Genomic DNA, 72,089 nt, shown 5'->3' on the forward strand with positions numbered 1-72,089 from the left:
TTCACAGACCAAAAGTAGATAAATCCATGAAGATTGGGGAAAACAGCACAATAAAGCTGAAAATTTCAAACACCAGAAAACCTCTTCTCCTCCAAAGGATCACAACACCTCGCCAGTAAGGGAAAAAAACTAGATGGAAAATGAGTTTGATGAATTGACAGAAGTAGGCTTCAGAAGGTGGGTAATAACAAACTCCTCCAAGCTAAAGGAGCATGCTCTAACCCAATGCAAGGAAGCTAAGAACCTTGAAAACAAGGTTAGACGAATTGCTAACTAGAATAACCAGTGTAGAGAAGAACATAAATGACCTGATGGACCTGAAAAACACAGCATGAGAACTTCGTGAAGCACACAAAATTGTCAATAGCCAAATTGATCAAGTGAAAGAAAGCATACCAGAGATTTCAGATCAAGTCAATAAAATAAAGTGAAAAGACAAGATTAGAGAAAAAAGAGGTAAAAGAAATGAACAGCCTCCAAGAAATATGGGATTATGTGAAAAGATCAAATAAACGTTTGATAGGTGTACCTAAATCTGACAGGGAGACTGGAACCAAGTTGGAAAATATTTTTCAGAATATTATCCAGGAGAACTTCCTTAACCTAGCAATACAGGCCAAAATTCACATTCAGGAAATACAGAGAACACCATAAGGATAATCCTCGAGAAGAGCAACCCCAAGACACATAATCGCCATATTCACCAAGGTTGAAATGAAAGAAAAAATGTTAAGGGCAGCTAGCAAGAAAGGTTGGGATACCCACAAATGGAAGCCCATCAGATTAACAGAGGAACTCTTGGCAAAAACACTACAAGCCAGAAGAGAGTGGGGCAAATATTCAACATTCTTAAAGAAAAGAATTTTCAACCCAGAGTTTCATATCCAGCCAAAATAAACTTCATGAGTGAAAGAGAAATAAAATTCTTTACAGACAAGCAAATGCTGAGAGATTTTGTCACCACCAGGCCTGCCTTACAAGAGCTCCTGAAAAGAAGCACTAAAGATGGAAAGAAACAACCATTAACAGCCACTGCAAAAACATATAAAATTGCAAAGACCATTGATGTTATGAAAAAATTGCATCAACTAATGGGCAAAATAATCATCTAGCTTCATAATGGCGGGAACAAATTCACACATAACAATATTACCCTTAAATGTAAATGGGTTAAATGCCCAAATTAGAAAACACAGACTGGCAAATTGGATAAAGAATCAAGACCCATTATGTGCTGTATTTAGGAGACCCATCTCATTTGCAAAGACAAACATAGGCTTAAAATAAATGGATGGAGAAATATTTACCAAGCAAATGGAAAGAAAAAAAAGCAGGTGTTGCAATCCTAGTCTCCAATAAAGCAGACTTTAAATCAACAAAACCCAAAAGATACAAAGAAGGGCATTACATAATGGTAAATAATCAACGAAACAAGAAGAGCTAACCATTCTAAATATATATGCACACAGTACAGGATCGCCCAGATTCATAAAGCAAGTTCTTAGAAATCTACAGAGACTTAGACTCCCACACAATAATAGTGGGAGACTTTAACATCCCACTGCCAATATTAGACAGATCAATGAGACAGAAAATTAACAAGGATATCCAGGATTTGAACTCAGCTCTGGACCAAGAGGACGTAATAGATGTCTACAGAACTCTCTCTACCTCAAATCAACAGAATATACATTTTTCTCAGAACCACATTGCACTTATACTAAAATTGACCACATCATTGGAAGTAAAACACTCCTCAGCAAATGCGAAAGAACGAAAATCATAACAAAGAGTCTCTTAGACCACAGTGCAATCAAATTAAAACTTAGTATTAAGAAATGCCTACAAGAGAAAGGAGTAAAGATCTAAAATCGACACCCTAACATTATAATTAAAAGAACTAGAGAAGCAAGAGCAAACAAATTCAAAAGCTAGCAGAAGGCAAGAAATAACTAAGATCACAGCAAAACTAAAAAGGATAGACACACGAAATACCCTTCAAAAAGTTAGTGAATCCAGGAGCTGGTTTTTTGAACAGATAAACCAAAAAAAAAATGGACTACTCGCAAAAATAATGAGGAAGGAAAGAGAGAATAATCAAATAGGTGCAATAAAAAAATGATCAAAGGTTATCACCACTGATCCCACAGAAATATAAACTACTATCAGAGAATACTATAAGCACCTCTATGCAAATCAACTAGAAAATTAGTAGAAAAGGATACATTCCTAAACACATACAGCCTTCCAAAACTAAACCAGGAAGAAGTCGAATCCCTGCATAGACCAATAACAAGGTCTGAAATTGAGGCAGCAATTAATAGCCTAGCAACCAAAAAAAAAAAAAAAAAAGTCCAGGACCAGGCGGGTTCACAGCCAAATTCTAACAGAGATACAAGAAGAAACCGGAACCATTCCTTCTGAAAATATTCCAAACAATAGAAAAAGAGGAAATCCTTCCTAACTCATTTTATGATGCCAGCATTATCTTGATACCAAAACCTGGCTGAGACATAACAAAAAAAGAAAATTTCAGGCCAATATTCCTGATGATCATTGATATGAAAATCCTCAATAAAATATGGCAAACCAAGTCCAGCAGGACCTCAAAAAGCTTATCCACCACGATCAAGTTGGCTCTATCCCTAGGATGAAAGGCTGGTTCAACATATGCAAATCAATAAATGTAATCAATCACATAAACGGAACCAATGACAAAAAACATATGATTATCTTAATAGACGCAGAAAAGGCATTTGACAAAATTCAACACTTCTTTATGCTAAACTCTCAATAAACTAGGTATTGATGGAACAAATTTATAAATATTAATAACTATTTATGACAAACCCACAGCCAATATGATACTCAAGGGGCAAAACCTGGAGGCATTCCCTCTGAAAACTAGCACACCACTCCTATTCAACATACCATTGGAAGTTTTGGCCAGGGCAATCAGGCAAGAAAAAAACATAAAGGGTATTCAATTAGTAAAAGAGGAAGTCAAATTGTCTCTGTTTGTAGATGACATGATTGTATATTTAGAAAACCCCATTGTCTCAGCCCAAAATCTCCTTAAGCTGGTAAGCAACTTCAGCAAAGTGTCAGGATACAAAATCAATGTGCAAAAATCATAAGCATTCCTGTACACCAATAAGACAGAGAGCCAAATCATGAGTGAATTCACATTCACAATTGCTACAAACAGAATAAAATACCTAGGAATAAAACTAACAAAGGATGGGAAGGACCTCTTCAAGGAAAACAGTAAACCACTGCTCAAGGAAGTAAGAGAGTACACAAACAAATGGAAAAAACATTTCATGCTCATGGATAGAAAGAATCAGTATTGTGAAGATGGCCATACTGCCCAAAGTAATTGATAGATTCAATGCTATTCCCATCAAGCTACCACTGACTTTCTTCATAGAACTGGAAAAACTACTTTAAATTTTATATGGAACCAAAAAGTCAGCATAGCCAAGACAATCCTCAGCAAAAAGAACAAAGCTGGTGGCATCACAGTACCTGACTTCAAACTATACCACAGGGCTACAGTAACCAAAACAGTATGATACTGGTACCGAAAGAGATATAGGCCAATGGAACAGAACAGAGGTCTCAGAAATAATGCCACACATCTACAACCATCTGATCTGTGACAACCCTGACAAAAACAAGCAATGGGGAAAGGATTCCCTATTTAATAATTGGTGTTGGGGAAACTGGCAAGTTATATACAGAAAACTGAAACTGGATCCCTTCCTTATTCCATACACAAAAATTTACTCAAGATAGATTGAGACTTAAACACAAGACCTAAAACCATAAAAACCCTAGAAGAAAACCTAGGCAATACCATTCAGGACACAGGCATGGGCAAAGACTTCATGACTAAAACACCAAAAGCAATGGCAACAAAAGCCAAAATTGATTAATAGGATCTGATAAAATGAAGAGCTTCTGCACAGCAAAGGAAACTATCATCAGAATGAACAGGAAACCTACAGAATGGGAGAAAATTTTTGCAATCTATCCATCTGACAAAGGGCTAATATGCAGAATCTACAAAGAACTTAAACAAATCTACAAGAACAAAACAACCCCATCAAAAAGTTGGCAAGGGTATGAACAGACACTTTTCAAAAGAAGACATTTATGCAGTCAGTCATCAAACATACAAAAAAAAAAAAAAAAAGCTCATCATCACTGGTCATTAGAGAAATGCAAATCAAAATCACAATGAGATACCATCTCACAACAGTTAGAATTCGCAATCATTAAAAAGTCAGGAAACTTTTGAATTTGTTTGTTCTTGCTCCTCTAGTTCTTTTAATTGTGACATTAGGGTGTTGATTTAGGATCTGTCCTCCTATCTTCTGTGGGTACTTAGTGCTAAAAATTTTTTTCTACACACTGCTTTAAATGTGTCCCAGAGATTCTGGTATGCTGTATCTTCGTTCTCATTGGTTTCAAAGAACATTTTTATTTCTGCCTTCAATTCATTATTGATCCATTAGTCATTCAGGTGCATTCAGGAGTCTCTTTGTACGTCTTTAAGAACTTGCTTTATGTATCTGAGTGCTCCTGTACTGGGTGCATACCCATAGGATAGTTAGCTCTTCTTGTTGCATTAATGCCCTTACCATTTTGTAATGCCCATGGAGAAATAGAAACACTTTTACACTGTTAGTAGGAGTGTAAATTATTTCAACCATTGTGGAAGACAGTGTGGCCATTCCTCAAGGATCTAGAACTAGAAATATCATTTGACCCAGCAATCCTATTACTGGGTATATACCCAAAGGTTTATAAATCAGTCCATTATAAAGACACATGCACACGTATGTTTATTGCTGCACTGTTCACAATAGCAAAGAATTGGAGCCAACCCAAACGCCTATCAATGATAGACTGGATACAGAAAATTTGGCACATATACACCATGGAATACAAGGCAGCCATAAAAAAGATGAGTTCATGTTCTTTGCAAGGACATGGATGAAGCTGGAAACCATCATTCTCAGCAAACTGATAGAACAGAAAACCAAACACAGCATGTTCTCACTCATAGCGTGTGTTGAATAGTGAGAACACATGGACACAGGGAGGGGAACAACACACACTGGAGCCTATTGGGGGCTGGGGGTTTGGGGAAGGGATAGCAGGGGATTGTGGGGCTAGGGGAGGGATAACATTAGGAGAAATATCTAATGTAGATGACGGGGTGATGGATGCCACAAAACACCATCTCATGTGTATACCTATGTAACAAATCTGCACATTCTGCACATGTACTCCAGAACTTAAAGTATAATAATAATAATAAAGAAAAGTCAGGAAACAACAGATGCTGGAGAGGATGTAGAGAAATAAGAACACTTTTATACTGTTGGTGAGAGTGTAAATTAGTTAAACCATTGTAGAAGACAGTGTGGTAATTTCTCAAGGATTTAGAAGTAGAAATAACATTTGACCCAGCATTCTCATTACTGGGTATATACCCAAAGCTTTATAAATCATTCTACTATAAAGCCACATGCACACATATGTTTTTCTGGCAGTGTTCACAATAGCAAAGACTTGGAACCAATCCAAATGCCCATCAATGATAGATTGGATTAAAAAAATGTGTCACATATACACCATGGAATACTATGCAGCCATTAAATGGTGAGTTCATATCCTTTGCAAGGACATGGATGAAGTGGAAACCACCATTCTCAGCAAACTAACACAAGAGCAGAAAACCAAACACATGTTCTCACTTATGTTTGGGAGTTGAATAATGAGAACACATGGATACAGGGAGGACAACATCACAACGAGGGCCTGTCAAGGGTTGGGGAGCTAGGAGAGAGATGGCATTAGGAGAAATATCTAATGTAGATGACGGGTTGATGGGTGTGGCAAACCACCATGGAATGTGTATACCTATGTAACAAACCTGCACATTCTGCACCTGTACCCCAGAACTTAAAGTATAAAGAAAAACAGTAAAAAAGAGATATAGAAACTGAGAAGCCTAAAATGTATTTTAAATCAGTAAAATGGCAGGTGTAAATTCAATTCTTTCAATAATAAATTTAAATGTGCATAGATTAAACAATGTAATCAAAAGGCAGAGATAGTTAAATGAGATTTACAAAAGCAAAATACAGATATATATTTTCTACAGGAAATATAACTTTAGAGTCACACTTTAGATTGAAAGATATAAATAAATTTAAAGAAAGCATAAGTAGTATGGAGTGGCTGCAGTAATGTGCCAAATTGAATTAAAGTAAAAATATTGCTGTGGTAATGGGAGATATTATAATGAAATAAGTTTTACTACCTTAGGAAGAAATAAAATTATAAACATAGATGCTCCTAACAACACAGTATTAAAACAAATAAAGCAAATATTAAGATAAATAAAGAGAGAGATATAAAATTCAACAATAGTGGGAAACTTCAATGCATCATTTTTAATAATGGATAGTCACAATTACCAGGCCGAGATCAATCTTGAAATAGAAAACTTGAAATGTACTATAAACCAACTAGACCAAATAGACACCTAGAGAACATCCCACCAAACAATAGGTGAAAAAACATATTTTTCAACTGCACACAGTACATTCTCCAGGGTAGACCATATTTTAAAGATTTAAACAAACCACATAAATTAACATAGTTTAAATTATACAATGTGTATTCTCCAAATATAATGAAATAAAATTAGAGGTCAATAGTAGAGGAAAATTTGGAATTTTCACAAATATATGAGAATTAACATACTGATAAATACACACCGAGACAAAGCAAAAATCACAAGGGAAATTATAAGATACTTTGAGATGTATGATAATGAAAACACAATATTCCAAACATGGGGCACAGCTAAAGCAGTTGTTAGAGGGAAATTGATAGCTGTAAATGCCTATATTAAGATAGAAAGAAGACCCTAATATAATAACCTGAACCTCGACTTAATAAATTAGAGAAAGGGGAGCAAACTAATATTAAAGCAAGCAGAAGAAAGAAAATAATAAAGAGATTACAAAAAATATTAAGATATTAGTGAAATAGCAGCAAAACAACAAAGAAAAATCAATAAACCATAAAATTGGTTGTTTGAAGAGATCAACAATATTGACAAACCTTTAGCTAAAATGACCAAGAAAATAAGTGAGAATAACCAAATTAGTAAAATTAGGAATGAAGAAACATATATAGAAAGTCACTTTACAAACATGAAAACCATTGTAAGGGGAAACTATGAACAATAGTATACTAATGTATTAGATCACTTACATGAAATGGAACAATTCCTTCAAAGACACAAACTACTGAGACTGACTCAAAAAATAACCTAAAATCTCAATGGACCTACAAAAAAATAAAGAGATCGAATTAGTAAACAAAAATTTTAAAACTCTCTTCAAGGAAAAGTCCAGACCCAGGTGGTTTCATAGGTTAATGCTACCAATCATTTAAAGAAAAGTTAATACCAAATTATTACAATATTTTCCAGAAAGTAGAAAAAAATACTTACCAATGTCTTTTATTAGGCCAATATTATCCTGATAACAAAACCAAAAAAGATATCACAAGAAGACTACAAAACAATATGTCTTATGAATGTAGACATATTTATACACTCATTTCTTAAGGAAAAAATCCTCAACAAAATAGTAGCAAAACCCAGAGTTCACAACGTGATGAAGTAGGAATTTTCCCCCACAAACACACCAATTGAGCATGAATTCATGGACATATTTCCTTTGCAAGAAATCAAAAACTAATTGAAAATTTCTACACCCCAGGAGAACATGGAGCCAGTCTCATTGAAGTGGAAAGGATCGCATTACCTGACTTCAAATTATACTACAAAGCTATGTTAACCAAATCAGCATAATACTGGTGTAAAAACAGACATGTAGACCAATGGAACAGAAAAGAGAACTCAGAAATAAATTCATACATTTCTAATCAATTCATTTTTGACATAGGTGCTAAGAACATACATTGGGGAAAGGACAATCTCTTCAATGACTGGTTCTGGGAAAACCAAATATTGACATGCAAAATAATAAAATTGCATCTTTACCTTATGCCATACACAAAAATCTACTAAAAACGGTGAGACTTAAACACAAGACCTGAAACCGTAAAACTCTTATAAGAAAACACAAGAGTAAAGCTTCATGATGTTGGTCTTGGCAATGATTTATTGCATATGACACAGGCAAAAAAAATTAAAAAAATAGAGAAGTGGGACTACATCAAGCTAAAAAGATTTCTAAACAGCAAAGGAAGCAATCAACACAGTGAAAATGTAATTTACAGAATGAGGGAAAATATCTGCAAACCTTACTTTTGATAAAGGATTGATTTACAAAATATATAGGAAACACCTAAAACTCAATTGTAAAGGAACCTGTAAGCCAATTTTAAAATGGGCTAAGAATTTGAATAAATTTTTTGGAAAGACATACAAATGGCCAACAGGTGTATGAAAAGGTAATAACATGGCCGGGCGTGGTGGCTCATGCTTGTAATACCAGCACTTTGGGAGGCCGAGGTGGGTGGATCACAAGGTCAAGAGATCGAGACCATCCTGGTCAACATGGTGAAACCCCGTCTTTACTAAAACTACAAACAATTAGCTGGGCATGGTGGCGTGTGCCTGTAGTCCCAGCTACTCAGGAGGCTGAGGCAGGAGAATTGCTTGAACCCAGGAGGCGGAGGTTGCGGTGAGCCGAGATCACCCCATTGCACTCCAGCCTGGGTAACAAGAGCAAAACTCCGTCTCCAAAAGAAGAAAAGGTAATAACATGCCTAATCATTCAGAAAATACAAACCTAAAACCACAATGAAATGTTGCCTCACACCTGTCATGATGGATATTATAAAAAATCAGAAGGTGATATTGGCAAAGATGTGGGGAAAAGAAAACACTTGCACACTGTTGGTAGAAATGCAAAATAGTACGACTGCTAGGAAAAATAATATGGAGGTTTGTCACAAAATTAAAAATAGAACTACCATATGATCCAGCAATTCTACTTCTGATATTTATGCAAAAGACTTGAAATCAGGATCTCTAAGATAAATTAACACTTGTATGTTCACTGTAGCATAATTCATAAGAGCAAATATGTGAGAACAACCTCAGTGTTTATCGATGAATGAATGAATTAAAAAATGTGGTATACACATGCAATGGAATGCTATTCAGTCTTAAAAATACACACAAAATTCCGTAATATGTGACATGAATGAATCTTAAGGACATTATGCTAAGTGAAATAAACCAGTGACAGAAAGACAAATATTGCATGGTTCCACTTATGCAAGGTATCTAAAATAGTCAAATTAATAGAATCAAAGAGTGTCATGGTTTTTGCCAGGGGAAGGAATGTGGAAAAATGAGATCAATGGGCATAAAGTTTCAGTCAAGCATGATGAATAAGCTCTCAAGATATGCTTGCATAGAATTGTATCTATAGTTAACAATAATGTATTATACATTTAAAATTTTTGTTAACAGAGCATAACCCATGTTTTGCGTTCTTACCACAATTAAAAATACTTTCTTATAAAATGTGGCATATACATAAAACAAAAATATACATTCCACCTTAAAAAATGGCATTCTGATAAATACTACAATACGGTTGAACCTTGAAGATGTTACGCTAAGTGACATAAGTCAGACACGAAAGAACAGATATTGTGTGATTCCACTTGTGCGATCCACCTAAAATTGTCAATTTATCCAGACAGAAAGGCAGAATAGTGTTTACCAGGGGCTGGGGCAAGGGAGAAATACAGAATAGTAGTACTTTTTAGTCAGTACAGAGCTTCAGTTTGAGATGATGAAACAGTTTGGGAGATGTATAGTGATAAATGTTGCACAGCATTGTCAGTGTACTTAATATCACTGGACTTGAAAAATGGTTAACACTGTAAATTTTGTGTTACGGTATACCTTACCACAATAATGTTTAGATTAAAAATACTGGCAAACTGAATTTAATAATACATAAGGAAGATTATACATTACCAAATGGAATTTATCCAAGGAATTACATATTGTTTTTATATCTGAAAATTACTTAATGTTATATACCAGATCATTAGAAGAAAGGGGGAAAAAAAAAACCTCACAAGGATTATCTCAATGGATCCAGAAAAAGCATTTGGCAAAATCTAAAATCTTTTTATAATACTCAGTAATTCAGAAATAGATGAGTACTTCCTCAATCAGAAAAAAAAAATGATCTATAAAAACCTCACAGTAAGCATCATACTTAATGGTGAGAGACTTAGTGCTTTTCCTCCAACATTAGGAACAAGACACGGATATTCATTTTCACCACTTTTATTTAACATAATATTTGGACATTCTAGCTAAGATCATTAGGCAAGAAAATGAAATAATACGCAGCCAGACTGAAAAGAATTAAAGCTACTTCTATTCACAGATAATGTGATCTTTTTTTGCTGTATTGAGATATAATCATGAAATAAAATTGTATATATTTAAGGTGTACTAGCTGTTGTTTTGATATGTGTCTGTATTGTGAAATGATTACCACAATCAAGCTTATCATCTCACATAGTTTTCATTTGTAGTGAGAATACCAAAGATCTACTCTCTGAGAAAAAATTTTTGAGTATACTATTGATTATTATGAACTATAGTCACCTTGCTGTACATTAGGCACCTGGAACTTACTTATCAAATAACTGCAAGTTTGTACTCTTTGACCAACATCTCCCCATTTTCCCCAACTCCAACCCCAAGCCCTGATAACCACCCTTCTCTCTATTTCTATGAGTTAAACTTTTTTAGATTCCACATGTAAGTGAAGCCTTGCAGTATTTGTCTTTTGGTATCTGGATTATTTCACATAGCATAATATGCTTCAGGTTCATCCATGTTGTCACAAATGACAAACTTTCCTTCTTTCATAAGCCCGAATAATATTCCATTGTGTATACATGCCAGATTTTCTTATTCTTTTGCTGATGGACACTTAGGTTGTTTCTATGTCTATTGTGAATAATGCTGCAATTAATATGGCACTGTAGATGCCTCTTCTAGATAGTGATTTTATTTTCTTTGGACATATACTCAGAAGTGAGACTTCTGGATTATATGGTAGTTCTATTTTTAATTTTTTCAGGAAACTACATACTGTTTTCCATAATGGTGGCACCCATTTTCATTCTTATCAACAATGTGTAAAGATTCTCTTTTATCCACATCCTTGTCAACATTTGCTATAGTTTCCCTTTTTGATAATAGACATCCTAAAGGTATGAGGTGTTGTCTCATTGTGAATTTGACTTGCATCTCCCTGATGCTGATTATTAGTGATGTTGAGCATCTTTACCTGTACTTGTTGGTGATTTATATATCTTCCTTAGAAAAGTGTCCATTTAGGTCTTTTGCCCATTTTTAATTCAGGTTGTTTGGTGTTTTTTTTTTTTTTTTTATGCTATTGAATTGTGTGAGTTCCTTATGTATTTTAGATATTAACTGCTTATTGGATATATGTTTTGCAATGTTTTTCATTCCTTAGGTTGCCTTTTCATTTTTTGATTTTATGCTACATAAAAACTTATTAATCTGAAGTATTCCCACTTGTTTATTTTTGCTTTTATTGTCTATGCTTTAAGTGTCATGTCCATGAAATCATTGCTAAGACCAAAGTCATGCAGCTTTCCCTCTATGTTTCCTTCCATGAGTTTTATAAATTCAGGTCTCACGTTTAAATCTTTAATCTATTTTGAGTTGATTTTTCTGTATGGTGTAACATAAGCATCCAATTTTTTTATTTTTTGCATTCAGATATCCAGTTTTCCCAACACCATTTATTGAAGAGGCAATCCTTTTTCTGTTGTGTATTCTTTGTGCCTTTGTTGGAGATTAGTTGGCCATATATGCCTAGGTTTTTTTTTTTTTTTTTTTTTTTTTTTTTTTCTGCGCTATCCATTCTGTTCCACTGGTCTATGTGTCTGTTTCTATGCCTGTATCATACTGTTTTGATTACTATAGCTTTGTAATAACATTATTTTATATAGAAAATCCTAGAAAATCCACAATATATATTAGAACGAATAAATGACTTTAGCAATGTTGTAGGATACAAAATCAATATAGGTAAATCTATTATATTTCTATACAGTAGCAATGAGTGAACCAAAATGGAAATTAAGCAATCAATTCTTTTTACAATAATATCAAAAATTGTTAAATATTTTAAAACTTTAACCTAATAATTGCAAACTGCTCCTAAAAACTACAAATTGTTGTTGAGAGAAAAAAGATCTATACAAAAGACCTTCCATGTTCATGAACTGGAAAACAGTATTTTTAAGATAATAATAGTACACAAATCATTCTATATAATTCACACAATCCTCATCAGAATTTCAGCTGTGTTCTTTGTAGAAATTGACAAACTGATTTGCCCCTCTCTCTTGCATTACTTTTAGCTTATTTTCCCAGTAATGGTGAAAAAGGTTTTGTTCTGACTGGATCAAAGCTAAGGGCAGATCTCTCTGTGTACTGAAGATGGACCCTTTGTGTCATGCCAATAGCTGTTCACTTTGGTGCATAGGGGGTTATTTCTGAATTCCTTCTGTGATGGGCTAAACAAATAAAATAACAGATATATTTTAATATATAACTTCAATGAAGAGCTAATAGCAATCTATACCCTACAAGAATAAACCCTAAAACAAGGGTTTCTTTGTTTTTCAGCTTTGCCAAATTGTCAATGTTGCTTTGAACTAAACAAAGGGTCTGCATCAAAGTATTAAACACCATAAATTAGCATGCTTCTTCCACCAAGGCAGAGGCTCTGTTTTATTCCTTTTATAGAGTTTGTAAAACTGTTTTATTTCTGAGTAGTTTTTTAAAGATGCTCCTTTTTATTCTCTTAAAATCATCATTTTGCCCTAGGAGAGGGAGGCAATTCAACTGTAAAATTATTTATCACACCTTGGGTTTAATGGGGGAAATCTTAGAAACTACTTTAATACGCTTAATACGTAAATTCCTAAAAAAAATTCCAGTCTTATATAATGATAGTTTCAGGAGAAAACTGAAAAGCCATGGATGTTTTAGGTGTTTCAACATATTGAAACACAAATCATGACAAAATATGCTCAGTATAATTCTATAATTTGTTTTAAATGCTTATGGATGGATAGTAGAGGCCAGTATAAAAATAATCTAAAGTGGTTTTAATCTATATTTTAATGTACCAGATCTCCCTCTTTAAAAATGTGCTTGTAAAATAAAATGATAGAAAAATTAATAAGCTTTTTCAGCTTAACAAAATCTAAAAAACACTTTCATCAGTTTAAGATGGGATGTGATACATGCACTTTTCTACATGTTTATATTCACTACTGTAGTAGATATAAACTAGTGGATATAAAGACAAAGAAAAATATTTAACATGTTCATATGTATTACTCTGTAATTCCACTAGTAAGAGATTTAAAAAAAAAACAATAAAATATGCCTAGACATTCATGTTAAAAAGTTGTTAATCACGGAATTGATCTTATGAGGAAAAAAATGAAAATCTTTTTAAACAAAGCCCCAAAGGATGCTTGGTTGCAGAAATCATAGCTTATCCCAATGACAGAATATATGTAACAACAGAATAGCAGGACAATAACTAATGATTTACAAAGATGACCCTAGAGAACTGTAATAGCAAAATACCCTCCAATAAAACAATGCATGTGGTGTTATAAATATAAAGGTAGGTGGATACCTATTATTGAAAATTTATTTTGTGAAGTAGTGGTATTAGGAGGGGTATTAGATTTCAACTTTCTTTTCTTACATTAGCAATTTTTGTAAAATATTTTGTATTATACTTTTGTACAACTTGTATAAAAATAAATGTATAACATAAACAAAAACAAAAAAGCTCCTGTGTCCCTGAGAAAATACTGGTGAAGTGCAAAAACGAACGTAATAGCAAGTGCAGAAAATCATCCAGGTATCTGGGTCATCTGACAACACTGATGCACATTATGAAGGTGACCTTGTACTATCTGTACAGATGGCCATTGAATAACACATTCTTTCTCCCCTCCAAAAAACATTCAAACTCTCCATTTACTTTGACACATGAGTTCTACTTTTAGCAATAACTGATCAGAAAATAATCTTGATAGTTGGCAAGTTTTCTGCACTAGGATTTTCATGGCAGCTTTGGATTACATAAAGGAAAAACAGAAACAATTTAGATGTTCAACAAAGAGGAAAGAGTTAAAATAAAACACACATAAGACACATGAACACACAGAGATATAGACATAGATACATATGTACACATATCTATCTAACCTTCTACCTAGCCATGAATTCAATAGAATATTGAGTCAAAGAAAATATTTTAAAAGCATCTTTAATGACATGAAATGAAGGTAAAGAGTATGTGTGCGTATAAATATACACACACATTTATGTGTGAAAAGCAGATACAAAAACAGTCTGTACATCATAATATACATATGCGATATATGAATAGGAAAAACACTAGGCCTACAGACAAAAATGTTTCAGGTAGTTCTTAAAACTATCAGATAGGCGTGCATGAAAATGCTTGAGGAATGTGTGGGTAATCACCAGAAATGATTACTGGTGACATTAATTTTCTTCTGTTAACTGGTCTGGTTTGTGATTATTGTTTTCCTGCAATGACGCCGAATTACTTTTCTGACAACAGGGAAAAGGACAGGAAGTGGGCACAGGGGAAGGGGGTGATAAACAGTGTTTGATTCCAGCAAAACCACCGAGGACAGCGAAATACCATTTGCAGCCCACCAAGCTGGCCCAGACACACACACACACGCACGCACACACGCACCACGCACACGCGCGCGCACACACACACACACACAAAATCAATCAATTACAGTGACCAGGAGACTATGCAGGGGAAACGGGCATATTCTTTACTAGCTGCGCTGGCCGGCACGAGTGCAAATCGGTACAATGCTTATGAAGGGGGCCTTTTGGCAACACAGAGGAGAAGTCTTTAAAATGTCTATATGTGGATCTTGCAAGTCCACAGTTAAGGAGACCACCGGGATGCTAGCAAAGATTTGGCTTGACAAGGAAGGATTCACTCATCAAAGTACAGAGCACGCAATGTTGGTCTAAAACACAGGGAAAGAACTAGGCACCACCTGAATGTCCAACAATGCGGGAATGATTACAGAAATGTTAAGGTCCACGGATACACTGGAGCACTCTGCAGGCACTGGAGATGACGTTTCATAAGCCTGTTGAATAACATGGAATGAAGTTCAGTGGGTTGATTTTTGTTTGGTTTTAGTTGCTGAAAAAAGCAGGTTAAGAAACACCACATACATGAACCATTCTATAACAGGGTGTTAAAAGGGAAGGCGGGGTGGGAGTGAGCAAAAGGGAGAGAGGGAGAGAGAAGAGAGCCTGGAAAAGCAGCACACCAAAAAGGTAAAAATGGTTCTCTCTGGGTAGTAGGACCAGGGGAGCAATTACTCTCTTGTTTTTCCCTCATCTGATATCCTCCTCCCTTCTGATGTTTCTACCATGAAATTGTATCACCTGTGCAGTAAACAAAGAGAGAATGAAAATGCTTTTTAAACCAAACGACAGGGAGAAGAGGCAGCCTTTAACCTACAAATGGCACAGATGAGTAAGATTATTCACAAGGCCCTTGGTGGGGATGGGCCGGGGAGAGGAAGGGGAGGAGAGGAGAGGTAGAGGGAGAAAGTAGGAAGTGGGGAGAGAGAGGGGGAGAGAGACCTGCACTCCCAATACAATAAATACACTGCTGGTGGGTTGGCCGGGGAGGGGTGGGGGCGGGGGGTTGTAAACCGGGTGTGAGCCAAGGTTTGGCTCTGCTGGCTGGCTAGCTCCTGGGATGTCTTCATCGCAAGGTGGCCTCCTCGTCGGTGTCTTCCTCGAAATCCTTGACGTCAGCACTAGTGGACTGCCTGGCCCAGGCTCCCCTTTCGGCCTCTCGTTCTTTATGCGACTTGAATCTCCCGACGAAAATTTTGCGGTAGTTCAGGAACATGCCATTCATCACATCGATGGCCCGCTCCGCGGATTCCTGCTTTTGGAAGTGCACGAACCCGTAGCCCTTGGGCCCCTTTTCGTCGCAGGCCACTTTGCAGGAGAGGATGTTGCCGAACGCCGAGAAGATGTTGTATAGCGCCTTGTTGTCGATGGTCTTGCCCAGGTTCTTGATGAAGACGTTGCCCACCCCGCTCTTGCGGAGCGACGGGTCCCTCTGGGACCACATGATGCGCACTGGCCTGCCCTTTATGACATCAAAGTTCAGGGTCTCCAGGGCCCGCTTGGCGTCCACCGGTTGCTGGTAGTTGACATACGCGTAGCCCAATGAGCGGCGGGTGATCTTGTCCCTGCAGATGCGGATGGAGAGGATGGGCCCAGCTGGACTGAACTTCTCGTACAGCATTGCCTCGGTCACTTCAGGGTGCAGGTCGCCCACGTACAGGGAGGCCATCGGAAAATCTGGGTTCCCTTCACAGCCCCCGCGGGTCTCAGCATCCGCATCTGCATCCGCGGCGGCCGCCACCTCCTCATTCGCGTCCGCATCTGCATCCGCATCCGCCTCCCCCAAGGGGGGCCCCGCAGCCTCCGCTGCTGCGGCGGCTTCGGCCGCGCTGCCCTCCGCCACCGCCACCACCGTTGCAGCCCGGGCGGCCTCCACCTCCTTCCCGGCCAGGGCGGCCTCCGCTGCTGCCTCCTCTACTGAGGCCTCAGCCTCCACCTCAGCCTCCACCTCTGCTTCCGCCTCCGCCACGGAGGCCTCCGCCACCGCCTCTGCCACGGTCGCCGCCGCAGCCTCCGCAGCCGCCGCAGCCGCTGCCGCCACCGCCGCCGCCACTGTCGCTGCTGTCGCCACGGTCTCCGCTGCCGCCGGGCCGCTGCCGCGACCTCCCTTCCCGCGAGCTGGGGGACGGAGAGGCGGGGAAAGGCAGGAGGGCCGGTGGGTGGGTGCCGGAACCCAGACCAGAGGCGCGAGCGGGAGCTGGCGCAGGGGATCCGAACTGGCGAGTTCAAGTCACCTGGGATAGCAAGCGCTACCGGGAGCGCGCCGGTGTGCGAGTCGCCGCAGCCTGCAGCCAGCTGCCGTTGCCGCCGCCGCTCGGTCGTGGGGTAGCGTGCGGGGTGCGGGGCGCGGGCGGGCGGGCGGCGTGTGGTGGGGGGCGGGGGGTGTTGGCGTCTGTGGTCCGGGCAGCTGGGAAGGCTTCTGTCTCTTTGGTTCCCCCTGTGGCTGCTGCGGGGCTGCGGGGCTGCGGGGCGGTGGGAGGGGACGGGGAAGGGGACTGTGGCGGAGGCGGGAGCGCAGCGCTCAGCCTCTCCGATCGCCTGGATATTTATGAAAAGGATGCCAGGGAAAGGGCTCCGCTGTAGACCGAATGGATAAGGGTTCGATTCGGAAGGGAGCGTTATTTTTATCCCCTCTCTCCACATAATGGAACGATTAAATGATTAAGTCAACTACCTTGCAAGAGAGGGTGCGGTGGCCCTGAGGATACACTCAAGGCCTCAGTACATGCAGTCTGGAAGTGGAGGAATCAGGAGCACGTTGTATCTAGTACTGTCCTCAATGAGAAGGTGAAGAAAGCCAAACCCAGGGCTGGGAACAGGGCCTGGTTCAGAGCCAGGCAGTTGTTTATTCTTGACTCCGCTCTCAAGGCGCTCCCAACCTGGACCAACAAGTACATATTCAGGTTCAAAAGAAAACCAAAACAAAACCTGAGCTCTCTAGAATGAAGTGCCTGGTCCCAGTTCGCCAGCTAATATTTATGGAAAGCTTATCAGGTACTTGGCACTGGGGGCTAAGGGACAGGCAATGTGATAAGTGAGCAGTGAGTGTTGATGTGTTGGAGGTGTGGGGCAGGGTGAGAAGAGGTGAGCAGTGTGTGTGTAGTGAGAGCAGAAAGGCCACACGGGGCCAAATGCTGGAGGGATAGACAAGAGAGCAACCATGAGAGTTGAGTGTAACAGCAGCTACAGCCCCACTTCCTCCAAAAAGGAGGAGCAGCCACTAACTCTTCCTAGTAGCAATTAAATGAGGCTGCACCAAAGAGAGAACTCCCCGAGGTGGGCTCTGAAACATGAGGAGCAGTCCACCATGTCAACGCAGGAAGGAAGACATTCCAGGCAGAGGGATCAGTCTGTGCCCGAGGCCCTTTGGCATGAGAGCACATGCATGGTCGCTTCTGGCCATGCCTAATAATCTGGCAAGAACAGAGCTCATGGTCTCCAAGAACACATGGTAGCAGACAGGGCTGGAAGGTGTGGGGCCCTGAGAGTCAAGCTAAGGTGCTTCGACTGTATACCTAAGGTCACGGGGACCACTCAGCATGTTCAAGGAGGGAAGCAGTATGATCAGAACTTTAGAATGAGTACAAATTAAACATCAGTGTGCATGTATAAGTGCACATTTGCATGTACATGCACATACAAAACCAAGACAGGGCTGGTGGAACAGAAAGAAGAAAATCAGATGTGACCAATTCTGACTTTCCAACTCTGAACGATCCTTCCCTGTATCCCTTTTCATCCCATAAACAGGGGTCTCACATTTACCGTGAGCCAGTGGGGCCAGATATTTAAAAAGAGAAAACCATAGTGCCTTTCCCCAGGATGCCTTCACTCTGCTAAAGCTTAGCCTGCCCCTACAGAAAACAGAAGTGTCAGCAGAGGAGTATAAGTGCTAGGTAATTGGACTATGGTAGCCGTTGAATTTCATCCGCCCAGCACACGTTCTCTCGTCCTCTCCTCCTCTGCCTTCTTTGGGTAAGTAATGCTGTTTTCTGTGGCTGCAGCGATGGCTGGATCTTGGCAGTCACACGACAGAACAACCGTGAACCTGAGGAAGTGACTGAGTCACTGTGGGGTGCGAGGCAGTGAGAACGCTTCATCGCTGGCTGAAAAGCATCCCAAGGTGGCTGAGAAGCAGATACACAGACATGTACCTCTCCAGCTTGCAAATCCAGCCCTCTGCCCCTAGGCAGGGCTAGTGCCAGCAAAGGCAAGGGACAGAGGGGACCTAGGAAAAGCCTGCAGTACAGCACATGCCTGACCGAGGTGATCACTGTCACGCTGTTAAGAGCCATCTCCTGGGGGTCTAGGTTGCTTTCGGGCAGGGAGCAGATGAAGCTGTGCCTCACCATTTCCAGGTTGGTGTCCGAGAGGGACCTGGGAAGGTAGAGGCCATGGGGGAAGCCATGCTGGCAGAGGGGTAGGGGATGTGGCGTGGATGAGAAGAGCTTCTCGGCCCATTGTTAGGAAACAGAAATGACAAAGAAGACCAAGTCGAGGACCAGGACTCAGCAAGATCTCTTTCTCTGGCATTGGCTTCCAGCCCACAGAGCCAACAGAAATCAGTGAGACAGCAGCAGAAGGAAGTTGAGGGAAGCCATGCTATGGTCAGCAAATCCCCAAACCTGAAAACAATTGCTAGGATCCTGAACCTCTAGCAACAGGAACAGGCCTGCCAAAGTGACAAGGACACAGCTGGGACCACTCCCCAAGTCCTTTCTCAGGGGCTTCCATGGAGTCGAGTTTCCACCTCTTTTTTAGTTTTTATTTATTTATTTATTTTAAGTTTCTTTGTGTTCAGTTTCTGCTACCTGCAAATGGAATGTGTTCTGACCACGACACGCTATCACAGAGGCAAAAATAGCCCCGTGGAGCCTCAGTGGAGGGAGGGGAAGTTTCCCTTCCTGTGGGAGGAAGTGCTGCTGATTTTATTTATTCAGTGATTCAAGGAGTGTTCCTGGAGGGTCTTCTGTCTACCAGGTATTCTGCCAGCCAGACCGTTCCTGAACTCAGGGAGCTTGTTTTCTAGTGGGGAAACAGACAATAGACAGATCAGGGAGTATGAAAACAGTTAAAGGTTGCTACGAATGCTCTCAGGGATATAAACCAGGTGACTTGGTACATATTGCCTAGAACTCCAGAAAAGTGGCAAAACAGGAGACATGAAGCCCAGGGAAGGCCTTTCTGAGGACAATGATAAGCCATCAGCCTTTCAAGGAATCAGGGGGGAAACCTGCCCAGCAGAGGGAACGGCAATTCCCCTGGCTCCATAGCGGAAAAGAGAGTGTGCTGGGAGGGGCAGGGCGGGCAGAAAGGATGCCAATATTGCTGGAGCCCATTGTGAGAGGGGATAGAGGAAAGAGAGGGAGGAAGCTGTGGTGGTGGGTGGTGCCATGATGAAGATGAAGCTCTCTGGTCCCTCTTCAGAGAGCTCAGGGGAGCCAGAGAAAGGATCAAAGCAGGGAAGTAGTGTAGTCTAATGCATATTCAGTGGTTTCTCTCTAGCTGCTCTATGTGGTCAATATCTCAAGTGGGCAGGGCACAGAGGAAAGCAGGGAGACCTGTTAGGAGGCTCTTGCAGTAGTCCAGTCCGGAGACAGCAGGGGCTTGGCCCAGACTGGAAGCATCAGTGTGGAGACTAATGCATGGATTCACATGATATTTGTGAAGTGGAAAGAGACAGCACTTGCGGGTGGATTAGAGGCAATCAGGGAACAAACTTAAGAAACGCATGATTACTACAAGAGTGTTTTCTTGCACGTCTTCATCAGAGGTCTATGTACGGTCATAGGAAAGACAGAGAGTAGGCGTGGTAGATTTGGAGACGGGAGAAAGACAGATGGGGGTGTGTAAGAGCTCCTATTTGCACATGTTTAGTTACCGAAGTTTACTTGTCATCCATAGGGGCTGGAGAAACAGAATTGTTGAGACAACAGGACACAGTTAGGATTTAAAGCCACAAAACTGGACAGGCTCACCTAGAGAGAGTATAGCCAGGAGAAGAAGGTGCAGGGCTACTCCCTGAGATACTCTGACATTTAGAAGTTGGGTTGAGGAGCACAAGCCAGCAAAAGAGATTCAGAAGGACTGGACAGTGAACAGGACTTCTCTCTAAGGCCTCGCATGTCCAAACATGTCCAAACTTCTCACCAAGGCTTTTCACCACCAGCCTCAATGTCCTCACTCAGACTCTGCTCTCAATGCTCCTAGCCATACATGCACGGGAGTTGGCTTAAAATGGGACAACGACGACTTTGTGTGCGCGGGTCGGACTTCACTGTCTGATCATTTCTCAGTGGAGCTTTCAAAAGAGAGAGAGGTTCAGATGCAGAGAACTTCAAAGAGTGGGGTAGGCACTGCTCTGCTATTTCATGTGGCCCATCTCCTTCTTCCTTTCAGGAGGGGGAAATCAGAAGGAGCGGGGATGCAGTTCAGAGAGCAGAAGGGAAGAGAAGAAGGAAGAAGGAAGAGGACTGGAGCGAGGAGGGACGCCCATGGGAAGAGGGACAGATCAACTCTATACACAAAAGTAAATCAAAACACCCAAAACAGGGTTCTACGTAAAGAAGCCTCTTTCCATGAATTGCTTGATGCATAGCTGCAGGGAGGGTGTTTAGGGGAATAGAGAATGAAAACATAACTGTATTTTGGAGTAGGGAAGTTGTTTCTGTCAATTCACACCGTCCACACACAGCACCCCACCCCTGCCACTACCAAATTCCTCTAAATAAAAATAATTATGGGATACAGGCCAACAAAAAAGTCAGCCTTAGGCTCTTATTTAGGGAGAACTCGAAGGTGTTTGGATGTGCCCCTGTGGCTTAATAAATAATAACAATGATTGCTTAAGTTGTCCTGAGTCAATACAACAAATTTAGCAAACGGCCCTTTGGATCCTTATAAAGTGAAGAGTTGACAGAGACGGATTTGTGTATGGGGCAGGGATGGATTGGGTAGTCAGTCCTGTAGAAATGAGAACCCCAGGAGATGAGGACATATGTACAAGTATGTTTAACACGGAAGCATTCATATTGGGCAAACTAGGGCACAAAGCAAATATGCATCAGTTGAGGAGTGACTGATATGCTGGCGGTGCAGCCATTCTGAGGATCATTATGCAACCATTAACAAGTATGAGTTTTTTCTATATAAGCTGATTTAAGGGGATTTCCAAGATGTGCTCTTACCAGGCCAGAAGAGCAGGTTTGTTGTTGTCGTTTTGGTGCAAACAAAAGGAGACGGATCTTGGAGTCAGATTGGCTCTTAGGCTGAATTTCAGAGCAAGACACTTAGCCACTCTGAGCCTCAGTGTGCTCTCAGAGTTTGAATTTCAGAAACCCTAATTAAGCATCTTACAAATTCCCTTTGTAACAAGTAGATTTTCCCTAGCTCTGCTTAGAAACCAAGCAAAAGGGCTGTATTGACTGATGGTTTTCACATAGCCTTCCAGATATTTTTCTCTCTAAGAACCAATTCACCTTCTAATACATGCTTAAAGCTTTAACTATTGTCCTTCTTTGCTCTAATTTTCGGCAGTTGACAGAACTGATTTTATAACAATATACCTAGAGCTACACCCCCGGCCATGACTTAATAGTTGTGCTTACTTTGGTCAAGTTACTTTACCCCTTTTTTTCCTCCATCTTAGCTTTGGAGTGCTCATCTGTACAAAGGGATATTTAAAAGGATAAAAAGTGATAATGCATGGTAAATGTTTTTCACAGCGCCTGGCATATATTCAGTGCCCAATACAAGAAACTCATTAGTCTTACTTCCCTCTGTCCTGGGGATGTGCTTGTCCCGCTGGTTTTTGGTTTTTGAAGGTCCAATGTCTTTTCTTTCTGGTGCTCCAGGCAGCCTGGAATTTTCTCTCTAACCAGGAGCAAAGTGTCAGTACAGAGGGAGTCTGATCCTCTGGGCTGCATCCCAGGGTATAGCTCGATTTTACTCCAGGCAACTGCCTGATTCTCTGGCCTGAACTCGCTTAGCTCACACCCTCATGGAGCTTTTCTGTACTCGTCCCAATCATAGGACCTTTTCATGACCCACTTATTTATTTTCTGGAGGCCCAGGGCCTCGCACATTAATTAACACATGAAAGCATGGCATTTTCTGTACTCAAGGAAACCACCCAGAAGATTTAGGAACACTATCTCAACAAAATGCGGTATTGAGTCAGGAGAGAATTTTCTGTCAACTGCCATTCATCCTTTTGAGTAACCTTTTGGGGGCCATTTGGGGAGATAATTTACTGTAAGGTAATACGCTCCTTCAGCTTCTTTGCTGCAGGCTACTGAACACATTCTGAAGTCTCCGTGATGTCTCTGGAACAATATTACCAACATTCACCATTGTGATGTGATGCATTCATGGATTACTGAGGCATGAGTTGGCTGATCTCCCGTACCATGAGTTGCTGATCAATTTTAGGTTTTCACTTTGTTTAGTAGATGTAAAATGAAATCACCTTCAATGTGGTAAAATCTTCCTAAAGTCAAGGTGATTAACCTTGGGACTTCCGCCGATACACATTAATCTTTTTAAAACTGTCTCCAAATAATTGTTCCTAATGAAAAAACTATATGCACATGATAAATATAATAGTGATGATCAGAAACTACAAAAGAGCTTATCATTAAAAGCAGAGGTTTGAGGTCCCATCACTTTCTACTCCACAGCTGTGCTTCTCAGAGTAGACCACTTTAATAATTTCTGTTTGTCTTGTTCTGGCCATTACCTCCTTATATCTAAATAAAATGCCTAATCTGCTAATTCAATAATTGATCAACTTCAGACATCATCAAGAGACCACACTCTACCAGAGAGGAGGATTTAACTCACTCACACTATCTTCAATCTGCCCTTTGCTTGCTTGCTTGCTTGCTTCCTTCCTTCCTTCCTTCCTTCCTTCCTTTCTTGCTTTTTGCTTGCTTGCTTGCTTGCTTTCCTTTTTTTACTTTCTTTTTTTTCTTCCTTTTGTATTATACTTTAAGTTCTGGGGTACATGTGCAAAATGTGCAGATTTGTTATATAGGTATATAAGTGCCATGGTGGTTAGCTGCATCCACCACCCTGTCATCTACATTGGGTGTTTCTCCTAATGCTATCCCTCCCCTAGCCCCCCACCCCTGACAGGCCCCACTGTGTGATATTCCCCTCTCTGTGTCCATGTGTTCTCATTGTTCACTTCCCACTTATGAGTGAGAACATGCTGTGTTTGGTTTTCTGTTCTTGTGATAGTTTGCTGAGAATGGTGGTTTCCAACTTCATCCATGTCCCTGCGAAGGACATGAACTCGTCATTTTTTATGGCCGCATAGTAGTCCATGGTGTATATGTGCCACATTTTCTTTATCCAGTCTATTATTGATGGGTATTTGGGTTGGTTCCAAGTCTTTGCTATTGTGAACAGTGCTGCAATAAACACACGTGTGTGTGTGTGTCATTACAATAGAACAATTTATAAACCTTTGAGTATATACCCAGTAACGGGATTGCTGGGTCAAGTGGTATTTCTAGTTCTAGATCCTTGAGGAATCACCACACTGTCTTCCACAATGGTTGGACTAATAATTTACACTCCCACCAACGGTGTAAAAGTGTTGCTGTTTCTCCACATCCTCTCCAGCATCTGTTGTCTCCTGGCTTTTTGATGATCACCATTCTGACTGGTGTGAGATAGTATCTCATTGTGGTTTTGATTTTCATTTCTGTAATGACCAGTGATGATGAGCTTTTTATCCTATGTTTGTTGGCTGCATAAATGTCTCCTTTTCGGAAGTGTCTGTTCATATCCTTTGCCCACTTTTTGATGGGGTTCTTTGCTTTATACTTGTAAATTTAAGTTCTTTGTAGATACTGGATATTGGCCCTTTGTCGGATAGAGAGATTGCAAAAATTTTCTCCCATTCTGTAGGTTGCCTGTTCACTCTGATAGTTTCTTTTGCTGTGCAGAAGCTCTTTAGTGTAATTAGATCCCATTTGTGGATTTGGGCTTTTGTTGCCATTGCTTTTGGTGTTTTAGTCATGAAGGCTTTGCCCATGCCTACGTCCTGAATGATATTGCCTGGGTTTTCTTCTAGGGTTTTTATGGTTTTAGGTCTTATGTTTAAGTCTTTAGTTCATCTTGAGTTAATTTTTGTATAAGGAGTGAGGAAGAAATCCAGTTTCAGCTTTGTGCATATGGATAGCCAGTTTTCCCAACATCATTGATTAAATAGGGAATCCTTTCCCCATTGCTTATTTTTGTCAGGTTTGTCAAAGATGGGATGGTTGTAGAGGTGTGGCATTATTTCTGAGACCTATGTACTGTTCCATTGGCCTATATCTCTTTTTGGTACCAGTACCATGCTGTTTTGATTATTTAGCCTTGTAGTATAGTTTGAAGTCAGGTAGTGTGATGCCTGCAGCTTTGTTTTTTTTTGTTTTTGTTTTTTGTTTTGTTTGGTTTTGCTTTTGCTTAGGATTTTCTTGGCTATGCAGGCTTTGTTGTTGTTGTTGTTGTTGTTGTTGTTCCATATGAAATTTAAAGTAATTTTTCCAATTCTTTGAAGAAGTCAATGGTGGCTTGATGGGGATAGCATTGAATCTATAAATTACTTTAGGCAGTATGGCCATTTTCACGATATTTATTCTTCCTTACTATGAGCATGGAATGTTTTTCTATCTGTTTGTGTCCTCTCTTATTTGCTTGAGCAGTGGTTTGTAGTTCTCCTTGAAGAGGCCCATCACATCCCTTGTTAGTTGTATTCCTAGGCATTTTATTCTCTTTGTAGCAATTGTGAATGGGAGTTCACACATAATTTGGCTCTCTGTTGTTCTGTTATTGGCATATAGGCATACTTGTGATTTTTGCACATTGATTTTGTATCCTGAGACTTTGGTGAAGTTGCTCATCCGCTTAAGGAGGTTTTGGGTTATGACGATGGGGTCTCCTGTATATACAACCTATCATCTGCATACAGAGATAATTGGACTTCCTCTTTTCCTAATCGAATATCCGTTATCTCTATCTCTTGCCTGATTGTCGTTGCCAGAACTTCCGATACTATGTTGGATAGGAGTGGTGAGAAAGGGCATCCTTGTGTCATGCCGGTTTTCAAAGGGAATGCTTCCAGCTTTTGCGCATTCAGTATGATTATAAGCTGCGGGTTTGTCATGAATAGCTCTTACTATTTTGAGATACATTCCGTTGATACCTAGTTTATTGAGAGTTTTTGGCATGAAAATCGTTGAATTTTCTCGAAGGTCTTCTCTGCATCTATTGAGATAATCATATGGTTTCCAGTTCCACCCAGAACTTAAAGTATAATAAATAAATAATCATATGGTTTTTGTCTTTGGTTCTGTTTATGTGATAGATTACTTTTATTGATTTGTGAATGTTAAAACAGCCTTGCATCCCAGGGATGAAGCCGACGTGATCGTGGTGTATAAGCTTTTTGATGTACTGCTGGATTCAGTTTGCCAGTATTTTATTGAGGATTTTCGCATCGATGTTCATCAGGGATATTGGCCTGAAATTTTCTTTTTTTGTCGTGTGTCTACCAGGTTTTGATATCAGGATGATGTTGGCCTTATAAAATGAGTTAGGGTGGATTCCCTCTATTTCTATTCTTCAGAATAGATTCAGAAGGAATGATACCAGCTCCTCTTTGTACCTCTGACAGAATTTGACTGTGAAACCGTCTGGTCCTGAACTCTTTTCAGTTGCTAGGCTATTAATTGCTGTCTCAATTTCTGAACTCGTTATTGGTCTATTCAGGGATTCAACTTCTTCCTGGTTTAGTCTTGGGAGGGCGTAAGTGTCCGGGAATTTACCCATTTCTTCTAGGTTTTCTGGTTTATTTGCATACAAGTTTTTATAGTATTCTCTGATGGTAGTTTGTATTTCTGTGGGATCGTGGTGATATCCCCTTCATCATTTCTTATTGCATCTCTTTGATTCTTCTCTCTTTCCTTCTTTATTAGTCTAGCTAGCAGTCTATCTATTTTGTTGAGCTTTTCAAAAAATCATCTCCCGGATACACGGATTTTTTGAGGGTTTGTGTGTGTGTGTGTGTGTGTGTGTGTGTGTGTGTGTGCGCGCGCCTCTCTTTCCTTCAGTTCTGCTCTGATCTAAGTTATTTCTTGTCTTCTGCCAGCTTTTGAATTTGTTTTTTCTTGCTTCTCTAATTCTTTTAACTGTGACGTTAGGGTGTCGATTTTAGATCTTTCCTGCTTTCTCTTGTGGGTATTTAGTGCTATAAATTTCCCTCTACTCACTGCTTTAAATGTGTCCCAGAGATTCTGGTATGTTGTGTCTTTGTTCTCATTGGTTTCAGAGAACATTTTTATTTCTGCCTTCATTTCATTATTTATCCAGTAGTCATTCAGGAGCAGGTTGTTCAGTTTCTGTGTAGCTGAGCGGTTTTGAGTGAGTTTCCTAATCCTGAGTTCTAATTTGATTTCATTGTGGTCTGATAGTCTGTTACGATTTCTGTTCTTTTGCATTTGCTGAGGAGTGTTTTACATCCAATTATATGGTAAATTTTAGAATAAGTGTGATATGGTGCTGAGAAGAATGTATATTGTGTTGATTTGGGGTAGAGAGAGCTCTGTAGATGTTTTTTAGGTCCCCTTGGTCCAGTGCTGAGTTCAAGTCCTAGATATCTTTGTTAATTTTCTGTCTTGTTGATGTGTCTAATATTGACAGTGGGACGTTAAAGTCTCCCACTGTTATTGTGTGGCAGTCTAAGTCTCTTTGTAGGTCATTAAAAACTTGCTTTATGTATCTGGGTGCTCCTGTATTGGGTGAATATATATGTAGGATAGTTCACTCTTCCTGCTGCATTGATCCCTTTACCATTATGTAACGCCCTTCTTTGTCTCTTTTGATCTCGGTTGGTTTAGAGTCTTTTATCAGAGAGTAGGATTGCAACCCCTGCTTTTATTCTTTTTCTTTCCATTTGCTTGGCAAATATTCCTCCATCCCTTTATTTTGAGCCTATGTGTTAGTGTCTTTGCACATGAGGTGGGTCTCCTGAATACAACACACTGATGGGTCTTGACTCTTTATCCAATTTGCCAGTCTGTGTCTTTTAATTGGGGCATTTAGCCCATTTACTTTTGTGGTTAATATTGTTATGTGTCAATTTGATCCTGCCATTATGATGCTAGCTGGTTGTTTTGCCCGTTAGTTTATGTAGCTTCTTCATTGTGTCAGTGGTCTTTACTATTTGCTATGTTTTTGCAGTGGCTGGTACTGGCTGTTCCTGTCCATGCCTCATTCAGGAGCTCTTGTAAGGCAGGCCTGGTAGTGACAAAATCTCTCAGCATTTGCTTGGCTGTAAAGGATTTTATTTCTCCTTTGCTTGTGAAGCTTAGTTTGGCTGGATATGAAATTCTGGGCTGATAATTCTTTTCTTTAAAAATGTTGAATATTTGCCCCCACTCTCTTCTGGCTTGTAGGGTTTTCGCCGAGTGATCTGCTGTGAGCCTGATGGACTTCACTTTGTGAGTAACTGGACCTTTCTCTCTGGCTGACCTTAGCATTTTTTCCTTCATTTCAACCTGGGTGAATCTGACGATTGTGTGTCTTGGGGTTGCTCTTCTCAAGGAGTATCCTTGTGGCGTTCTCTGTATTTTCCAAATTTTAATGTTGGCCTGCCTTGCTAGGTTGGTGTTTTCCAACCTGGTTTCATTCCCCCCGTCACTTTCAGGTACACCGATCAAAGGTAGATTTGTTGTTTTCACATAATTCCGTATTTCTTGGAGGCTTAGCCCATTTCTTTTCACTCTTTTTTCTCTAATCTTGTCATCTCACTTTATTTCATTGAGTTGACCTTCAATCTCTCATATCCTTTCTTCCACTTGATCAATTCAGCCATGGGTACTTGTGTATGCTTCACGACATTCTCATGCTGTGTTTTTCAGCTCCATCAGGTCATTTTGTTCTTCTTTAAACTGGTTATTCAATTAGTTAGGAATTTGTCTAACCTTTTATCAAGGTTCTCAGTTTCCTTGCACTGGGTTAGAACACGCTCTTTTAGCTCAGAGGAGTTTGTTATTACCCACCTTCCAAAGCCTGCTTCTGTCAATTCATCAAACTCAAACTCATTCTTTGCCCAGTTTTGTTCCCTTGGTGGCAAGTCCTTGTGATCCCTTGAAGAAGAGGTTTTCTGGTTTTTGGAATTTTCAGCCTTATTGTGCTGGTTTTTCCTTGTCTTTGTGGATTTATCCATCTTTGGTCTCTGAAGTCAGTGACCTTTGGATGGGGTCTCTGAGTGAACGTCCTTTTTGTTGATGTTAAAACTATTCCTTTCTGTTTATTAGTTTTCCTTTAAGCAGTTAATGTCCTCTGCAACAGGTCTGCTGGAGTTTGCTGGAGATCCACTCCAGACCCTGCTTGTCTGGCTATCACCAGTGGAGGCTGCAGAACAGCAAAGATTGATGCCTGTTTCTTCTTCCAATAGCTTCGTCCCAGAGGGGCACCCACCATATGCCAACCAGAGCTCTTTTGTCTGAGATGTTTGTTGACCCCTGCTGGGAAGTGTCTCCCAATCAGAATACACAGGGGTCAGGGATCCACCTGAGGAGGCAGTCTGTCCCTTATCAGAGCTCAAACTCGGTGCCTGGGAGATCTGCTGCTCTCCTCAGAGCTGCCAGGCAGAGATGTTTATGTCTGCTGAAGCTGTGCCCACAACACCCCTTCCCCTAGGTGCTCTGTCCCAGGAAATTGGGGGCTTTATTTATAAGTCCCTGATGGGCTGCTGCCTTTTTTCACAGATGCCATACTCAGCAAGGCCACTGCAGGCAGACTGTCTCACTGGATTCTTTCTTCACCCAGTTTGAACTTTCTGGTGGCTTTGTCTACACTGCAAGGCTAAATCTGCCTACTGGAGCCTCAGCGATGTCAGAAGCTCCTCCCCCACCAAGCTCACATGCCTCAGGCCAAGCTCAGACTGCTGTGCCAGCTATGAGAATTTCAAGCCAGTGGATCTTAGCTTGCTGGTCTCTGTGGGGGTGGGACCCACTGAGCCAGACCACATGCTGCCTTGGCTTCAGCCCCCTTTCCAGAAGAGTTCACATTTCTGTCTGACTGGCATTCCAGGTGCCACTGGGGTACGGAAAAAAAAAAACTGCTGTGGCTAGATCAGTGTCTACCCAAAAGGCCACCCCATTTTGTGCTGTAAACCCAGGGCCCTGGTGGTGGTGTAGGTACCGTAGGGAATCTCCTGGTCTGCGGTTGCAAAGACTGTGGGAAGAGCACAGTATCCATGCTGGAGTGCAGGGTACAGAATCTAATGGCTTCCCTTGGCTAGGAGAGGGAGTGTCCCGACCCCTTACACATCCTGGGTGAGGTGACGCTCGGCCCTGCTTCAGCTCACCCTCCTTGGGCTGCACCCACTGTTCAACCAGTCCCAGTGAGATGAACCAGGTACCTCAGTTGGAAATGCAGAAGTCACCTGCCTTCTGCATCAGTCTCACTGGGAGCTGCACATTGGAGCTGTTCTTATTCACTCATCTTTCCACCAATCCCCCTGTCGTTCTTTCTGGCAATTTTTTATACCTTTTGATCTTTAGATCTTCTACTGGTGACTCTAGTAACTTTAAGTGATATACTTAACTCTCAGTTACTAGTATACGCCTTCATCGCCTTTCCCATAAAATGAGTATGTTACGACCCTTTTCCCCTCCCTTAGCCTCTCCTCCTTCTTTCTGTATCCTCTTTTTTAAACTGACTGCTGATTACTTACATCCAATCCTGAAAACTTAATCGAATTACTTGGGCTTTGAAAAGCAACACAAGCCTTTTACCTTTTAATGGATCTCTAATAATGTTGGCCACAGGGCCACATTTCTTCGCAGTTTAGGGTGAACCACTAGAGGGAGGTTAATCCTGATATCAAGCGTGAATCCTCTTTTTTATTCTGGATTCCATGGACTCCTGAAAGGTCTGCCACTTTTGAAGTTTTTTTTTTTTTTTTTAAGTTTATTCATTAAGTATTTTTCGATTTTTTTTTTTTTTTGGTGGTACATAGCAAGTGTATACTTTTATGGGGTACATGAGATGTTTTGATAAAGGCATGCAACGTGAGACAAGCACGTCATGGAGAATGCAGTATCCATCCCCTCCAGCATTTATCCTTTGTGTTACAAGCCATCTTTTAGTCATTTTAAGATGTACCATTAAGTTGTTACTATGTTCATCCTGTTGTGCTGTCAATAGTATGCCTCATCCACTCTTTCTATTTTTGTTATGTACTCATTAACCACCCCACCTCCTTCCCCCCACACCCCACTACTTTTCCAGCTTCTGGTAACCATCTTTCTACTCTCTATGCCATGAATTCAACTGCTTTCATTTTTAGATTACACAAATAAGTGAGAACACACAATGTTTGCCTTTCTGTGCCTGGCTTATTTCACATAACATAATGATCTCCAGTTCCACCCATGTTGCTGCCAATGAGTGGATCTCATTCTTTTTTGTGGCTGAATATTACTCCATTGTGTATATGTACCATGTTTTCTTTACCCATTCATCTGTTGATGGACACTTAGGTTGCTTCCCAATCTTAGCTATTGTAAACAGTGCTGCAATAAACATAGGAATGCAGATACCGCTTTGCTTTACTGATTTCCTTTCTTCTCGGTGTGTACCCAACAGTGGGGTTGCTGGATCGTATGGAATCTCAACTTTTTGTTTTCTGAGGAACCTGCAAACTGCTCTCCATAGTGATTGTACTAATTTTTATTCCCACCAACAGTATACAAGGGTTCCCTTTTCTCCACAGCCTCACTAGTGTTTGTCATTGCCTGTCTTTTGGATGTAAGCCATTTTAATTGAGATGAGATGATATTTCACTGTAGTTTTGATTTACATTTCTCTAGTGGTCAATGATGTTGAGCACATTTTCATATGCCTCTTTGCCATTTGTATGTCTCCTTTTGAGAAATGTCTATTCAGATCTTTTGCCTGTTTTAATCTGATTATTAGATATTTTTCCTAAACAGTTGCTTGGGTTCATTACATCTTCTGGTTATTAATCCCTTCTCAGATGGATAGTTGGGAAATCCATTCTGCACGTTGTTTCTTCACTGTGTTGATTGTTTTCTTTGCACCCAAAGTTTTCTTGTAGTAGTTGCATAGTTTGAGGTCTTAGATTTAAGTATTTAATCCATTTTGATTTGATTTTTGTATATAGTGAGACATAGGGTATGGCTTCATTCTTCTGCCTATAGATAATCCAGTTTTCATAGCACCACTTATTGAAGACACTATCTATTCCCCAGTGTATGCTCTTACAACCTTGGTCAAAAATGGGTTCACTGTAAGTGTGTTGATTTATTTCTGGGTTCTCTAATCTGTTCAATTGGTGTATGTATCTGTTTATATGCCAGCACCATGTTGTTTTGATTACTCTAGCTCTGTAGTTTATAATTTGGAGTCAGGTAATGTGATTCCTCCAGGTTTGTCCTTTTCCTTAGGATAGCGTCAGCGATTCTGGGTCCTTTGTGGTTCCATAAACCTTTTAGGATTGTTTTCTCCATTTCTGAGAAGAATGCCATTGGTCTCTTGAAAGGGATTGCATTGAATCTGTAGCTTACTTTGGGTAGTATGGACATTTGAACAATACTGATTATTTCAATCCATGAGCATGAAATATGTTTTTTTTCTTCTTTTCTTTTTTTCTTTTTTGGTGTCCTCTTTAACGTCCTTCATCAGTGTTTTACAGTTTTCATTACAGAGATCTTTCAATTATTTGATTAAGTTAATTCCTCAGTATTAATTTTTTGTGTGGCTCTTGTAAATGGAATAACTTTTAAAATTTCTTTTTCACATTGTTCACTGGTGGCATATAGAAATGCTACTGATTTTTTGCATGGTGATTTTGTATCCTGCAAGTTTACTGAATTTATCAGTTCTAATGGTTTTCTGGTGGAGTCTTTGGGTTTTTGCAAATATAAGATAATGTCATCAGCAAACAAGAATACGTTGATTTTTTACTTTTCTGTTTGGGTGCCCTTCATATCTTTCTCTTGTTTGATTGCTCTAGCTAGAACGTCCAGTACTATGTTGAATAACAGTGGTAAAAGTGGGCATCCTTGTCACATTCCAGATCCCAGAGAAAAGTCTGTTTTTCTCCATTCAGTGTGATAGTAGCTGTGGGTCTCTCATACATGGCTTTCATTTTGTTGAGGTATGTTTCTTTCATCCCCAGTTTTGTGAGGGTTTTTATCATGAAGGGATATTGAATTTTACCAAATACTTTTTCAACACCAATTCAAATGATCACATGATTTTTAACCTATATTCTGTTGAGATGATGATGTATCAAGGTCATTGATTTTCATATGTTGAATCATCCTTGCATCCCAGAGATAAACCTAACTTGGTCATGACTAATTACCTTTCTAATGTATTGTTGAATTCGACTTGCTAGTATTTTGTCGGGGATTTTTCATCAGTATCCATCAGAGATATTAGCCTATGTTTTTTGTTTTTTGTTTTTTTCCCCTGATGTGTCTTTTTCTAATTTGGGTATCAGGGTAATACTGGGCTTGTAGAATTAGTTTAAAAGTATTCCCTTCTCCTCTGTTTTTTGAGATAGCTTCAGTAGGATTGACATTAGTTATGGTGTAAGAAAGGGGTCCAGTTTTAATCTTCTGTATAGGGCTAGCCAGTTATCCCAGCACCATTTATTGCATAGGTAATCCTTTCCTCATTGCTTGTTTCTGTCTGCTTTGTTGAAGATTAGATGGTTTTAGGTGTGTGGCCTTATTTCTGGGCTCTCTATTCTATTCCGTTGGTCTATGTTTTTGTACCAGTACCAATCTCTTACTGTAGCCCTGTAGTATAGTTAGAGGTTGGGTGCCATGATGCCTCCAGCTTTGTCCTTTGTGTTTTTTTAATCATTGACTTGTCTATTTAGGCTCTTTGTGGGTTCCATATGAATTTTAAAACAATGTTCTCTAGTTCTGTGAAGAACATCAGTGGTAGCTTAATACGAATAGCGTTGAATACATAAATTACTTTGCGCAGTAGGGCCATTTTAATGATGCTGATTCTTCTTATCCATGACCATGGAATGTTTCTTCATTTGTTTACGTCATGTGTAATTTCTTTGAGCAGTGGTTTGCAGTTCTTTTTGTAGAGCTCTTTCACTTTTCTGATTACCTGTATTCCTAGGTATTTTATCCTTTCTGTGGCGATTATGAATGGGAGTTTGTTCCTGATTCGGCTCTTGTCTTGACTGTTGTTGGTGTATAGGAATGCTAGTGATTTTTGTGTGTTGGTTTTATATCCTGAGACTTTGCTGAAGTTGTTTATTAGCTTAAGAAGCTTTGGGGCTGAGACTATGGGGTTTTCTAGATAGAGGATCATGTCATCTGCACACAGGGATTATTTGACTTCCTCCCTTCCTATTTGGATGCTCTTTGTTTCTCTTGCCTCTCTGCTTTGGCCAGGACTTCCAATAACACGTTGAATCAGAGTGATGAGAGAGGGCATCCTTGTCCTGTGCCAGTTTTCAAGGGGATGTTTCCAGCTTTTGTACATTCAGTATGATGCTCCCTGTTGGTTTTCCGCAGATGTCTCTTAATATTTTGAAGTGTGTTCCTTCATTACCTAGTTTATCGAGAGATTTTAACATGAAGAGTTGTTGGATTTTATCAAAAGTCTTTCCCACATCTGTCGCGATGATCATGTTGGTTACATCTTTAGTTCTGTTTATATGATGAATTGCATTTATGAATTTGCACATGTTGAAACAACTTTGCATCCGAGACATAACGCCTAACTGATTGTGTTAAGTAAGCTTCTTGCTGTGTTGCTGGATTCAGTTTGCCAGTATTCTGTTAAAGATTTTTGCATCTATGTTCATCAAGGATATTGGCCTGAAGTTTCCTTTTCTGTATGTGTCCCTGCCACCTTTTGATATCGGGATGATGCCGGCCTCATAGAACGAGTTAGGGAGGAGTCGTTTCTTTCAAATTATTTGGAATAGTTTCTGCAGGAATGGTACCAGCTCTTTGTACATCTAGTAGAATTCAGCCATGAATCTGTCTTGTCCTGAACTTTCTTCTTCTTCTTGGGGGGTGGTAGGCTATATGATACAGACTCAATTTCCAGCTCATGGTTGGTCTGTTCAGGGATCCAATTTTTTTCCAGTTCAGTCTTGAAAGAGTGTACGTGTCCAGGAATTTATCCATCTCCTCTAGATTTTCTAGTTTGTGTGCATAGAGGTGTTCATAGTATGCTCTGATGGTTACTTTTATTTCCATGGGGTCAGTGTTAATATCCCTTTGCCATTTTTGATTGTGTATATTTGAGTCTTTGCTCTTTTCTTCTTTATTAGTCTTTATTAGTCTGTTGGCCTGTTTTATTAATTTAACAAAAAACAGCTCCTGGATTCGTTAATCTTTTGAATGGCATTTTGTGTCTCAGTCTCCTTTTGTTCAGTTCTGATTTTGATTACTTGTTGTCTTCTACTACTTTTAGGATTGGTTTGCTTTTGGTTCTCTAATCCTTTTAGTAGTGATGTTAGGTTGTTAAATTGAGATCTTTCTAACTTTTGAATGTGGGCATTTAGTGCTATAAATTTCCCTTTTAGCACTTCCGTAGCTGTGTCCCAAAGATTCCGATATGTTGCATCTTTTTTTCTCATTAGTTTCAAAAAACTTTTTGATGTTTGCCTTTATTTTGTTATTTACCCAAAAGTCATTCAGGAGCAAATTGTTCAACCTCCATGTAATCATACAATTTAGAGTGAATTTCTTTGTCTTGATTTCTAATTTGAATCTGCTGTGGTCAAAGAGATTGTTTTGATTTCAGTTCTTTTGCATTTGCTGAGGAGTGTTTTACTTCTGATTATGTGATCGATTTTAGAGTATGTGCCATGTGGCAACCAGAAGAATGTACATTCTGTTGTTTTGGCATGGAGAGCTCTGCAGATGTCTATCAGGTTCATTTTATCCAGCACTGAGTTCAGGTCCTGAATATCTTTGTTAATTCTCTGTCTCTATGGTGTTTTTAATATTGTCAGTGGGGTGGATAAATCTCCCACTATTATTATGTGGGAGTCTAAGTCTCGTCGAAGGTCTCTAAGAACTTGCTGTATTAATCTGGGTGCTCCTGTGCTGGGTTCATATATGCTTAGCACAGTTAGATCCTCTTGTTGAATTGAACTCTTTATCATTACATAATGCCTTTCTTTGTCTTTTTTGATCTCTGTCGCTTTTAAGTCTTTTTTCTCAAACTAGGATTGCAACCTCTGCTTTTTCCTGTTTTCCATTTGCTTGGTAGATCTTTCTCTGTCCCTTTATTTTGAACCTATGTTTGTCATTGCATTTGAGATGGGTCTCTTAATGACAATGGGTCTTGGTTCTCTAACCGACTTGCCACTCTGTGCCTGTTAATTGGGGTGGTAAGCTCATTTACCTTCAAGGTTATTACTGATATGTGTGGATTTGATCCTGTCTTTGTGATGTTAGCTAGTTATTCTGCAGACTTGTCAATGTGGCTGTTTCATAGTGTCACTGGTCTGTGTACTTCAGTATATTTTTGTAGTGTTTGGTAATGGTCCTTCCTTTCCATATATGGTGCTTCCTTCATGAGCTCTTGTCAGGCATGTCTGGTGGTAACAAATACCCTCAGCATTTACTCGTTTGAAAAGGATCCTGTTTTCACACTCATCAAAATGGGTATTATTTAATTTTTTTTAAAAAAAAGCATATGCTGTTGAGGTGCAGAGAGTCAGAAACACTTATACACTGTTGGTGGGAATGTACATTAGTTCAACCATTGTGGACGACAGTGTGCTAATTCCTGGAAGACCCCAAAACAGAAATACTATTCAATCCAGCAATCACATTACTGGATATATACCCGAAGGAATATAAATTATTCTATCACAAAGACACGCACATGCAGCACCTTTCACAATAGCAAAGACATGAAGTCAACCTAAATCCTCATCCATGGTATGCTGGATAAAGAAAATGTGGTACATATGCATCATGGAATATTATGCAGCCTTAAAAAAGAATGAGATTATCTCCTTGAGCTAGAGGCCATTATCCTTAGCAAAGGGATGCCGGAACAGAAAACCAATTACGACATGTTGTTACTTACTAGTGGGAGCTAAATGATGAGAACACATGGACACATTGAGGGAAACAACACACACTGGGGCCTATCAGAGGGTAGAGGTTGGGAGGAGTGAGAGGATCAAGAAAAAATAACTAATGAGTACCAGTCTTAATACATGGCTGATAAAAGAAACCCCCATTTCACAAGTTCACCAACCTTACAATCTAAAACAAACTGCATATGTAACCCTGAACATAAGATGAAAATTAAATTTTTTTAAAAATTAAAAATTAATTAAGGTAGACAGGAGGACTAAGTGCAGGAGGTTTTTGTGTGACACAGTAACTATAGTTAATAACAATGTATTGTTTACTTAAAAATTGATGAAAGTAGATTTTAAATATTCTCATCACAAAATATATGTGAGGTAATGAATATTTTAATTCATTTGATTTGTATTTCACAATGTATACATATATCAAAATATCATATCGTATATCACATATATGTATAGTCAATTGTAAAATCGACTACTTAAAAATCAATTACTGTAATCCATCACTTCAGCAGTTTAAATAGGAAAAATCACAATTATATCAACACATGAAGAAAAAGTGTTTGAAAAAATCCAGCTCTCATTCATGAGCAAAATCCCAAGTAATCAAGACATAGAGGATAACATCCCCATCTTGGTAAATAATGTCTTCAAAAAAATACTGCTAACATTCTAGTCAATGGTGGGAAATTTGAAGCTTTCCAATAGTAGAAACATCGTAAGAATGTCTCCTCTCACCACTGCTTTTGACATTTTACTGAGTGTCTTAGATAATTCAATCAGATAATGAAAATATAAGTACACAAACTGAGAAGAAATAAATACAATTGTCTTTTTTTCACAGATGACAAGATATATGTTAAAAAAATTAGAAGAGTCAACAAAAAATACCCCTTGGAACTAGTAAATGATTATAATGAGATTTAAGAGTACAAGGCTAACAGCCAAGTGTTCTGGCCCACGCCTATAATCCTAGCACTTTGGGAGGCAGAGGCAGGCAGATTACCAGAGGTCAGAAGTTCAAGACCAGACTGGCCAACATGGTGAAAAGCCGTCTCTACTAAAAATGCAAAAATTAGCAGGGTGCAGTGGATGCGCCTGTTATCCCAGCTACTCGGGAAGCTGAGGCAGGAGAATTGCTTGAACCAGAGAAGCGAAGGTTTCAGTGAGCGGATGTTTCAGTGAGCCAATATCACACCACTGCACTCCAGCCTGAGTGACAGAGCGAGACCTAGTCTCAAAAATAAATAAACAAACAAATAAATAAAGCAAGGTTAATATGAAAAATATCAATTGTTTTCCTATATACAAGAAATGAAGTGAAAGGATAATCTGCAGATGAATTTGGAGAGTAGTGACATCTTAATATTATTAGTCTTCCAATCTAATAACATGTAATGCTTTTCCATTTATCTTCTTTCATATCTTTCAGCAATGTTTTGTAGTTACCAGAGTATAGGTTTGGCATTTCTTTTGTTAATTATATCAGTAAGTATTTTTTTCCCTCTGTGATGCTATTATAAATAGAATTCTTTTAATTTCCTTTTTGGATTGCTCATTGCCATTATAGGAAAATAAAATTGATGTTTGTGTATTAAAAAAGACAAAATACCATTTACAATAGCATCCTCAAAATGAAATACCTAGGTACAAATATTGCAAAATATATACAAGACCTGTATTAGGAAAACTACGAAACTGTGATGAAAGAAAGCAATGAACAACTAAATAAATGAATATGCCATATCTGTTATTTTATGTGTGTTGTTGAGTTGCTTCCCCTGTCTTATCTGACCAAGACATCTAAACCTACCTTCTTTCTGGGTCAGGGCTCTACTAGAGAGTATCCTATCTTTGTAGGAATAAACTGGACACAGGTTAGACAAGAGCCTCATGATGTCTACCAGTAAAAACAAGTTTTCTGTGATAGGGACAGCTGGCCACTGCTCAGACACTTAGGAATTAGGCCATCCACAGGATGAAGAATTATCCTGTAAAAGATATAGCGTAAACATTCATGACCAAATGCCTTGAAGCCCTGACTGGCAGGGCTAGAATTTTTAGCCATCCTCCTGAGAAAGATCACAAGACCAAATTAAAAAAAGGAAAATACAATGTCAAAGCTAGCTAAAGAACTCCACCAGAGAAAAATGTAGACAACTCTACTTTATTACAATTTCTTTAAAAATTCTCAACAAAATACTAGCAATCCAAATGCAACAATATATCAAAATAAATATACACTGTGAACAAGTGGGATTTATCTAAGGAATGCCAGGATGGTTCAACATAATGAAAATCGATCAATGTAATACACTTTATTAATAGAATGAAGAAAAAAATGTCACAACCTCATTTCAATACATGCAGAAAAGCATTGACTTGACAAAAGTTAATCCTCTTCCACAATTGAGGACATTAACCCTCTTTCACAATTAAAACACACACACACACACACACACACACACACACACACACACACACTCAGCTAACTAGGAATAGAAGAAAAATTTCTCATCAGGATAAAGAGCATTTATGAAAAACCCTCAGCTAACATCATACTTAATAGTAAAAACCTGGAAACTGTTTCCCAAGATCAGAAACAAGACAAGGATGCTTACTTTCATCACTTCTTTCAACATTGTCCTGGAAGCTGCAGCCAAAACAATTGGCCAAGAAAAAAAAGGCACCCAAATTGAAACAGAAGTAAAATTATGTATCTTTGCTGATGACATTATCCTACCTATAGGATATTTTACAAAATCCACCAAAAATATTACAGGTAATAAACAATTTTAGCAGATCACAAGACCAACATAAAAAATAATTTGCATTTCTATGTACTAATAATAAACATTATCAAGATAAAATTAAGAAACACTTTCATTTACAATAGAATCAAGTGATAAAATACTTAACAATAAAGTTAACCAAGAAAGTAAAAGTCTTGTACTCTGAAAACTAAAACATTGCTGAAATAAATGTTGAAAGGTCTAAATGAATAGAAAACATCCTGCAGTTATGGATTGAAAGACTTATTATTAAGATTTGATAATACTCCAAAATTACAAATTCAATACAATGCCTTTCAAAATATGATCTGACTTTCTCAAAAATGAAAAAAACTGATTCTAATATTTATATGATTGCACAGCCTTGTAAGTGAGTTAAGCACCACTGAATTGTCCACTTTAAAATGGTTAATTAAGTGAATTTACCTAAATAAAGCAAGAGCAAACATAGAAAAAAGCTACATTATGTACTCAGTAAAAAAGATGAAAAATGACAGCAGATGTTTATTATCAGGTACCATATAAGCAACAAGATGTGTTGTTCCCAAGCGAGTTGAATGAAAGTGCCACACTCTGAAATTGAATCAGGAGTCCTTTATTTGCCAGCAACTGAGAGATGGCTAATGCTCAAAATTCTCTCTGCCCTGAAGAAGGGGCTTTGTTTTCCTTTTATACCTTGCTTAAAGGAGGGGAGAGGGAGTTTAGCTAAAGCAAATTTTTTACAGAAGCAGAGCAAGCACAAAGTTAAAAAGTTAAACTACTGCAGAAAGATAAGCAGTTGCAGGTGTTGGGGCTTTCGATTATCAGCAGACATATTCCTAGGGGTGGCTGGTACTATCAGCAGATGCATCTTCTGGCTGGTGCAGCTCAACTCGATATCTTATCAGTAAGGACATTCCTGGGTCTGCTTGGAGTCAGCTTAACCCAGCTATGTGCTCAGGGAAAGGAAAAGGGGTGGGGGGCAACTGAAGAAGCTAACATGGAGTCTGTCCAGCTCAAGAAGCTAACATGGAGTCTGTACAGCTCACAACTAAGAAAGAGAGAGTCGGTTAGGCTAACAAAGGGTTGGTTATCAAAGATGAAGACATGATAGAAACATCTCGATTTGTGTGATTTTGATCATTTAAAATATATAGAGCTTCTTTGATGATCTACCATGTGATCTGTCTATCAAGGAGAATGTTCTATATGAGCACAAGATAAACATGCATTCTGTTACTTTAGGGTGGAGTGTTGTTAGGTCTAGATTATGAACAGCATTGCTCAAGCCTTTGATTCATATTTCTTCTTTTATTGTCTGCCTAGTTGTTCTATCAATTATTGAAATTGAAAAGGGAGCATTGAAGTCTCCAATGTTTTCACTGAGTTGCTTATTTTCAATTCTATCAGATTTTGCTTTGTGTTTTTTTCAACTCTGTTGATATGTGCACATGGGTTCACGATTATTATGTCTTCTTTATGGATTGAGCCCTTTGTCCTTATAAAATACAGCTGTTCCTTGAACAACATGGGTTTGAACTGCACTGGTATGCTTATATGTAGATTTTCTTCCACCTCTGCCACATCGGAGACAAGATCAACCCCTCCTGTTCTTCCTACTCCTCAGATTACTCAACGTGAAGATGATAAGAATGAAGACATTTATGATGATGATTTATTTTTATCTAATGAATAGAAAATGTATTTTCTATTCCTTATCTTTCTTAATAACATTTTCTTTTCTCTAGCTTACTTTACTGTAAGAATATAGTATACAAGACATATAATATAAAAATATGTGTAAATTTACTTTGTGCTGTCAGTAAGGCTTCCAGTCAACAGTAGGCTATTAAAAGTTAAGTTTATGGGAGTAAAAGTTGTACATGGATTTCTGACTGCATGGTGAGTCAGTGCTCCTAACCCCTGTGTTGTTCAAAGATCAACTGTGCATGTTTTACTCTCTAGTAAAAAAAAAAAAAAATTATTTGTTTTCTATCTCCTTTCCTTGGTATCTAGTAAAAAAAAAATTATGTCTGTTTTGTCTAATACTATTACCACCACCCCCAGTCTCTGTTGGATACTATTTGTATGGTATATAATTTCAATTATTTCACTCTTAACCTTTTTTGTTGTTGTTGTTGTTTGTTGTAAGGTGTAGTTCTTATTGAGAGCATTTGTATAGATAATTTTTTATCCATTCTGCCAATATATGCTTTTAGTTGAAGTGTTGTTTAATACATTTGTGTATAACTACTTTTAAATTAGGGTTTACATCTGAAATTTTTCAATTTGATTTCTATAAATTGTCAACCTTTTCTCCCTTTATCGTTCTATAACAGCCTTCTTATGTGTTCAATAGGTATTTTCATATATGATTTTACATCTCTTGCCATTTATCTTGCTACATTAATCAGAGGTAGTTCTTTCTTTAAAGATTACCCTGTGATTACAATTAACATATTAACTTTAAAAATCTACTCAGAATAATAGCAACTTTATTTAAATAATATACAATTTTCTCCCATGTAGCTCCATTTCTCCCACCTATTTTATGCTATTATTGTCATGCAAATTATATTTTTATACATTATATGCCTATCAATGCCATTTTATATTCATTGCTTTTCCCAGTTTTTCTTTTTTATTATTATTACTATACTATGTTTTAGAGATGGTTCTTGATACACACACTGAAACATTTATTTAGTGGTAAATGGGACATCATATCTGAAACTTAAATTTAAAAAAAGCAATATGTGTATGCCTACGAAGAGAAAATAATAAGGCAAACATGGAAAATTATTAATAGTTGGTGAATATGGGTGAAGAGCATACAATTTTGTACTAATCTTGCAACTTGTCTATGTTTGAAATTATTTCTATTTATTTTTTATTTCAATAGGTTTGGATAACCTGAATACAGGCTATTGTTTTCAATAGTCTGAAAACAACATTACTATCTTTGTATATCTCCATCAGAGTTCTTGGATTACCAGGTACATTGCCAATGAGTAGTAATATTTTGAATGGAGTCTTTTTTTTTTCTGAGCAGTAGGATCTCAACAGTGAGTTTAAAAGATATTTACTCATGCCCCTTCTGTTCCTTCCCTATAATTCTTCTTTACACTGTGCTTCCCATCACCAGGCAACCACTGATCTGTTTTCTGTGGCTATAGATTACTTTCCATTTTCTAGAATTATAAACAACTGTTGATTGTCATACACACGCACACTCATCACAATATGAATTTCTTTTGGCCTGGTTTCTTTCACTTGATCTTAGCCAAAAGGCCAAGAAGCAGTGGCCTGGTTTCTTTCAATAAGAATAATTATTTTGAAATTCTTTGTGTTGTAACAAATGTGTTGTGTTGTTTGTGTTATAATATATTAATAAATACTGATGACCTATTGATTGCTGACAAGTACACTGTTATATAGATATACAATAGTTCATTCATTCACCTGTTGATGAACATTTAAGATGTTTCTAATTTTCGGCTATTGCAAATAAAGCTGTTATGAACATACATGTACACATTTTGTATGGATATATGCTTTCATTTGGCTTGGGTAAATTCCTTAGAATGCAATGGCCAAGGCATATAGTAAGCGTATATTTAACTTTTATTAGTTTACAAAAACTGTTTTTCAAAGTGGTTGCACCACTTTTACATGCTTATCAGTGATATATGACTGTTCCAGTTCCTTTACATCCTATCTCATGGTATTTTTAATTTTAGCCATTCTACTACATGTGTAGCAATATGAAATTGTGGATTTTAGTTGTAGTTTTATCATGATCAGAAATAATAAGCATATTTTCATGTGCTTATTTCTCATCCATGTCTATTCTTTGGTAAGGTGCTTTGTTCTATTTGGTCTTCTTTCAATTTGATTGGTTGTATTTTTATTATGGAGAATATACATATAGTTCCATATGTATGTTCTGGATAACAGCCTTTTATCAGATAGATGTCACATATAAGAAAAGTTTACTTAACACAAGATCATAACAGATTTTGATATGTTTTGCCTAGAATTTAAGCTTTCATTTAGGTCTGTGATCCACTTTGAGTCTATTTTGGCCTATGTATGAGGTATGGAGCAGTGCTCTTTTTGAGGTGTTATAAATACCCAATTGTTTCAACACCATTTGTTGAAAAGTCTATCCTTTCTACCCTGACTTGTCTTTGTACCTGTGTTGAAAAATTGGTTCTCCTTATATGGGTATTTTTTCTGCATTATCTATTTTGTTCCATCATCCATTTTTTTTTTCTATTTTTATGCAGTATCACGCTGTCTTGATGACTGTTGCTTTATAATGTCTTGAAACAGGTAGTCTTAACTCTCCAAATTTGTCCTTTTTCAAGGTTATATTGGCTATTCCAGGCCCTTTGTAATTCCATACAAATGTTAGAATATTCTTGTCTATTTCTGCAAAAATCCCATCTGGAATTTTGAATGCGATTGCATCAATTCTACAGTTCAATTTGGGAGAATTGACATGGTAACTATATTGAGTCTTCTGCCCAGTGAACATGTAATTTCTTTCAATTTGCTTAAGTCTTCTTTAATTTCTCTCAGCAGTAGTTTTCAATATACAGATCTTGAAACTATTATCCCTAGGTATTTCATATTTTTGGTTCCTGTTAGAAATTTATTTCAATTTCTTACTATTTGTAACTACTACATATAAATAAAATTTAGATTTTTTTCCTTATACTTTAAGTTCTGGGGTACATGTGCAGATCATGCAGGATTGTTACATAAGTATACACATGCCATGGTGGTTTGCTGTAATCATCCCCCCGTCATCTACACTAGGTATTTCTCCTAATGTTATCCTTACCCTATCCCCCCACCCCTGCTACCCCTCCACTAGTCCCCCATCCCCCACCAGGCCCCAGTGTCTGATGTTCCCCTCCTGTGTCCGTCTGTTCTCATTGTTCAACATCCACTTATGAGTGAGAACATGCAGTGTTTGGTTTTCTGTTCTTGTGTCAGTTTGCTGAGAATGATGGTTTTCAGCTTCATCCATGTCCCTGCAAAGGACGTGAACTCATCCTTTTTTATGGCTGCATAATATTCCTTGGTGTATGTGTGCCACATTTTCCTTATCCAGTCTATCATTGATGGGCATTTGAGTTGGTTGCAAGTCTTTGCTGTTGTAAACAGTGCCACATGAACATATGTGTGCATATGTCTTTATAATACAACAATACATAATCCTTTGGGTATATAGCCAGTAAAGGGATTGCTGGGTCAAATGGAATTTCTATTACTAGATCCTTGAGGAATCGCCACGCTGTCTTCCACAATGGTTGTACTAATTAGCACTCCCAGCAACAGTGTAAAAGTGTTCCTATTTCTCCACATCCCCTCCAGCTTCTGTTGTCTCCAGATTTTTTAATGATCGCCATTCTAACTGGCGTGAGATGGTATCACAATGTGGTTTTGATTTGCATTTCCCTAATGACCAGTGACAATGAACTTTTTTTCATGTTTGTTGGCTGCATAAATATCTTTTTTTTTGAAAAGTGTCTGTTTATATCTTTTGCCCACTTTTTGATGGGGTTGTTTGTTTTTTTCTTGTAAATTTATTTAAGCTCTTTGTAAATTCTGGATATTAGCCCTTTGTCAGATGGGTTGATTGCAAAATGTTTTTCCCATTCTGTTGGTTGCTAGTTCACTCTAATGACAGTTTCTTTTGCTGCGTAGAAGCTCTTAAATTTAAATGTATCCCATTTGTTAATTTTGGCTTTTATTACCTTTGCTTTTCCTGTTTTAGTCATGAAGTACTTGCCTATGCCTATGTCCTGAATGATATTGTCTAGGTTTTCTTCTAGGGTTTTTATGGTATTAGGTCTTATGCTTAAATCTTTAATCCACCTAGAGTTAATTTTTGTATAAGGTGTAAGGAAGGGGTCAAATTTCAGCTTTCTGCACATGGTTAGCCAGTTTTCTCAACACCATTTATTAAATAGGGAATCCTTTTTTCATTGCTTGTTTTTGTCAGTTGTGTCAAGGATCAGATGGCTGTAGATGTGTGGCATTACTTTCAAGGTCTCTGTTTTGTTCCATTGGTCTATGTCTCTGTTTTCCTACCAGTACTATGCTGTTTTGATTACTGTAGCCTTGTAGTATAGATTGAAGTCAGGTAGTGTGATGCCTCCAGCTTTGTTCTTTTTGCTTAGGATTGTCTTGGCTCTGCGGGCTCTTTCTTGGTTCCATATGAAGTTTAAGGTGGGTTTTTCCAGTTCTGTGAAGAAGGTCAATAATAGCTTGATGGGGATAGCATTGAATCTATAAATTACTTTGGTCAGTGTGGCCATTTTCATATTAATTCTTCCTAATCATGAGCACGTAATGTTTTTCCATCTGTTTGTGTCCTCTCTTATTTCCTTCAGCAGTGGTTTGCAGTTCTCCTTGAAGAGGTCCTTCACCTTGCTTGTGAGTTGTATTCCTAATATGCCTAGGTATTTTATTCTCTTTGTAGCAATTGTGAATGGGAGTTCGCTAATGATTTGGCACTGTTTGTCTGTTATTGGTATATAGGAATGCTTGTGATTTTTGCACATTGGTTTTATATCCTGAGACTTTGCTGAAGTTACTTATCAGCATAAGGAGATTTCAGGCTGAGGCAATGGGGTCTTCTAAATATACAATTTTGTCTTCTGCAAACAGAGACAATTTTACTTCCTCTTTTCTTAACTGAATACTCTTTACTTCTTTTTCTTCCCTGATTGCTCTGGCTAGAACTTACAATTCTATGTTGAATAGGAGTGGTGAGAGAGGACACCCTTGTCTTGTGCCAATTTTCAAAGGGAATGCTTCCAGTTTTTGCACATTCAGGGTGATATTGGCTGTAGGTTTGTCATAAACAGCTCATTATTTTGAGATAGGCTCCATCGATACCTAGTTTATTGAGAGGTTTTAGCATAAAGGGCTGTTGAACATTTTTGAAGGCCTTCTTTGCATCTATTGAGATAATCATGTGGTTTTTGTCTTTGGTTCTGTTTATGTCATTGATTCCATTTACAGATTTACATATGTTGAACCATCCCCAGGATGACGCCTACTTGATCATGATGGATAAGCTTTATGATGTGCTGTGGCATTCAGTTTGCCACAGCTTTGTGGCAAAACTTCAGTTTGATTGAAGATTTTTGTGTCGATGTTCATCATGGATATTGGCCTGAAATTTCCTTTTCTAGTTGTGTCTCTGCCAGGTTTTGGTATCAGGATGATGTTGGTCTCATAAAACGAGTTAGGGAGGATTCCCTCCTTTTGTGTTGTTTGGAATATTTTCAGAAGGAATGATACCAGCTCCTTTTTGTACATCTGGTAGAATTTGGCTGTGAACCCGTCTGGACCTGGACTTTTTTTTGGTTGGTAGGCTATTAATTGCTGCCTCTACTACAGCCCTTGTTATTGGTCTATTCAGGAATTCAACTTCTTCTTGGTATAGTCTTGGGAGGGTGTAAGTGTCCAGGAATTTATCCATTTCTTCTAGATTTACTGGTTTATGTGCATATAATTGTTTGAGGTAACCCTGATGGTAGTTTGTATTTCTGTGAGATCGGTGGTAATATCCCCTTTATCATATTTTATTGCATCTATTCAATTCTTTTGTCTTTTCTTTTTTATTAATCTGGCTAGCAGTCTATCTATTTTGTTGATGTTTTCAGAAAAACAGCTCCTGCATTTATTAATTTTGGAAGGTTTTTTGTGTCTCTGTCTCATTCAGTTCTGCTCTGATCTTAGTTATTTCTTGTCTTCTGCTAGCTTTTGAATTTGTTTGATCTTGTTCCTCTAGCTCTTTTAATTTTGACATTAGGGTGTCGATTTTAGATCTTTCCTCGATTCTCATACGGACATTTAGCGCTATAAATTGCCCTCTACATACTGCTTCAAATGTGTCCCAGAGATTCTGGTACATTGTGTCTTCATTCTTATTGGTTTTGAAGAACAACTTTATCTCTGCCTTCATTTGATTATTTATCCAGTAGTCATTCGGGAGCAAGTTGTTCACTTTTCCATGTAGTTGTGCTGTTTTGGGTGAGTTTCTTAATCCTGAGTTCTAATTTGATTTCATTGTCGTCTGAAAGACTGGTTGTTATGATGTCCGTTCTTTTGCATTTACTGAGGAGTGATTTACTTCCAATTATGGGTCAATTTTAAGCTAAGTGTGATGTGGTGCTGAGAATGAATATTCTATGGATTTGTGGTGGAGAGTTCTATAAATGTCTATTATGTCCACTTGATCCAGATCTGAGTTCAAGACCTGAATATCCTTGTTACTTTTCTGTGTCATTGATCTGTCTAATATTGACAGTGGGTGTTAATGTCTCCCATTATTATTGTGTGGGAGTCTAAGTCTCTTTGTAAGTCATTAAGAACTTGCTTTTTGTATCTGGTTGTTCCTGTACTGGATGTGTATATGTTTAGGATCGTTAGCTCTTCTTGTTGCACTGATTTTTTTACCATTATGTAATGCCCTTCTTTGTCTCTTTTGATCTTTGTTGGCTTAAAGTCCATTTTTATCAGAGACTAGGATTGCAAAGCCTGCTTTTTTTTTGCTCTCCATTTGCTTGGTAAATCTTTCTCCATCCTTTTATTTTGAGTCTGCGTGTGTCTTTTCACATCAGACGGGTCTCCTAAATACAGCACAGTGAAAGGTCTTGAGTTTTTATCCAATTTGCAATTCTGTGTCTTTTGATTGGGGCATTTAGCCAATTTATGTTTAAGGTTAATATTGTTGTGTGTGAATTTCATCCTGCCATTTTGATACTAGCTGGTTGTTTAGCCCCTTAGTTGACACAGTTTCTTCATTGTGTCGATGGTCTTTACCATTTGATATATTTTTGCAGTGGCTGTTACTATTTGTTCCTTTCCTTGTTTAGTGCTTCCTTCAGGAGCTCTTGCAAGGCAGGCCTGGTGATGATGAAATATCTTAGCAATTGCTTGTTCTGAGTCTGAGTGGCTCCCTATTGTGGTTAACCTGACCTTTCTCTCTGGCTGCCCTTAGCTTTTTTTTTTCTTCATTTCAACCCTGGTGAATCTGACAGTTATGTGCCTTGGGGTTGCTCTTCTTGAGGAATATCTTTGTGGTGTTCTCTGTATTTCCTGGACATGAATGTTGGCCTGCCTTGCTAGATTGGGAAAGTTCTCCTGGATAATACCCTGAAGAGTGTTTCCCAGCTTCAATTCATTCTCCCTGTCACATTCAAGTACACTGATCAAACGTAGATTAGGTTTTTTCACATAATCCCCTATTTCCTGTGGCTTTGTTCATTTCGTTTCACCCTTTTTTCTCTAATCTTGCTTTCTCCTTTTATTTCATTGAGTTGATCTTCAATCTCTGATACCCTTTCTTCTGCTTGATTGATTCGGCTATTGAAACTTGTGTATGCTTCACGAAGTTCTCATGCTGTGTTTTTCAGCTCCATCAAGTCATTTATGTTCTTCTCTAAGTTGGTTATTCTAGTTAGCATTTCATCTTACCATTTTACAAGGTTCTTAGTTTCTTTGCCTTGGGTTAGAACATATTCCTTTAGCTCAGAGAAGTTTGTTATTACCCACCTTCTGAAGCCTGCTTCTGTCAATTCATCAAACTCATTCTCCATCCAGTTTTGTTCCCTTGCTGGTGAGGAAATGTGATCCCTTGGAGGAGGAGAGGCGTTCTGGTTTTTGGTGATTTCATCCTTTTTGTTCTGGTTTCTTCCCATCTTCATGGATTTATCTAACTTTGATCTTTGAAGTTGGGAACTTTTGAATGGGGTCTCTGAGTGGACGTTTGTTCTGTTGATATTGAAGCTATTTCTTTCTGTTTTTAAGTTTTCCTTCTAACAGTCAGGCCCCTCTGCTGCAGAACTGCTGGAGATACACTCCAGACCCTGCTTGCATGAGAATCACGCATGGGGGCTGCAGAACAGTAAGGGTTGCTGCTTGTTCCTTCTTCTGGGATCTTGTCCCAGTACAGTACCTGCCAGATGTCAGCCAGAGCTCTCCTTTATGAGGTGCCTCTTTGGATATATAGGGGACAGGGAGCCACTTGAGGAGGCAGTCTGTCCCTTATCAGAGCTCAAGTGCTGTGCGAGAATCTTTGTTGTTCTGTTCGAAGCTGCTAGGCTGGGACATTTATGTCTGCTGCAGCAAAACTCACAGCCACCTCTTTTCCCAGGTGCTCTGTCCCAGGAAGGTGGGTTTTATTTATAAGTCCCTGATGCGCAGCTTCCATTTCTCAGAGATGTCCTGCCCAGCAAGGAAGGAGTCCAGTCACAGTCTGCCTGCAGAGGCTTTGCTGAGCTGCCACAGGCTTTGCCAGGCTGCTGTGTAAACATCTTTGCAATTTTGTTTACACAAGTGAAGTTAGAACTGACTTGGTAATGGTGGACTGCCTCAGTAATGGCAGACTGCCTCAGTAATGGCAGGTTGCCTTGGTAATGGCAACTGACTCATTAATGGCAGAATGCCTTATTAATGGCAGACTGCCTTGGTAATGGCAGACTCCCTTACCCCCATGGAGCTGTACCATCCTGGGTCAAAGTCAAACTGCTGCACTGGCTGCAAGACTCTCAAGCCAGTGCATTTCAGATTGCTGTTCTTTGTGGAGGTGTGACCCACCAAGTCAGATGGCCTGGCTTCCTGCTTTCAGCCCCTCTTTTTCAGGTGAATGGGTGGCTCTGTCTCCCAGGCATTCTAGGTGCCAGTTAAAACAGCTGCTCAGATTATGCAAGTTTTTGTGCAGGAAACCCGGAATGATGGCTAAAACAGCTGTGCTGAAGACCTGGGGTGCCTGTTGGCCAGCGACTGAGAATCTCCTGGTGTGTGGGCTGTAAAGACCACAGGAGAAGTGCAGTATCTGAAACAGAGTGCCAGAGTGGCTAGAAAATCCCCCAATGGCTTCTGGTGGGTGGAGTGTGTCTTCTGGTTTGTTACACTTTTTGGGTGAGACAGCACCTTACCTTGCCTCAGCTCACCCTCCTTGGGCTACACCCACTGTCCACCCAGTCCCATTGGGATGCACCTGGGACCTCGGTTGGAAATGCAGAGATCACTTGCCCTCTGTGTTGCTCTCACTGGGAGCTGCTCTCTAGAGCTATTCCTATTCGGATTGGTCACTCTCCAGGTTTGTTCTTTTTGCTTAGTTTTAGTTTGGCTTTGCTGGCTTTCTTTTGGTTCTATATGAATTTTAGGATTTTTTTCTAGTTCTGTGAAGAATGATGGTGGTATTTTGATGAAAATTGAATTGAATTTATAGATTGCTTTATGGTTATTTTCACAATATGGATTCTACCTGCCCATGAGTATCAAAGTTACTTCCATTTGTTTGTGTCATCTCTGATTTCTTTCAGCAGTGTTTTTAGCTTTCCTTGTAGAGGTCTTTCATGTCCTTGGTTAGGCATATTCCTAAGTACTTTATTTTATTTTTGCAGCTATAGTGATAGGGGTTGAGTTTTTTTTGAGTTCTCAGCTTGGTCACTATTGGTGTATAGTAGAGCTACTGATTTGTGTATATTAATTTTGTATCCTGAAACTTTGCTGAATCCATTTACCGGCTCTAGAAGATTTCTGGCAGAGTCTTTAGGGTCTTCTAGGTATATGCTTATGCCATCAGTAAACAGCAACAGTTTGACTTCCTCTTTACTGATTTAGATGCCTTTTGTTTCTTTCTCTTGTCTGATTGCTTGGCTAGGATGTCCAGTATTGTATTGAATAGAAGTGATGAAAGTGGGCGTCCTTGTCTTGTTCCAGTTCTCAAGGGGAATGCTTTTGACTTTTCCCCTTTTATTACAATGTTGGCTGTGGGTGTGTCATAGTTAGCTTTTATTACCTTAAAGCATGTCCCTTCTATGCCAATTTTGCTGAGCATTTTAATTATAAAAGGATTGCTGGGTTTTGTCAAATGCTTTTTCTGCATATATTAAGATGATCATGTAATTTTTGTTTTTAATTCTGTTTATGTGGTATATCACATTTATTGACTTGCATATGTTATGTGATTTCTGCATCCCTGGTATAAAACCCATTTGATCTTGGAGGACTATATTTTCGATATGCTGTTGGATTCTGTTAGCCAGTATTTTGTTGAGGATTTTACATTTATGTTCATCAGAAATATTGGTCTGTAGTTTTCTTTTTTGTTATGTCCTTTCCCAGTTTTGATATTAAGGTGATACTGGCATAATAGAATGATTTAGGGAGGATTCCCTCTTTCTTGATCCTGTGGAGTAGTGTCAATATAATTGATACCAATTATTCTTTGAATATCTGATAGAATTCAGCTGTGAATTCATCTTGCCCTGGACTTTGTTAGCAATTTTTTATTACCATTCTAATCTTGCTGCTTGTTATTGGCCTGTTCAGAGATTCTCTCTGATTGAGGAAAAGAAAGAGTGGGAAGGACTTTCTCTTGCATCATGGATATCAGATTAGACACAACATGATAGGTCACTGGTCACAGTCATGAGACCCCCTTTCCAGGCCCTAGCTCCCAGACAAAATTTCTAGGCATATTACCGGCAAACCAGAAGGGAAAATGCTGCCTCTAAGGGAAGTGCTTAGTCCTGGCAGGATTCATCACCTGCTAACTGAAGAGGCTTTAGGTCCTGAATAAGCATAAGGGGTACCCAGGTACTACATCAAGAATGTTGAATGATGAGCCTCTGACACTTGCTGGCTTCAGGTGAGAATCAAGCACATTCCCAGCCATGGTGGCTAATGAGTGGGACTCCTTCTGCTTGAGAAAAAGTGGAGGCAAAAGTAAAGGAATCTTTGTCTTGCACCTTAGGCAACAGATCGGCCACAGGGGTGTATAGCATAATGCAAGTTCTTGGGGTCTCTGATTCTAGGACTTGGCTCTTGGGTGGCATTTCTGGACCTGCCCTGGGACAGAGGGGAGCCCACTTCCCTGAAGCGTGAGTCCCAGGCCATGCAGCTTTCACCAAAAGCTGACTGAAGAGCCCTTGGGCCTTAAGGAAATTCGTGGTAGGCTTGCAGTACTCCCTGTGGGCTTCTGGGTGGCAGTGGCCTTAAGGTGAGGCTCCTCTGTCTTGGGATAGGTTAGGGAAAAGTGGGAAGGACTACATCTTGTGGTTTGAGTGCCAGCTCAGCCACAGTGCAGGAGAACAACAGGTGGGCTTCTAAGGTTTTTAACTCTAGTCCCTGGCTTCCAGACTGAACCTGCCAAGGGCTGGGGGAGCTCACCACCTTGAAGGGAAGGACACTGGCTTGCTGTTGTTGCCATATGCTGATCATAGATCTCCAGGGCCTTGGGAAAACATAGGTGGTAGCTAAGGAGTGGTCAGAGTAGGCCTTAAGTGAGGCCCAGTAGTATGCTGGCTTCAGGTCTGATCCAGTGCAATCCTAGTTGTGGTGACTACAGCAGTTATTATGTCACTCCATTCCCAGCTTCAGGTGGCTCAGAACACAAAGAAAGATTCTGCTTGTTCAAGAGAAAGTAAAAGAAAATAACAAGAGTCTCTGCACAAGAATGTTACAAAGCACCAAGCAGATTTAACCCAAAAAAAGACTATTTAAAGGCATTTAACAATCAAACTCCCAAAGGTCAAGGATAAAGAAAGGATTCTAAAAGCGGCAAAAAAAAAAAAAAAAAAAGAAATAAAAGAAATAAATAAATAAAAACAAAAACAAAAACAAGTAACAATGGGTCTCCAATATGTTTGGTAGGTGACCTTTCAGTGGAAACCATACAGGCCAGGAGAGAGTGGCATAACATATTTAAAATGCTAAAGAAAATAAAACTTTTACCCTAGGATAGTGTATTTGGTAAAAGTATCCTTCAAAAATGAAGGGGAAATGAAGACTTACCCATACAAACAAAAGCTGAAGAATTTCATCAATATCACACCTGCCCTATAAGAAATGCTAAAAGAAGTACTTCAATCAGAAAGAAAAGAATGTTAATGATCAGTAAAAAAAAAATCATTGGAAGATACAAAATTCACTGATAGTAGCACACAGAAAAACACAGAGTATCATAACATTGTAACTGAGGTGTCGAAAGTACTTTTATCTTAAATAGAAAGACTAAGCAATAAACCAATAAAAATAGTAACTATAACAACTTTTCAAGACATTGACAGTACAACTAGATAGAAACAGAAACAGCAAAAGGTTAATAAGTAAGAAAATAAAGGCGTAGAATCTTTGTTAGTTTTTTGTTTGTATGTTTGTTTATGCAACCAGCGTTAAGTTGTTATTAGATATAAGATAGTAGTTACAAGCATTGATGGTATCTTTAAAACTAAAAAAAAAAAAAAATACAAAAACAGATGCAAAAACTTGTAAAATGTAAGAAATCAAATTATATCAACAAAGAAAATCACCTTCACATAAAGGAAAAAAAAAGAATGAAGAGGAGACAAAAAAAAAAGAAGAAAGAAAAAGAAAAAGCAAAAGCTAACAAAATACCTGGAGTAAGTTCTTACTTATAAAAAATAACATTGGATGTAAATGTGCTAAACTCTACAATGAAAACATATTGAATGTCTGAATGGATAAAATAATAATAATAATCTGTTGCCTATAGGAAACACACTTTATGTATAAAGACATTCATATACTGAAAATAAAGGGATGGGGAAAGATACTCCATGCCAATGAAAGCCAAAAAAGAGCAGAAGTAGCTATACTTACATCAGACAAGATAGACTTCAACACAAAAACTATAAGAAGAGACAAAGAAAGTGATTATATAATGACAAAGAGATCAATTCAACAAGAGGATGTAACAATTGTAAATATATATGCACCCAACACTGGAGTACACAGATACATAAAGCAAATATTAGAGCTAAGGAAAGTGGCAGATTCTACTACACTAATAGTTGGAGGCTTCAGTAACCCACTTTCAGCACTGGACAGATCTTCCAGAGAGAAAATCAAGGAAGAAACTTTGGACTTAGCCTGCACTATAGATCAAATGGATGTAATAGATACCTAAAGAATACTTCATCCAAGAGCTACAGAATACACATTTTTTTCCTCAGCACACAAATCATTATTAGTGATAGACCATATGTTAGGTCACAAAAAAGTCTTAAAACATTCAAAAATTGAAATAATATCAGAAATCTTTTCTGACAACTACAGAATAGAACCAGAAATCAATAAGAAGAATTTTGGAAACTATATAAACACATAGAAATTAAATAATATGCTTCTTAATGGCCAATAAGTTAATGAAGAAAGTAAGAAGAACATTAAAAAAGTTCTTCAAAGAAACAATAATAAAAACACAATATACCAAAAACTATGAGATACAGCAAAAGCAGTACTCAGAGGAAAGTTTATAAGTGTCTACATCAAAAAAAAAAAAAAAAGAAAGAAAGAAAAGCCTCGAATAAACAACCTAAAGATGCGTCTTAAAAAACTAGAGAGGAGGAGAAAAGCAAATTCAAAATTAGTACAGGTAAAGAAATAATAAGTGTCACAGGAGAGATAAATGAAATTGAAATAAAGAAAACAACATGAAAGAAAAATAAAATGAAAAGTTTTATGAAAAATTAAACAAAAATAACAAACTTTCATCCAGACTAATAAAAAAAAAAAAAAAAAACAGAAGATTCAAATATAAATAAAATGAGAGATAAAAAGGAGACATTACAAGTGATACCATAGAAATTTAAAGAATCATTATAGGCTTTGATGAGCAACTATATGCCAATAAATTGGAAAATCTAGATGATTAGAAGACATGGATAAATTTCTAGACACATACAATGTATCAAAATGGCACCATGAAGAAATCCAAAACCTGCACAGACCAATAACAAGTAAGGAGACTGAACCCATAATAAAAAGCCTCCCAGTACAGAAAAGCCTGAGATCTGATGACTTTATTGCTGACTTCTACCAAACATTTAATGAAGAACTAAAATCAATCTCATTAATTAAAATTTTAAAACTTTACAGAGCAGATAAACACTGACTTTTACTTTATATTTAGCCAGTTTGCAGAAAAAGAAAGAGGCCAGAGACTGACTGATAAGAAATTCTTACCCTTTTGCTGGCATGCCAGGTTTCTGGGTTGTCTCTCCCTGAGCAGCCCTAGTGATCCTGCTATACTGTATGCAAAAAACACATTGCTGTGAATTAAGAATATTCCCAAATACTTTACAAATTTTGAAGAAATTAGGCAGAGAGAGAAATATGACTCAAATTCTGTTTATGAAAATATACTTGAATGAGGAGGACTTCTGCCAAGATGGCTGAATAGAAATAACTCCAGAGCAGTTCCCAGTGAGAGCAATGCAGAAGGTGAGTGATCTTCACATTTCCAAATGAGGTACCAAGTTCATCTTAATGGGACTGGTTGGACAGTGGGTGTAGCCCAAGGAGGGCAGGTTTCCAGCACAAATCTGAGTGGCTGTTTCAGCTGGTGCTGTGGGTTTGCAGCACAAATCTGTGCCACCATTTTAACTGGCACCTGGAATGCTGCAAGACAGAGCCATCCATTCCCCAGACATAAAAGGGACTGAAGGCCAGGAGCCAAGTGATCTTGCTCAGCAGGTCCCACTCCCACAATGACCCGCAAACTGAAACCCACTGGCTGGAGAGTTTCACAGCCAGCACAGCAGTTTGAGCTTCACCTGGGAAGGTCAAGCTCAGTGGGGGGAAGGGCGTCTGCTATTATTGAGGCAGTCCACCATTACCAACACAGTCTACCATCATCAAGGTGGTCCATCATTACTGAGGCAGTTCTAACCTTACCTGTGTAAACAAAATAGCAAGGAAGTTTACACAGCAGCTGGGCAGAGCCTGCGGCAGCTCAGCAATACCTCTGAAGGCAGACTGTGACTAGACTTCCTCCTTGCTGGGCAGAGCATCTCTGAAAAAAGACAGCAGCACATCAGGTTACTAAGGATAAAATACTAGTTAACATGTAATTCTATATACAAAATGTTCCAGAAAGGGCTATGTTCATGGAAAAAAAAATAATTATGGTTTAATTCAGAAGTTATGTAAAAGTTAGTTTAAATTACAGATTTCAAAAAGTTACTTATAAAACAGTGTAGTAACAAATCATTAAGTAGGGGAGAAAAATGTGAAAAAAGTTTAAATAATAAAATATTCCTTAAAGCCTGATAAAGAATTGGAAATGTAGAGCTAATTGACATTTTCATATGTAAAGCTGTTAGTCTTCATTAAAGTAAAAAATATGGTAAAAATGCATCGTCAGTTTGGCAATTGTTTTTTTAATATAGCTAAGCATAAAACTGAATTTAGTGTGAAGCCAAATTTCACATAAATGCTTGCATTGCTTCACATTGTATTTACCGTTTTGGGTGGATAGTGCTGGAGTGCTTATTGGTCACGTGCCTAAAGTGAATTTCTTAATTGCATAAGATGCATGATATTATCAGTGAGCTTAAGAATATTGAATTGTATATCAGAAATAAAACATTTGTTACGTGGACTATTTGGGGCCCTAGGAAATACTGTAGCCTCCAAAGTAAATTTAGTAGAAAAATGTAGGCTTGGTTTCCTGTTTGTTTTGCTTCTAGTTTTTTATTTATTTGCTGTTTATTCTTCTCTGGGTTTTCTTGTGCATCCATATGTATATAAGATCATGGCACATTTTAGTTTCTAGTGGAAGGCTTTTATTTGGTGCTGTAAATAGTTGTGTTTTTTTTTCCTATGTATTTCTAGCAAGTCATCATTTATTCAATTTATCTGGAATTTCTAAACTACCTTTGTTGGGCTGCAGGAATTAGTGGAACACACCAGCTTTTTATCCTTATAAACTAACTTTTTAGACTTTAGATTTCCTGATACTTTAAGAGTGTTAAGTTTATTTTCTTTTTATTTTATTTAAGTTCTGGTGTACATGTGCAGATCTTGCAGGATTGTTACATAGGTATACACATGCCATGGTGGTTTGCTGTCTCCATCCCCCCATCACCTACATTAAATATTTCTCCTAATGTTATCCCTCCCCAATCTCCCCACCCTCTGCTATCCTTCTCCTAGCCCCTCACCTCCCCAACAGTCTCCAGTGTGTGATGTTCCCCTCCCTATGTCCATGTGTTCTCATTGTTCAACACCCACTTCTGAGTGAGAACATGAGGTGTTTGGTTTTCTGTTTTGTCAGTTTGCTCACAATGATGGTTTCCAGCTTCATCTATGTCCCTGCAAAGGACATGAGCTTATTCTTTTTTATGGCTGCATAGTATTCCACGGTGTATATGTGCCACACTTTTTTAATCCAGTCTATCATTGATGGCAATTTGGGTTGGTTCCAAGTCTTTGCTATTGTGAACAGTGCCACAATAAATATGCATGTGCATGTGTCTTTATAATAGAACAATTTATACTCCTTTGAGTATATACCCAGTAATGGGATTGCTGGGTCAAATGGAATTTCCATTTCTAGAATCGTCACACTGTCTTCCACAATGGTTGCACTAATTTACACTCACACCAACAGTGTAAAGGTGTTCCTATTTCTCCATATCCTCTCCAGCATCTGTTGTCTCCAGATTTTTTAATGATCACCATTCTAACTGGAATAAGATGATATCTCAATGTGGTCTTTATTTGCATTTCTTTAATAACCAGTGATGATGAACATTTTTCATATGTTCATTGGCTGCATAAATGTCTTCTTTTGAAAAGTGACTGTTCATATCCTTTGCCCATATTTTTATTGGGTTGTTTGATTTTTTCTTCTGTATTTGTTTTAGTTCTTTGTAGATTCTGGACATTAGTCCTTTGTCAGATGGGTACATTGCAATAATTTTTTTCCAATTCTGTTGGCTGCCACTTCACTCTAATGATGATAGTTTCTTTTGCTGTGCAAAAGCTCTTAATTCTAATTAGATTCCATTTGTTTATCTTGACTTTTGCTGCCATTGCTTTTAGTGTTTTAGTCATGAAGTCCTTGCCTATTCCTATGTCCTGAATGGTATTGCCTAGGTTTTTTTCTAGTGTTTTTATGGTGTTAGGTCTTATGTTTAAATCTTTAATCCATCTGGAGTTAATTTTTGTATAATGTGTAAGGAAGGGGTCCAGTTTCAGTTTTCTGCACATGGCTAGCCAGTTTTCCCAACACCATTTGTTAAATACGGAGTCATTTCCCCAATGTTTGTTTTTGTCAGGTTTCTCAAAGACCAGTTGGTTGTAGGTGTGTGGTGTTACTTCCGAGGTCTCTATTTTGTTCCATTGGTCTATATCTCTGTTTTCCTACCAGTATCATGCTGTTTTGATTTCTGTAGTCTTTTAGCATAGTTTGAAGTCAGGTAGCATAATGCCTCCAGCTTTGTTCTTTCTGCTAATGATTGTCTTGGCTATGCAGGCTCTTTTTTGGTTTCGTATGAAGTCTATGGTGGTTTTTTCCAGTTCTGCAAAGAAGGACAGTGGTAGCTTGATGGGGATAGCATTGAATCTATAAATTACTTTGTGCAGTATGGCCATTTTCATAATATTGATTCTTCCTCACAATGAACATGGAATGTTTTTCCATCTGTTTGCGTCCTTTCTTATTTCCTTGAGCAATGGTTTGAGTTCTCCTTGAAGAGGACCTTCATGTCCTTTGTTAGTTGCATTTCTAGGTGTTTTATTCTCTTTGTAGCAATTGTGAATGGGAGTTTGCTCATGATTTGGCTCTTTGTCTGTTATTGGTATATAGGAATGCTTGAGATTTTTGCACATTGATTTTGTATTCTGAGACTTTGCTGATGTTGCTTATCACCTTAAGGCAATTTTGGGCTGAGACAATGGGGTCTTCTAAATATACAATCATGTCGTTTACAAATAGAGACAATTTGGCTTCCTCGTTTTCTAATTAAGTACGCTTTATTTCTTTTACTTGTCTGATTGTTCTGGGTAGATCTTCCAATACTATGTTGAACAGGAATGGTAAGAGAGGGCAGCCTTCTCTAGTGCCAGTTTTCAAAGGGAATGCTTCCAGTTTTTGCCCATTCAGTATGATATTGGCTGTGGGTTTGCCACAAATAGCTTTTATTAGTTTCAGATATGTTCCATTGATACCTGTTTTATTAAGAGTTTTTAGCATAAAGGGCAGTTAAATTTTGTCAAAGGCCTTCTCTGCATCCATTGAGATAATCATGTGGTTTTTGTTTTTGGTTCTGTTTATGTAATGGATTACATTTATAGATTTGCATATGTTGAACCAGCCTTACATCCCTGGAATAAAGCCTACTTCATAGTGATGGATAAGCTTTTTGATGTGCTGTTGCAATCGGTTTGCCAGTATTTTATTGAAGATTTTTGAATAGATGTTCATCATGGATATTGACCTGAAATTTTCTTTTTTAGTTGTGTCCCTGCCAGGTTTTGGTATCAGGATGAATTTGGTCTCATAAAACGAGTTAAAGAGGATTCCCTCTTTTTCTATTGTTTGGAATCATTTCAGAAGAAATAGTACCAGCTCCTCTTTGTACCTCTGGTAGAATTCTGCTATGGACCTGTCTGGTCCAGGACTTTTTTTGGTTGTTAGGCTATTAGTCACTGCCTCTACTTCAGACCTTGTTATTGGTCTATTCACGGATTCTAATTCTGCCTGGTATAGTCTTGGGAGGGTGTGAGTGTCCAATAATTTATCCATTTCTTCTAGATTTACTGGTTTATGTGCATAAAGCTGTTTGCAGTAATCTCTGATGGTAGTTTGTATTTCTGTGGAATTGGTGATGATATCCCTTTATCATTTTTTTATTTCATGTTTGATTCTTCTGTATTTTCTTTTTTATTAGTCTGTCTAGGAGTCTATCTAATTTGTTGATGTTTTCAAAAACCAGCTCCTGACTTTATTGATTTTTAGAAGGGTTTGTTGTGTCGCTATCTCTTTCAGTTCTGCTCTGATCTTAGTTATTTCTTGTCTTCTGCTACCTTTTAAATTTGTTTGTTCTTGTTCCTCTAGCTCTTCCTTGCTTCTTGTGTGGGCATTTTGTACTATAATTTCCCTCTAGACACTGCTTTAAATGGAGCTGAAACATATTCCTTTAGCTCATATTCCTTTAGAACATATTCCTTTAGCTCAGAGACGTTTGTTATTTCCCACCTTCTGAAGCCTGCTTCTGTGAATTCATCAAACTCATTCTCCATCCAGTTTTGTTCCCTTGCTGGTGAGGAGTTGTGATCCCTTGGAGGAGAAGCGTTCTTGTTTTTGGTGATTTCATCTTTTTGCACTGGTTTCTTCCCATCTTCATGGACTTATCTACCTTTTGTTTTTTCAGTTGGTGACTTTCAGATGGAGTCTCTGAGTGGACGTCCTTTCTGCTAATGTATTTCTTTCTGTTTTTAAGTTTTCCTTCTAATATGCAGACCCCTCTGATGCAGGACTGCTGGAGGTCCACTTCAGATCCTGCTTGCCTGGGAATCATCTGCAGGGGCTGCAGAACCACTAGGATTTCTGCCTGATTCTTCTCTAGTAGCTTCATCCCAGAAGGGCACCTGCCAGATGTCAGCCAGAGCTCTCCTCTATGAGGTCTCTTTTTGGATATACAGGGTCAGGGAGCTGCTTGAGGAGGCAGTCTGTCCCTTATCAGAGCTCAAGTGCTGCACTGGGACCTCCATTGCTCCCTTCAGAGGTGCAGGGCAGGGGTGTTTAAGTCTACTGCAGCAGAACTCACAACCATCCCTTTTCCCAGGTGCTTTGTCCTGGGAAGGTGAAGTTTTATTTATAAGTCCCTGATGTGCTGCTGTCTTTTTTCAGAGATGCTCTGCCCAGCAAGGAGGAAGTCTAGTCACAGTCTACCTTCAGAGGTATTGCTGAGCTGCTGCAGGCTCTGCCCAGCTGCTGTGTAAACTTCCTTGCTATTTTGTTTACACAGGTAAGGTCAGAACTTTGTATAAACAAACATGCAAAAAGAAAACTAATAAAAACTATACATTATCTTTTTAACATTTTATTTCCCTTTGTTTTATTGTACTATGTTTTAAAAAGTTGTGATTATTATTGATTGTTTCATTATTTAATCTTTCTACTTAAGAGTAGTTTATATACTCCCCATTATACTGTTATGCTATTTTGTGTTTTTCTGTGAGCTTATTTTACCTGTGCATTTTGTACTTTCAGATGATTTCTTATGGCTCATTAACATCTTTTTCTTTCTAACTGAGGTACTCTCTTTAGCATTTCTGGTAGGACAGGTCTGACGTTCATGAAATACTTAAGCTTTTATTTGTATGGGAAAGTCATTTCTCCTTTATGTTTGAAGGATATTTTCACTGGATATGCTCTTTTAGGATAAAAGTACTTTTCTTTAAGCACTTTAAATATATCTCATGCCACCCTCTCCTGGCCTGTAAAGTTTCCACTGAAAGGCCTCCTACCAGATATACTGGAGATCCATTGTATGTTAGCTATTTCTTTTCTCTTGTTACTTGTATAAGCCTTGCTTTAACCTTGATCTTTATAATTTTGATTATGCCTTGAAGAAGTCTTTCTTGCTATAAATCTGCTTGGTGTCCTGTAACCTTCTTGTACTTGAATGCTAATATCTTTCTCTAGGTTTGGGAAGTCCTCTGATTTTTATCCCTTTGGGTAAACTTTACCATTATCTCTTTCTCTGCCTACTCCTTAAAGCCAATAACTCTTAGATTTGCCATTCTGAGGCTATTTTCTAGTCCTTGGAGGCATGTTTTATTATTGTTTTGTTTTTCCATTTGTCTCCTCTGACTGAATTTATTTAGCTCATTTTTAGGCTCACTAGGTCTTTCTCTTGCTTATTTAATTCTGCCATTAAGAGACCCTGGTACATTCTTCAGCATATGAGTTGCATTTTTTGCCTCTAGAATTTCTACTTGATTCTTTTAATTATTTCAATCATTGTTATATAATTGTGATGACATTCTGAATACTTCCTTGTGTTTTCTCAAATTTCTTGGATTTCCTCAAAACAGTTATTTTGACTTCCTTGTCTGAAAGGTTATATATCTGTGTTTCTCCAGGATTGGCACCTGATACTTACTTACTTCTTTTGGTAAGGTCATGTTTTCCTGGAAGGGGGTGATGCTTGCAGATATTTGTCAGTGCCTGGGTATTGAAGTATTTATCGTAGCCTTCACAGTCTGGGCTTGTTTGTGCCTGTCCTTCTTGGGAAGGCTTTTTAGGTATTCAAGGAGACGTCAGCCCCAAGCCCAATAATGCTGTGTTTTTTTCAGACTTGTAGAGGTATTGTCTTGGGTGTCTTGGATAAGATCAGGAAGAATACTATGGATTAACAGGTAGGCTCAGTATCTGCTTCTGAAGCTAGGAGATAGAAAACCTGAGTTCACCATTTTCTTTCATCACTTTGTCCAATGAACTTAGGAGCAACCAACCAGCTTCATTACGTTTCTTGGTTCTCCACATGTGGTCAAAGGTATTATTCATAGTCACTAAACTCCTAGACTCTCATGAGCAGTAAATCAGGAGTGTCAAATGCATTTGTTTTCCATAAGTCTCTAAAGAGTTCATGCCAAGGACTATCATTGTTCTCCATACTATGAGAAGTAGAATCCTTAGCATTTTGGGGGGTATAATTATATTAAGTGGCCAACTCCAGAAACCCCAAAACCAATGAAAAAACTTCATCATTAATATTTTGTTCCTCAAGAACCACTCCTGGTACCAAAATCTGTATTAGTTAGGGTTCTCTAGAGAGACAGAACTAATGGAACAGATATACATATATAAAGCAGAGTTTATTAAGTATTAACTCACACAAGCACAAGGTCCCACAGTAGGCTGTCTACAGGCTGAGAAGCAATGAGAGCACGTCCAAATTCCAAAACCAAAGAACTCGGAGTCTGGTGTTTGAGGGCAAGAAGCATTCAGCACAGGAGAAAGATGTAGGGTGGGAGGCTAGGCGAGTCTCTCTTTTTCACGTTTTTCTGCTTGCTTATATTCTAGCCCATGTTGACAGCTGATTAGATTGTGCCCACTCAGATTAAGGGTGGGTCTGCCTGTCCCAGCCCACTGACTCAAATGTTAATCTCCTTTGGCAACACTCTCATAGGCACACTCAGGATCAATACTTTGTATCCTTCAATCCAATCAAATTGACACTCAGTATTAACCATAACAGCATACTTGTCTCTTTCCAGTTCCCAGGGGGAATGCTTTCAACTTTTTCCCATTCATTATAATGTTGGCCGTGGGTCTGTAATAGATGGCTTTTATTACATTAAGGTATGTCCCTTCTATCTCAATTTTGGTGAGGGTTTTAATCATAATAGAATGCTGGATTTTATCAAGTGCTTTTACTGCATCTATTGAGATAATCATATAATTTTTGTGTTTAATTCTGTTTATGTGGTGTATCACATTTTTTGACTTGCATTTGTTAAACCATTTCTGCATCCCCTGTACGAAACCCACTTGATCATGGAGGATTATCTTTTTGATATGTTGTTGGATTCTGTTAGCCAGTATTTTGTTGAGGATTTTTGAATCTATGTTTATCAAGGCTATTCGTCTGTAGTTCTTTTTTTTTTTTTTTTTTTCTTGTTATGTCCTTTCCTGGTTTTGGTATTAGAATAATACTGGCTACATAGAACAATTTATAGAGGATTCCCTCTTTCTCTATCTTTTGGAATAGTGTCAGTGGGATTGGTACAAATTCTTCTTTGAAGTCTGATAGAATTCAGCTGTGAATCCACCTGCTCCTGGACTTTTTTGTGTTGGTAAATGTAATTACCATTTCAAACTCATTGCTTCTTATTGATCTGTTCAGAGTTTCTATTTCTTTCTGACTTAGGCTAGGAGGGTTGTTTATTTCCTGAACTTATTCATCTCCTCTATATTTTCTAGTTTATGCACATAAAAGTGTTCCTGGTAGCCTTAAACAATCTTTTCTTACTTGCGTGGTATTGGTTTTAATATCACCCATTTTGTTTCTAATTAGTTTAATTGGATTCTTTCTCTTCTTGGTTAATATTACTAATGGTCTATCAATTTTTTTTATCTTTTCAAATAACCGGTTTTTGTTTCATTTATCTTTTGTATTTTCTGTTTGTTTAAATTTTATTTAGTTCTTCTCTGATTTTGGTTATTTTTATTTATTTATTTATTTTTGCTGTGTTTGGTTTTGATTTATTTTTGTTTCCCTAGCTCCTTGAGGAGTGAACTTAGATTGTGTACTTGTGCTTTTTCAGACTTTTTGATGTGGACATTAAAGGTTATAAACTTCCCTCTTAGCACTGCCTTGCTGTGTTCCAGAAGTTTTGACAGGCTGTGTCACTATTATTGGTCAGTTTAAAGAATAATGATCTTTAACAAACCTGACAAACACAAGCAATGGGGAAAGGATTCCCTGTTTAATAAATGGTGTTGGGAAAACTGGCTAGCCATGTGCAGAAAGCAGAAACTGGACCACTTGCTGACAATTTACACTAAAATTAACTCCAGATGGATTAAAGACTTAAACATAAGACCTAACACCATAAAAACCCTAGAAGAAAATCTAGGCAAAATCCTTCAGAAAATAGGCGTAGGCAAGGACTTCATGACCAAAACACCAAAAGCATTGGCAACAAAAGCCAAAATAGACAAATGGGACCTAATCAAACTCCACAGCTTCTGCACAGCAAAAGAAACAGTCATCAGAGTGAATTGGAAACCAACAGAATGGGAAAAAATTTTTGCAGTCTACCCATCTGACAAAGGGCTGATACCCAGAATCTACAAAGAACTAAAGCAGATTTACAAGAAAAAATCAAACAAGCCCATTCACAAGTGGGTGAAGGATATGAACAGACACTTTACAAAAGAAGACATACATGAGGCCAACAAACATATGAAAAAATGATCATCATCACTGGTCATTAGAGAAATGCAAATCATAACTACATTGAGATACCACCTCATGCCAGTTAGAATGGCAATCATTAAAAAATCTGGAGACAAGAGATGCTGGAGAGGATGTGGAGAAACAGGAACACTTTTACACTGTTGGTGGGAGTGTAAATTAGTTCAACCATTGTGGAAGACAGTGTGGCGATTCCTCAAGGACCTAGAAATAGAAATTCCACTTGACCCAGCAATCCCATTACTGGGTATATATCCAAAGGATTATAAATCATTCTACTATAAGGACACATGCACACGAATGTTCATTGCAGCACTGTTTACAATAGCAAAGATCTGGAACCAACCCAAATGCACATCAATGACAGACTCGACAGGGAAAATGTGGCACATATACACCATGGAATACCATGCAGCCATCAAAAACCATGAGTTGGTGTCCTTTGTAGGGACATGGATGAACCTGAAAACCACCATTCTTAGCAAATGGACACAAGAAAAGAAAATCAAACACTGCATATTCTCACCATAGGTGGGTGTTGAATAATGAGAACACACGAACACAGGGAGGGGAGCATCACACACTGGGGTCTGTTGGGGAGAAATAGGAGAGGGACAGCAGGGGGTGGGGAGTTGGGGAGAAATAGCATGGGGAGAAATGCCAGATATAGGTGAAGGGGAGGAAGGCACCAAATCACTCTGCCATGTGTGTACCTATGCAACAATCTTCCATGTTCTTCACATGTACCCCAAAACCTAAAATGCAATAAAAAAAGAATTTTTAATTTTCATCTGGACTTTATTGTTGATCCAATGATCATTCAAAAGCAAGTTATTTAATTTCCATGTATTTGCATGGTTTTGAGGGTTCCTTTTGGAGCTGATTTCCAATTTTATTCTAAGGTTGTCTGACAGAATACCTGCTATAGTTTTAATTTTCCTAAGTTTGTTGAAACTTGTTTCATGGTCTATCATATGGTCTATCATTGAGAACATTTCATGTGTTAATGAATAAAATGTATATTCTGCAGTTGTTGGAGATAATGTTTTATAAATATCTGTTATGTTCATTTATTCCAGGATACAGTTTAAGTGCATTGTTTTTTTGTTGACTTTCTGTCTTGATGACCAGTCTAGTGCTGTCAGTGAAGTATTAATGTACCCGACTATTGCTGTGTTGTTGTCTCTCTCATTTCTTAGGTCTAGTAGTAATTATTTTATTAATTTGAGTTCTTCAGTGTTAGGTGGACGTATATTTAGAATTGTGATATTTTCCTGTTGGACTACTCCTTTTATCATTGCATGATGTCTCTCTTTGTCTGACATAAGAATAGATACTCCTGCCCTCTTTTGGTGTTCATTTACATGGAATATCTTTTTCCACCCCTTTACCTTCAGTGTGTATAAGTCTTATGTGTCTGGTAAGTCTCCTGAAGACAGCAGATCCTTGGTTGTTGACTTCTTATTCATTCTGCCATTTTGTATCTTTTACGTGGAGCATTTAGGCCATTTACATTCAGTGATAGTATTGAGATATTAGGTACTATTTTATTAATCATGCTATTTATTGCCTGAATATCTTGGCTTTTTTCATTGTATTATTGTTTTACAGGTACTGTGAAATTTATGTTTTAATGAGCTTATATTTTAGTGTACTTCACAAGTTTGTTTCAAGATTTAGAGCTGCTTCTAACAGTTCTTGTAGTGCTAGCTTGGTAGTGGCAAATTCTCTCAGCATTTCTCTGAAAAAGGTTAACTTTCCTTCATTTATGGAGCTTAGTTTTGCTGCATACAGAATTATTTGCTAATAGTTTTTTTTTAAGAAGACTAAAAATAAGACCCAATCCCTTCTAACCTGCAGGGTTTCTGCTGAGAAATCTGTTGTTTAATCGGATAGGTTTTCCTTTATAGAATACCTTATGCTTCTGCCTTACAGCCCTTAAGATTATATTCTTCATCTTGAATTTAGATAACCTGATGACTATGCACCTAGGTGATGATCTTTCTGCAACGGATTTTGCAGGTGTTCTTTGAGCTTCTTGTATTTGGATATCTAGATCTCTGGCAAGGCCAGGCAAGTTTTCCTTGATTATTACCTCAAACATGATTTCCAAACTTTTAGGTTACTCTCCTTCCTCGGAAATGTCAATTATTTTTAGTTTTTGTTGTTTAACATAATCACAAACTTTTTGGAGGCTTTGCTCATTAAAAATTTTTTTATCTTGTCTTTGTTGGATTGGGTTAACTCAAAAGCCTTGTCTTTGAGCTCTGTCATTCTCTCTTCTACTTGTTTGATTTTGTTGCTGAGATTTTTCTAGTGCATTTTGCAATGCACTAAGTGTGTCCTTCATTTTGAGACGTTGTGATTTTTTCTTATTTATACTATTTTGCTGGATATTTCCCGATTCATATCTTGTATCTTTTTTAAAAAAAATATTTAAGTTGAACTTCACCTTTCTTTGGTGTGTCCATCATCAGTGAGTTCTATTTCTGGCAATTCAGATATTTCTTGTTTGTTTGAATCTATTTCTGATAAGCAAGTGTGATCTTTTGGGAGTGTTAAAGAATCTTGTTTTGTCGTGTTACCAGAATTGTTTATCTGGTTCCTGGTCATTTGGGTAAATTACGTCAGAGGGAAGATCTGGGATCAAGGGCTGCTCTTCATTCTTTTGTCCCATTGGGAAAGCCCTTGATGTGGTACTTTCCTCTTCTCCTAGGGTTCAGGCTTTCTGAGAGCTGAACTGCAGTGATTTTCTTCTCTTCTGGATTTAGCCAGAGATACTAGGTTCTGGCCTGGTAGTGGGGAGTGTCTGCAGAGTCCTGTGATAGGATTCATCTTCAGGTCTCTCGGCCATGGATACCAGCACCTGCTCCAGTGGAGGTAGCAGGGGAGTGGACTCCATGAGGGTTCTTGTTTGTATTTTTGTTAAGTGCTATGGTTTTGTGATGGTTGGCCTCCAGCCAGGAAGGTGGCATTTTCAAGAGTGCATCAGCTGCAGTAGCATAAGAAGAATCAGGCTGTGGGTTGGGTTATAGAGCTCCCAAGAGATTATATCCTTTGTCTTCAGCTACCAGGGCAGGTAGAGAAAGACCACCGAATGGGTGCAGGGTTAGGCCTGTCTGAGCTCAGACTCTCCTTGGGCAGGGCTTGCTGTGGCTGCTATGGGAGATGGGGCTGTAGTTCTCAAACAAATGGAGTTATGTTCTTAGGGGAATTTGAGCTGCTTCTGCTGTGTCACACAGGTTGCCAGGGCAATGGAGGAATCCAGCATCCACCAGCTTCATTCAGTTCCCATGCAGCCCACAGCCTGAAATCCCAGTCTCACTCTCACCATGCCCTTCACAATAGTACTGCTTATTTTCAGGTAGCCAGTCAGCAGGGCTGAGAACTTGCTCCAGGCTACAAGCCACCCAGCTAAGAAAAGAAGCAAACTCACTGTTCCTTGGTCGTTCCTTGGAGGCTGCAGTGGCAATCCACTTCCTTCAAAGGGTCTGTGAAATTCTCTTGGTTTTCCTGGCATGTTCCTGTGGTAGTTCTTAGAGCAAGAGTTCATGATGTGGGTCTCCATATGCTGCTCTGTCTGAGTGACTGTAAGTTGAAAGTTAATCCTGTCTCCTGTCCACCATTTCCCCCTCTTCTGCAATACTATTAAGTGGGATTTATTCCACATATGTTGATTCAATTTTTGAAATTCAAGTAATTTATTCCACCACATCAACATGTGAAAGTCAAAAAAAAAAAAATCACATGCTTATAATCATTAATACAGAAAAAGCGTTTGACCAAATCCAATATCCATTAATGATAAAAACTCCCAGTGAACTAGAAATAGAGAACAAATACTTCAACTCAACAAAAAATTTCTACAAAAATCTTATAGCAAATGTCACTTAATGGTGAAAAACTGTATGCTTTCCCCTAAGATGAAAGCAATGTAAGGATATTCCCTCTCACCATTTCTCTTCAATAGCATACTGGAACTTCTCACTAATGCAGAAAGACAAAAAAGAGAAATACAACATACACACATTGGAATAAAAGAAAATAAAACTATTATTATTCACAGATGATGTAAGTATCTATATAGAAAATAAAAAGAATCAGCAACAACAAAAACTACTGGACGCAATGTGCTACTATTTTAAGGTCACAGGATACAAGATTAAAGTACAAAATCTATTTTTTTCTTTATAACAGCAAGTGAAAATAAAAATTTGAAATTAATTTCAAATTCATAACACCATCTAACATCAATAAAATAAAATACTTAGGTATAAGTGTAATAAAACATGCACAGAATCTATATGTGCAAAATTATAAAATTAAAATAAAAATTATCTAAAGAAATGGTGAAATAGTCTAGTTCATGAATGAGAACACTCAATGTTTTTAAGATACCAATTATTTCTATGTTGATCTATATAGTCAATGTAATTTCAATCAAAATCTCAGCAATTTGCAGATATTGAAAAAATTATTCTAATGTTGATATGTAGTGGAAAAATAGCCATCACAATATTAAAGAAAGACAAAGTTGAAGAATCATTATTGCCCAACTTTAATATTTAATATATTATATATAATATGTATTATAAAGCTACAGGGAACAAGTTCCATGGAAGAATAGGTTCACTGGTGAAGGCAGCACTATAGAGAACCCAGAAATAGACCCACATGAAAAAAGTAAACTGTTTATTTGATAAAGGAGCAAAGGTAAATCAATGAAGAAAAGATAGTTGTTGCAATAAATGATGCTACTACAAATGGATGTTCATGTGTAAAAACAATATTGACACAGATTTACGCCTTTCACAAAAATTAACTCCAAATGAATTGTAGACCTAAATGTAAGACAGAAAACTGTGAAATCTCTAGATAACTTAGATAGAATCTAGATTACCTTGTATTTGATAATGAGAATTTAGGTACAACACTTTATATGCTCTGAGCACAATCCATGAAAAACATGAGTTAGATTTTATTATCGCATAAAACTTGTGCTCTGCATGACACATTAAGAGAATGAAAAGACAAGCCACGAACTTTGAAAAAAATATTTACAAAACACATATTGGATTAATTGTATCCTAAACATAAAAAAAATTTTTAAACTTAACAATAAGAAAACAAACAACTCAATAAAAAAAAAGTGGATGTAAAAATCTCAACACACAATCTACCAAAAAGACATACATATTTCAAATGAGCAAGTGAAAAAAGCTGATAATTCAATATTCTGATAGAATTGCAAATTAAAATAGCAATGAGCTACAACTGCATACCTATTGAAATGACTAAAATAAGAAAAAACTCTTGACAATACCAGACATTGGCAAGGATTAACAGAAACTCTTATTTATTACTGACAAGAATGAAAAATGTTACAGCCACATTGGAAGAAAGTTTGGCAAATTCTTTCCAAACTAAACATAGTCTTACCATACAATCCAACAGTCATGCTCTCAAGTATTTATCTGATTGAGTTGAAAATTTATGTGGACACAATATAGATCCTGGAATAGAAAAACAGCATTAGGTAAAAATGAAAGACCTCTGAGTAAACTATAGACTTTAGTTCATCATAATGTATTAACATTGGTTCATAAATCGTAACAGATGCACCACAACAATGTAAGATGTTAATAATAGAGCATAGAAAAATAACTAATAAGCTCCAAAACCCTTTATCCAACGGACCCACACACACACACACACACATACACACACACACACACACACACACACACACACACACCAATAACCACCAAAAATGGCTAAATTAACTTTGGAAAGCAGTCAAAAGTCTACAGCAACCAACCAAATACCCAATCAACATAAAGTCATATTCAAACTGACAGATAATTTTATTTCATTTTTACAAACCTTGACCCCACCCTTTCCCTAGAACAGTATTTAGTCTGAGTCTAGAAGAAGTGGCAACCCAGTTTCAAATTAACTCCCTCAAATTCAAGGGAGCATAACAGATTGCACTTGTAATGTTCTAATCCACCTGGGGGCTGCGTAAAGGACTAGTTTCTGTTCTGCTTAACTCGCTGTCAGTCAAGGAAAAGCAGCACAATTCAGAATAAGTTCAGCAGAAAGCAGTGGCAATGCTTTTGAAAGCTGTTGGATCTATTGGGCTGCACACAGCTGGGGCAAAAGGTTATAGGTGAGGGTGGCTGGCAAGATGGCTGGATAGGAACAACTCCAGTCAGCTAGCAGAGAGATCAAGGCAGAAGGCAGGTGATTTCTGCATTTCCAACTTAGGTAACTGGCTCATGTCTTTGGACTGGTTAGAAAGTGGATGTAGACCACAAATGGTTAGCAGAAGCAGGATATGTCACCTCACCCAGGAAGTGCAAGGGGTCGGGGAACTCCCTCCCCTTGCCAAGGGAAGCCATGAGGAACTGTGCCATGTGAAACAATGTATTCCAGCCCATATACTACGCTTCTCCCAGGCTTCACAATCTGCAAACCAGGAGATTCCCTCAGGTGCCTACACCACCAGGGCCCTAGGTTTCAAGCACAAAACTGGG

The 72,089-nt window shown here is 38.3% G+C and overlaps 1 protein-coding gene and 1 long non-coding RNA gene across 3 annotated transcripts; both read right to left on the reverse strand.

Annotated features, from left to right (window-relative positions):
• Nucleotides 1–14,416: 14,416 nt before the first annotated feature.
• On the reverse strand, nt 14,417–17,104 carry LOC116532209 (polyadenylate-binding protein 1-like 2). 2 transcript variants are annotated; one of them, XR_004260766.1, is made up of 2 exons: nt 15,499–16,628; nt 14,417–15,312 (listed from the first exon to the last, which is right to left on the reverse strand). XR_004260766.1 is itself a non-coding variant. In XM_032251298.1 (1 exon), the coding sequence occupies exon 1, from the start codon at nt 16,542–16,544 to the stop codon at nt 15,942–15,944; it is 603 nt and encodes a 200-aa protein (XP_032107189.1). In that variant the 5' UTR covers nt 16,545–17,104; the 3' UTR covers nt 14,417–15,941. The 2 variants fall into 2 exon arrangements, 1 of the variants encoding a protein (XP_032107189.1); XM_032251298.1 differs by having other exon boundaries at nt 14,417–17,104.
• An 8,324-nt stretch (nt 17,105–25,428) lies between these two features.
• LOC116532210 lies at nt 25,429–34,017 on the reverse strand. The gene is made up of 3 exons (XR_004260767.1): nt 33,884–34,017; nt 31,890–31,891; nt 25,429–25,462 (listed from the first exon to the last, which is right to left on the reverse strand). It is a non-coding gene; the product is annotated as an uncharacterized LOC116532210 (long non-coding RNA).
• Nucleotides 34,018–72,089: the final 38,072 nt, after the last annotated feature.

This window comes from Sapajus apella, unplaced genomic scaffold (assembly GCF_009761245.1).
Source record: "Sapajus apella isolate SASKATOON/1434 unplaced genomic scaffold, GSC_monkey_1.0 scaffold75, whole genome shotgun sequence".
Classification (NCBI taxonomy): Eukaryota; Metazoa; Chordata; class Mammalia; order Primates; family Cebidae; genus Sapajus; species Sapajus apella.

Excerpts from the sequence above, each read along its gene's own strand:
- LOC116532209 (XM_032251298.1), bottom strand. The coding sequence starts at position 16,544 with ATGGCCTCCCTGTACGTGGGCGACCTGCACCCTGAAGTGACCGAGGCA.